Here is a 70,457-nt window from a genome sequence, read left to right as displayed (position 1 = left end):
ACAATCCACCCGACTTCGCCCCATCATCCTCATAAAGGTAGAGTTAGGTGGATGGCTATATATAGTCCTACATCTGAAGTTACACCCAGTGATGGTATATATTTTCACATCTGTTTCTTACAAGGTCAAAGTTTATATCTTATATACCCACCCAAGGCACCGTGATTCCCTCTTTTCTTTAATCTTTGTATTTAAGTAGATTTGGTACTCGCCCCCCAGGCCTTCTGCTGTAGCTTCTCCACACCCGGTCTTGTTTATTTGGATTTATCCCTGGCTGGTGCCGTCTGGCACAGAAAAGGCTTGTTTTTTCAAGAAGAGGTCATGGTGCTGCATTCCCTGAGCGTCTGTCTTTTGCTTGATCTTTGTAGGAATGCTTTGCTGGGTTAACACTTTTTTTTTTAAAGTGTAGTCACTTTTTTTTTTTTGCAACATTGTTGCAGGTGTTCGCTGTGATGTAAGGAACCACCTGGAAACTAGTGACGTGTTCTGTTCACAGCAGCCTTTTTCTCAACAGCCAAAAGGTGGGGGCAACCCAAGTGTCCATCAGCGGGAAGAATGGATCAACAGAACGTGGTATATGCGTGTAACAGAGTATTATCCAGTCTTGGTAAGGAAGAGAAATCTGGCACACGCTATCGCCGGGATAAAACTTGAGGACAGGATGCTAAGGGAAATAAGCCAGTCGCAAAGAAAGGACAAATATGTATGATCCTTCTTACATAAGGTTCCTAGAGCAGTCAGATTCATAGACACAGAAAGTACGGGGGCTGCCTCGGGCAAGCAGGGAGGGGAAAGGGGGATTGTTCTTGATAGGTATAACGTTTCCGTTTTTCAAGGTGAGAAAGTTCTGGAATCTGTTGCATAACTATGTGAATATACTTTTTTTTAAAGATGTTATTTATTTATTTCAGAGAGAGAGAGAGAGCACGAGCAGGGGGAGGGGCAGAAAGAGAAGCAGGCTCCCTGGGAGCCTGGGATCATGACCTGAGCTGAAGGCAGACACTTAACTGACTGAGCCACCCAGGTGCTCCCTATGTGAATATACTTAATTAACACAACTGGGACGTACATTTAACAACGATTAAGATGATAAATTTTATGTTATGTGTTTTTTACCACAATTTTAATAAAGCTTGGTGATGTAAAACAGCTGCCACCATTTTATTATGTTCGTGGGCTCTCCAGTCAGGCATTTGGGCTCAGGGAAGGTGGCTCTTCTCTGCTCCAGAATGTCTGGGACCTGAGCTGGGGCCACCTCACTGGCAGGGGCTGGAAGAGCAGGGGTTGGCCAGAGAGTACCCATCTGACAGGATTTCTTGACTCGTGTGGCTCCTGGGCTGGATGGCCTCCGCTGGGCCCGGCAACTACAGCCCTGTGGGTGGCACCTCTAGTCTCGCAGCTCAGAGTAGCCAGCTGTCTTGCAGGGTGACCCGGGGTGGCAAGAAGGAGTGTTCCCAGCAGGCAAGGAGGGAGCAGCTTGGCCTTTCATGACCTCCTCTCAGAAGTGATGTCACATTACTTCCATCATCTTCTTTAGATCCACCCATCAGAAGAGCACACCCAAGTTCAAGGGGTGGGGACCTGGACCACCTCTCAATGGGAGGAATGTCCAGTCATTTGTGGTCCTGTTTTAAAACCACCACAAACATAAATACAAAAAAGTACACAGAGGGACGCCTGGGTGGCTCAGTCGGTGAAGCGTCTGCCTTCGGCTCAGGTCACGATCCCAGGGTCCTGGGACCAAGTCCCACATCGCATTGGGCTCCCTGCTCAGCGGGGAGTCTGTTTGTCCCTCTGCTTCTTTCCATCCCCTCCCCCGCTTCCTCGCTCTCTCTTGCTCTCTCTGACAAATAAATAAATAAAATCTCTAAAAAAATAAAATACACGGATCATGAACATACTGCTTGATGAAATTTTGCAGAGCAAACCACTTCTAGTGACCAAGCAGATCAAGAAACCGAACACTACCAGGAACCCAGGCACCCTCTTGTGCCCCTTCCCAGTCGCTCCCCCAACCCTCATCCCTGACTTCTAACAGTAAATGTTACTTTTGCTTAATTCAAACTTTATATAAACGTTCAGGATATATTCCTATGTCAGCTTCTTTCTCCTGACCTTATGTTTATGAGAGTCCCCCGTGTTATGTGTTCAAGCAGTTCGTTTTCACTGGTGTATAGAATTGTATTGCATGAATTTGCTACAATTTATTTATCCATTTTACCATGAATGGACGTTTGGGTTGTTTGCAGTTTGGGACTTTTATTAATAAAGCTGCCATTAGGTACCTGGCTGGCTCCGTCGGTAGAGCATGTGACTCTTGATCTCGGGGTTGTGAGTTCAAGCCCCACGTTGGGTGTAGATATTACTTAGAAATAGAATCATTTTATTATTTATTTTTATTTTTATTTTTTAAAGATTTTATTTATTTATTTTAGAGACAAAGCACAAGAGGGGGGAGCAGGAGAGGGAGAAGCAGACTCCCCGCCGAGCAGGGAGCCCGATGCGGGACTCGATCCCGGGACTCCAGGATCATGACCTGAGCCGAAGGCAGTTGCCTAACCAACTGAGCCACCAGGCACGCCAGAAATAGAATCTTTTTTAAAAATTAGAAAATTTGGGCGCCTGGGTGGCTCAGTTGGTTAGGCAACTGCCTTCGGCTCAGGTCATGATCCTGGAGTCCCGGGATCGAGTCCCGCATCGGGCTCCCTGCTCGGCGGGGAGTCTGCTTCTCCCTCTGACCCTCCCCCCTCTCATGTGCTCTCTCTCTCATTCTCTCTCTCTCAAATAAATAAAATCTTTAAAAAAAAATAGAAAATTTAATTTAAAAAAATAAAATATTTTTTAAAAACTGCCGTGAACATTATGATATGTGTCTTTCAGTGCACACGTGTGCATTTCTCTTTGGTATATCCATAAGAATATATCTCATCTTTAGCAACTTTTTTATGCAACATATTTTTGTGAGTCATTCAAATTGATGGACATACGTGTGGTTTATTCATTAGGTTGTTTCCATTTTTCGCCTCCTACCACAATGTGGTGTAGGGGAGAAAATATCTTCTAGGTTCTTGGCTGGGTTTCTGTAACAAAAGACAGATTAACAGAAGAAAAGCATATGCATGTACCTACTGTAAGTTTTTTTTTTTATTATGTATGTTAGTCACCATACATTACATCATTAGTTTTTGATGTAGTGATCCATGATTCATTGTTTGTGTATAACACCCAGTGCTCCATGCAGAACGTGCCCTCCTTAATACCCATCACCAGGCTAACCCATGTGACATGAGAGCCTTCACAAGACAATGTAGACCCAAAGCTACACTTGAACGTTTTGATGCTGGATCTGATGATGATGAAGAGTGAAAAATCATGGAAAAACGGGATAAGACTAAGGGGTGTGAACTCAGGGTAGTGAATTGGGGAAAACAAGGCTGGTTTGTTCAGATTCTTCTTGGTGTCCTGGCGGTAAGGACACTCCTTCCTCTGGGTATCGGGAGGGCACCTCTCACCTGGGGTCTATGACTTGCTTCAGGGGAAGGTCAAAAAGTTCCCACTGCACCTTCCCCCGCTTGAATTCCTTCAGTTTAAAATATTCAAGGGGTGCCTGGTTGGCTCAGTCTGTTAAGCGACCGACTCTTGATTTCGGCTTAGGTCATGGTCTCAGGGTTGTGAGATCGAGTCCCACATGGGGTTCTGCACTCAGTGGGGAGTCTACTTGAGAGCCTCTCTCTCCCTTTCCCTTTGCGTCTCCCCTCCCCACACATTCTCTCTCTTTCAAATAAAAAAAGAATAAATCTTTAAAACATATTCAATATGCCCAGTTGCCATATTTTGGGGTAGTGTTTCTTTTTTTTTTTTTAAGATTTTATTTATTTATTTGACAGAGAGACACAGCGAGAGAGGGAACACAAGCAGGGGGAGTGGGAGAGGGAGAAGCAGACCTCCCGCTGAGCAGGGACACTGATGTGGGGCTCAATCCCAGGACCCTGGGATCATGACCCGAGCCGAAGGCAGACGTTTAATGACTGAGCCACCCAGGTGCCCCAATAGCTATATATAATTTTAAAGATTTATTTATTTACTTTAAAGAGAGAGAGAGAGAGCACGAGCTGGGGGGGCGGTGGGAGGGAGAGAAGCTGAGCGCGGAGCAGATGTGGGGCTCGATCTCATGATCCTGAGATTATGACCTGAGCAGAAATCAAGAGTCGGATACTTAACCGACTGAGCCACCCAGGCGCCCCAATAGCTATAAATATTTTAAACATGTCTCCTTGGATTCTTATCTCTGAATTTGTGTGAATTCCTCTAAGATATATACCTACTAGTAGTAAACTGTGCGAATCTTCAAATGGTTGTGTGAATTTACACTCTCGGCCAGTGGTGTATGAGGGTACTTATTGTCCACATCCAGCCAAGCTAAGTTTTGGCCGATCTTTTTTTGTTGTTAAAGTAGGCTCCATACCCAATGCGAGGCTTGAACTCACGACTCTGAGATCAAGAGTCTCATGCTCCACCGCCTGAGCCACCCAGGCGCCCCTCGTCTGATCTTTTAATGTTTCCTAATCCAATGAGCAGGAAATGTTCCTGCATTGTGGTTGGAATTTGCATCTCATTTCCCTGATTAGCAGTGAGGCAGAGCATCGGTCCCCGTTTATTGACCATTCAGGCTGCCTCTTCGGTGAACTGCCTGTTCATCCCAATGTCCATACTGTACGTTAACAAATGGTAGCACAGGAGATGGAATGCTATGCGCATGCCAGTTCCTTAAGGCCTCCTTTACTCGGTATTATGAAGGCTCAGTGCGGGGCCCCTGGGTGTCTCAGTCGTTAAGCGTCTGCCCTTGGCTCAAGTCATGATCTCAGGGCCCTGGGATCGAGCCCCGCATCGGGCTCCCTGCTCAGCGGGAAGCCTGCTTCTCCCTTCCCCCACCCCCCTGCTTGTGTTCCTGCTCTCGCTTTGTCTCTTTCTGTCAAATAAATAAATAAAATCTTCCTGGTGATGGGTATTAAATAGGGCACATACTGAATGGAGCACTGGGTGTGATATGCAAACAATGAATCATGGAACACTACGTCAAAAACTAATGATGTAGTGTATGGTGATTAACATAACATAATAAAAAAACATAAAAAAATAAAATAAATGAAATCTTAAAAAAAATAAAGTATATATAAAAAAAGAATGCTCAGTGCAAGGATGTGAAGCAATTGGAACCCCCCTACGTTGCTGGGAGGAAGGTTTCTGCCAGTACGGAAAATACTCGAGAAGCTCCTCAAAAACGTTACACAGGATTATCATATGGCCCAGCAGTTCCAATCCTGAGGGGCATGTACGTGTGTGTTCACAGTAGCATTAGCCATGATAACTAGGAAAGGGAAACAACTCAAATGTCCAGCAATAAATGGGCAGAGACGCAAACAGTGGTCCATCCACACAAAGGAATATTACTCGGCCATAAAATGGAATGAAGCACTGACACGTGTTACAAATTGGATGAGCCTGGAAAACATGATGAAAAGTGAAAGAAGCCGGACGCAAAGGGTCCTAATAGTGTATGCTTGTTTTTATGTGAAGTATTCAGAATAGGCAAATCCATGGAGACAGAAAGCAGATTAGTGGTTACCAGGGGCTGGGAGGAGGAGGGTATGGGGAGTGGGTACAAGGTGTTCCTAAATTTTGCCTTAATTTTTTAAAAAAACACGCAGTTCAGAGGTAGCAGCCAATATGATATTGAAAGAGTCTCTGTCCAGATGCGGCTAATACAAGTCTTTCTGTTACCCATATCGTGATCAATAACCAAAGCTTGACTTAGCAACAACCTCTGTCGGCAGGGTGACATTAATTCATTACCTGCTAAGTGCTCTACATGCAATCAGTCGTCACAACATCCTCGTATGTCTGGTGGGTAGTATTACCTCTGCTGTGTATGAGAAAACAGAATCTCAGAGAGGTTAAGTAACTTACTCAAAGTCACACAGCCTCTGAGTGACAGAGCCAGGGTTTACACCACTGCCCTCCTCCTCCCACCTCTGTCCCCATGACTGAGGGCTCCTGGTTCTGTGTCTAAAGGGAAGAACCAAAAATAGTTTAGGCCATCTTATCCTGTGCTACGTGTAAAGAATGTCCGAGAACTTGGGGGATTAATGAAGTATATTGGGGTATTAATGAAGTATAATGTCCTCAAACTTCTTAAGATTTATTTATTTATTTGGGGAGGGGGAGGGTCATAGGGAGAGGGAGAGAGAATAATTTTTTTAAGATTTATTTATTTATTTTTAGAGAGAGAGAGCAAGCATGTGGCGGGGGGCAGAGGGAGAGGGAGAGAATCTCCAGCAGACTCCAAGCCGAGCATGGAACCCGTCGTGGGGCTCGATCCCATGACCCTGAAATCATGACCTGAACTGAAACAGAGTCAGATGCCCAACCAACTGAGCCACCCAGGTGCCCCAATATCCTCAAACTTCTTAAGAAATGGCCCCATCAGCAGGTTCCTGGCAACGAGGCAAACCTTTGAAGCTCAGGAGTGTCTCCTCTTCATAGGGGAGCACGAGCTTCCTGCAGTCGCTGCTGGGGCCCCAGACTGAGACCAGTAAGGACACCCGGGGAACTGGGACTGGTGGCACACTTTGGTCTTTATTTTCGGATCTTATCCCAGAAAAGGTCCAGCATCCATGGAGCACTGGGTCAGATTTGGGTGGATCCGGGTACCTTGTGTTTTGGGGAACAGTCAAATGGCAGGGGTTCAGACCAGAGGGCTTGGAGGCCAGAGACAAGGCCAGAGAGAAACGTCTCAGCAGCAGAACATTTCTCCAGTTGAGGGTCAGAGCCAGGGAGCAGACGGTTCTGACCTGTCTCTTAGTCCGGAGTTATCCCAGATGGTAGCCAACAGCCACAGCAGTTACTGAGTGTTGGAAACGTGGCTGGACGGATTATAAAATACACCCCAAATTCTGAAGCCGTGCTACAAAATAAAAGAACGTAAAATGTCTCATTAATATTTTTTATATTGACTACATGTTAAGAAGATAATATGTGGCATGTATTGGGTTAAATAAAACATTGTGAAAATTAATTTCACCTGTTTTCTTAGACTGTGTTTAAAATGCGGTTACTAGAAAATTTAAAATACGAAACACACATTCTAAAATAAAAAGTATGTACTGTTTCTCTTGGGCAGCACTGATTTGGACCAATCCCTCTGGCCTGGGCGAGGCCCCATAAGGGGAGACCCTGCCACCTATTGCCCTGGACTGCCCTGGGTTGGCCTGAGGTTGTGGGGGGAGGGGAGAGAATTGTGAGGTCTCAAGGGGTGGGACCAACAGTTGACTGGGGGAGCTTTGGGAGGAAAAGACTCCCCAGGGTAGCACCAACTCTGAAGGGCTTGGGTGGGGAGAAGATGGGGCAGGGGGTGATTATCTTCTGACAGCCCCTGCCAGGAATCCCTAGGCCAGTGGGAGGGTCCAACCTTGTAGGATTCATTTTCACCCACTCCCAGTTCTTTGTCGCTTCCATCAGGTGAGAAATAGGGAGGCGAATATTTTCTCTGTTAGCAGCTTTCACCATCTGGAGTCTCTTTGTCCTCTGAACAGAATGCTGAGGCCACCCAGGGAACCTGAGTCTGAGCTCATTGCCCCCTGGGGGGGTCTCCCTGATGAGTCCCCAAGGCCACAGACGTGGATGCCTGGGGGCCTGGGGACCAGGCGTCATGTGGGGTTGGAGCCTCTGGGTCTGACCTGGGGCTTGGAGTCAGATTTAAAAAGCTCCCGAGCTTTTGCTCCCTAGTTCTCTGCTAGGAATTTCTTCTGCCACCGTGCCAGCCTGGGGCCTTCCAGGGCCTGACAGGGGTCCTGTGGGGGCAAGGTGTGGTTAGGGATTCTAAGAGAAAGGGGAGAAAACCCATTTAGGTAGTGCCCGTGGGCTTTCCACTGGGGACTATGCAGCCAGCGTGGGGACAGATAGGAGTCACTTTCAGGGTTTCCCAAACAAAAACAAAGACCCGAAACTTGCTCTTGGGGTGACATCCCTGGAGAAAAGGCAGAAGTAATTGAGAGTCTCTGGGAAATCTCTCTAAGGGAAGAAGTTAGAAGAAAGTAGATGGGATGCTGACGTCCAGGGAGGAATTCCTCCAGCCTGGGTTGTTGACATTCTGAGCACTCTGCTCACGCTATTTCAATGTACCTCCTAGAGGAGACTCCTCCTGGCCATTTTGTAGCTGAGTACAGGGGTGCAAGAGCCCCTGGCTCCGGGGGTCCCAAGCAGATCAGGTTCTGCCACTCGCCTCTGACAAAATCCAAAGGCAGAGGGACAGGCGGTGGTGAAGCAAGAAAGGAATTATTTCAGTGAGACCAGCACCAGCAAGACAGCAGGTTAGCAGCTCAAAGACTGTCTCCGAAGTGCTGAAAATACTTCCAGGTTTATATGAGGAAAATGTGGGCCAGAGGTCGGTGGGTACGTGCAGGCGGGCAGTGAAGGGCAAATCCATCATCGTCTTGGGGTCAGTCCTGCAGGGTCTTCCTGGCTCAGGGCAGTCCTTATCGCCTGAGGGGGTAGTTTTGGTGCCCATCAGGGGACTCTTTGCCCGCAGGGTCTTTTGCCTGAGTCAAGAGAGAAGCTGGAAAGAAGGATTCTCAATTGAGAAAGTTTGAGGTCAAAATGGAGGTAGTTCAAGTCCTCTTTCAACTTTACCTAAAGTTGCAACCTATTTCCCACCCACATCTTATACTTGGCTCTGCTTTATTTCTGCCTCTGTCCTTATCATCACCTAATATACCATTTGTTTTCATTTATCTTTGTTGACTGTGTCGTCTCCCCCCCACCCACACACACCCCCTGGCCTACAACGTAGGCCCTGAGAGCAGGGACCTTGTTATGTTTTGGGTGTTACAGGATTTCTTTTCCTTTAGTGCCCCCGGTTCTTGGTCACGCCTCTTGGAAGAATGAAGAGGTAGACCAGATGAAGAGTGGTGGGCAGCAAAGCAAGGTTTATTGAGAGTTTAGTAAGGTTTACTGAGTGATAGAACAAAGCAACTGAAGAAGGAGGGGACCCAAGAGTGGGTTGCCACTGGAGTTTCTAAGTCTAGGGTTTTGTTTTTTTTTTTTTTAAGATTTTATTTATTTATTTGAGAGAGAGAGAGAATGAGAGACAGAGAGCATGAGAGGGAGGAGGGTCAGAGGGAGAAGCAGACTCCCTGCCGAGCAGGGAGCCTGATGTGGGACTCGATCCCGGGACTCCAGGATCACAACCTGAGCCGAAGGCAGTTGCTTAACCAACTGAGCCACCCAGGTGCCCTAAGTCTAGGGGTTTTTATGGGCTTGTTGGCAGGCTGTTTTAATCTGATTAACCCTCCGTGTGCCTGCCACCCAGTCAGGTTTTTGTCATCTACCTATCACATGGGAAAGGGTGGAGGGCTCCTTCCAGGATGGTGTAAAATCCTTTTAAGGGTGGTTTCCTTCTAGGACGGGGGCCCTTGTCCCTGCCTGCCTTTCTCCCACTATCCTTCAGCGTGGAGAACAGCCCAAAACACCTAGAACGGGACCTGGCCCTGAGTTCAGATTAGTTGAATGAATGAGGTGTTTTGATTTTTAACCCAAATGCTGCGAAGGAGGGGTGTCCACGCGCCACTCACTGAGGTTCTGTGTGGACAGCAGAGGGTAGAATCAGCCCCAGTGCCCACTGACGGGATGAGTTAGATGCTTTCAGCTTACACACACACAATAGAAAACTTGGCCGCCATTAAAAGAAATAAGGTAGATTCATACCTCTTAAAATGTGGTCCACAGACCTCCGAGAACTAGTTTGTGATACTAAGACATTATTTACCTTTTCCAGTGTGTTACTAAACCCTACCGAGAATCCTCAGACTCTTCACCTTCAGGCACTCCTGCTTCTTGTTTTGTTTTCCGTTCTTTTGTTTTGTTAATGTCGTTTTCAAAGAGGACTTGAACTACCTCCATTTTGACCTCAAACTTTCTAATTGAGAATCCTTCTTTCCAGCTTCTCTCCTAACTCAGGCAAAAGACCCTGCGGGCAAAGGGTCTCACTGAAATAATGCCTTTCTTGCTTCACCACGCCCTGACCCTCTGCATTTGGATTTTGTCAGTGGCGAGTGGTCAGAACTGGGCTGCTTGGGACAGACCCCCGGAGCCAGGCACTCCTGCACCCCTGCATGTCAGCCTCACTTTCCACATGACACTGTTTTTGACAAAGGAGAATTTTTAATTTTATTAGATTCTGATCCTTCAGTACATGTCTCTCTCTCTCTTTTGTTTTTATGGAAGTAGAATTAGCATACAGTGTTAGTTTTAGGTGTACAATATAATGATTCAACAGTTGTATACATTTCTCAGGTGCCTGGGTGGCTCAGATGTTAAGCGTCTGCATTCAGCTCAGGTCATGATCCCAGGGTCCTTGGATCGAGCCCTGCATCCAGCTCGCTGCTCCGCAGGAAACCTGCTTCTCCCTCTCCTACTCCCCCTGCTTGTGTTCCTGCTCTCGCTATCTCTCTCTCTGTCAAATAAATAAATAAATCTTAAAAAAACAAAACAAGGGGCGCCTGGGTGGCTCAGTTGGTTAGGCGGCTGCCTTCGGCTCAGGTCATGATCCCGGGGTCCTGGGATCGAGCCCCGCATCGGGCTCCCTGCTCGGCCGGAAGCCTGCTTCTCCCTCTCCCACTCCCCCTGCTTGTGTTCCCTGTCACGCTGTCTCTCTCTCTCTCTGTCAATTAAATAAATAAATAAAATATTAAAAAACAAAACAGTTGTGTACATTTCTCAGTACTCATCAAGGTAAGTGTACTCTTGGGGTTCCTGGCTGGTTCAGTCAGGGGAACATGAGACTCTTGATCTCAGGGTCGTGAGTTCAAGCCCCATATTGGATGTAGAGATTACTTAAATCTTTTTAACAGATTTTATTTATTTTAGAGAGAGCATGGCATGCAAGAGCGCGCATGAGCAGGGGCGGGGGGGAGAAGAGGGAGAGGGAGAAGCAGACCTCCCCGCTGATCAGGGACCTGGGGCTTGATCCCAGGACCCCAGGATCTTGACCTGAGCCGACAGCGGCCACTCAACCGAATGAGTCACCCAGGCACCCCAATTAATTAATTTTTTAAAATGGCTGTAAGATAAGTGTACTCTTAATCTGCTTTATCTGTTTCACCCATCCCCTCCACCCACCTCTTCTCTGGCAACCATCAGTTTTTTCTCTGTAGTTAAGAGCACGATTTTTTTTTTTTTTAAGATTTTTTATTTATTTATTTGTCAGAGAGAGAGACAGAACACAAGCAGGGGGAGAGGCAGGCAGAGGGAGAAGCAGGCTCCCTGCTGAGCAAGCAGCCCGATGTGGGACTCGATCCCAGGACCCTGGGATCATGACCTGAGCCGAAGGCAGCGGCTTAACCAACTGAGCCACCCAGGCGTCCCAAGAGCCTGATTTTTTGTCTCTTTTTTTTTTTTTCCTTGTTTGCCCTTTTGTTTCTTAAATTCCACATATGAGTGAAATCACTTTCTTCTGGCTACCTTATTTCACTTAGCATTGTACCTTCTAGATCCATCCGTGTTATTGCAAATGGCAAGTTTTCATTCTTTTTATAGCTGAGTAATATTCCTGTGTGTGTGTGTGTGTGTGTGTGTACACACCACATTTATTTATCCATTCTTCTATTGATGGACACTTGGATTGCTTCCATATTTTGGCTATTGCATACGATGCTGCAATAAACATAGGGGTGCAGGGGCGCCCAGCTGGCTCAGTCAGTGGAGCATGCAACTCTTGATCTTGGGGTTGTGAGTTCAAGCCCCAGGTGGAGTGTAGAAATTATTTAAAAATAAAATCTTGGGCGCTTGGGTGGATCAGTCGTTAAGCGTCTGCCTTTGGCTCAGGTCATGGTCCCAGGGTCCTGGGATCGAGCCCCGCATCGGGCTCCCTGCTCGGCAAGAAGCCTGCTTCTCCCTCTTCCATTCCCCCTGCTTGTGTTCCTGCTCTCGCTATCTCTCTCTCTGTCAAATAAATAAATAAAATCTTTTTTTTAAAAATTAAAAAATAAAAATAAAATCTTTACAACAAAAACAAAATCAACCAAACAAAAGACATAGGGGTGCTTATATCTTTTTGAATTAGTGTTTTCATTTTCTTTGGGTAAATACTCAAGAGTAGTGAAATTACTGAACCATATGGTATTTCTATTTTTAATTTTTTTTAAGATTTTATTTTTTAGGGGCGCCTGGGTGGCGCTCCCCCTGCTTGAGCTCTCTCTCTATCTGTCAACTAACTAAATAAATAAATAAAATATTTTTTAAAATTTTTTATTCTTTAAGTAGTCTCTACCCCCAATGTGGGGCTCGAACCTATAACCCTGAGATCAAGAGTCGCATGTTCTACCAACTGAGCCAGGCATTTTTAATTTTTTGAGGAACCTCCATATTGTTTTCCATAGTGGCTGCACCAATTTACCCCCCACCAACAGTGCACAAGGGTTCCTTTTCCTCCACTACCTTGTTAACATTTGTTATTTCTTATGTTTTTTATTCTGACAGGTGTAAGGTGATATGTCATCGTGGTTTTGATTTACATTTCCCTGCTGATAAATATGGAGCATCTTTTCATGTGTCTGTTGACCTTCTGTATGTCTTCTTTGGAGAAATGTCTATTTATATCCTTTGCCCATTTTTAATTGGATTATTTGGGGGTTTTTTTAGTGTTGAGTTGTATAAATTCTTTATATATTTTAGATACTAACCCCTTTTCAGATATATCATTTCCAAATGTCTTCTCCCATTCAGTAGGTTGCCTTTTTGTTTTGCTGATGATTTCCTTCCCTGTGTAGAAGCTTTTTATTTTGGTGTAGTTCCAATAGTTTAATTTTGCTTATGTTTCCCTTGTCTGAGGAGACACATCTAGAAAAATATTTCTTTTTTTAAGATTCTATTTATTTATTTTAGAGGGAGAGTACGTTCATGTGAGCTGAGGGGAGGGGCAAAAGGGGAGGGAGAGGAAGAGGGAAAGAATTTCAAGCAGACTCTGATGAACCTAGAGCTGTTCGGGGCCTTGATCTCAGGACCCTGAGATCATGGTCTGAGCTGGCACCAAGAGTCGGATGCTTAACCGACTGAGCCGACCAGGCGCCCCTGGAAAAATGTTTTTATGACTGCTGTCAAAGAAATTACTGCCTATGTGTTCTTTTAGGGATTGTGTGGTTTCAGGCCTCACATTTAGGTCTTTAATCCATTTTGAGCTTATTTTTGCGTATGGTGTAAGAAAGTGGTCCAGTTTCATTATTTTACATGTAGCTGTCCAGTTTTCCCAACACCACTTGCTGGAGACTGTCTTTTCCCCATTGTCAGTGAGCCCCACTTGCTCAACGATGGACCCCAACAGTTATTTCTCATCACACTTTCTTGAGGCTTTGACAATGACTGGAACATTCTAAGGGCCAGGCCAGAAAGCCCTGATAGCAATGGAAATGCCTGGAAGACCACACCCCACAAGCCCACATGAGGGATGGCATGAAGAAACTTGGAAAGAGGACATGGCATCAACAATGACTTAAATTTTTTTTTTAAAGATTTTATTTATTTATTTGAGAGAGAGAGAGCATGAGGGGGGGAGGGTCAGAGGGAGAAGCAGACTCCCCGCCGAGCAGGGAGCCTGATGTGGGACTCGATCCTGGGACTCCAGGTTCATGACCTGAGCCGAAGGCAGTCGCTTAACCAACTGAGTCACCCAGGCGCCCATGACTTAATTTTTTTTAACTTCTTCTTCTTTTTTTTTTAAATATTTTATTTATTTATTTGCCTGAGAGAGTGAGCACAAGCAGGGGGGACAGCAGGCAGAGGGACAAGCAGGCTCCCTGATGAGCAAGGAGCCCGATGTGGGACTCGATCCCAGGACCCTGGGATCATGACCTGAGCTGAAGACAGAGGCTTAACCAACTGAGCAACCCAGGCGTCCCAACAATGACTTAATTTTTAAAAGATAATTTTTTTTTTTTAAGTAGGCTCAGCCCCGCGTGGAGCCCAATGCAGGGCTCAATCTAATGACCCTGAGATCAAGCCCTGAGCTGAGATCAAGAGTCAGATGCTTACCTGATTGAGCCACCCAGGTACCCCCAAACATTTTCCTCTAAAACAAATCAGAGCCCTGAGATTTTGACTTGTTAAAGAAGTTGGTAATGCAAGCACAAGCAGGAGGCAGAATGCCTCCAGGGATGGAAGTGTCCCCAGCTTTCTGCTCCCTTGGAAAGGTTTTTCCCTTTCTGGAAGTCAGTTCATTCCATCTTCTTTGTGACTCGCAGGACAGCCCTTCCCAGAGGGCCTGGAGACCTGTGCCAACCCATCCGGCCTGAAAAACATATCTGTTCTTGTCCAGATGCCACAGAACTGGGATAGGACTCAATCCCGCAGGGATCTGCAGAGCGAGAACAGGCAAATTGTATTTTCTAAAGATGGCCGCAATAGTATGTATTCCATCTCACTGGCTATTCTTAGATCTGATGTTGTCCTTGTTCACTGAGAGGTGGAGATTTATATTCCCTCACCTTGTGACTGCCTTGACCAACAGAGTTCAGCGGTGTGATTCCTGAGCCTACATCATAAAAGGCAACTCCCTCGGGGCTCCTGGGTGGCTCAGTTGGTTAAGCATCTGACTCTTGATTTCAGCTCAGGTCATGATTTCAGGGTCCTGGGATTGAACCCTGCTTCGGCCTCCGTGCTTAGCAAGGAGTCTGCTTGTCCCTCTCCCTTGGCTCCTCACCCCCTCTCCCCCCATAAATGAATAAAATCTTTAAAAAAGAGAAAAGACAATTCCCTCTTTACAAGCCTGCCCTGGGAACCCAGCCAACATGTTATAAGGAGGCCTAGGCCATATGAATGAAGAGGCCATGTGTAGGTGCTCCAGCCAACAGCCCTAAGGAAGAACCAAGCATTAGCCCCCATCAATTCTGTATCTGTGAGGGAATGAGTCTTTTTTTTTTTTTTTTTTTACTATTTTATTTATTTATTTGACAGAGAGAGACACAGGGAGAGAGGGAACACAAGCAGGGGGAGTGGGAGAGGGAAAAGCAGGCCTCCCGCTGAGCAGGGAGCCTGATGCAAGGCTCGATCCCAGAACCCTGGGATCATGACCTGAGCCTAAGGCAGACACTTAACGACTGAGCCACCCTGGAGCCCCGGGAATGAGTCTTCAGATTCATTCCTGCCCCCTGTCAAATAGGATCAGAAAAGACAGTTTTCCCTTGAAGCTCTGCCCAAATTGCAGATTTGTGAGCAAAGTAAATGTTTAGAGCCACCAGGTTTAGGGATGGTTTGTTACACAGCAATCACTGAAAAAGAAGTCTGTGCAAAAGAGTTAAAACACATTTGGTCTCCCTATGAAATGCAGATCATCCTTTGGCCTCCTGGGAGGAAGGTTAACAAGCTCATGGGATGACATAGGGTAAGGCACTTTCCAGCTGCTCTATAGCAAATATCCACCCTCTGGCACCTTGTCATTTTATTTTATTTATTTATTTATTTTTAAAGATGTTATTTATTTATTTGAGAGAGAGAGAGAATGAGAGAGAGCAGATGAGAGGGGGGAGGGTCAGAGGGAGAAGCAGACTCCCCGCTGAGCAGGGAGCCCGATGCGAGACTCGATCCAGGGACTCCAGGATCATGACCTGAGCCGAAGGCAGTCGCTTAACCAACGGAGCCACCCAGGCACTGGCACCTTGTCATTTTAAACAATAACATTTGTTTTCTGATTATAACAGTTTATACACTCACTATAAAAAATTCAGAAAAATGAGAATTAAAAAAGAGAATGGAAATGATCTGACTTCCAGCATTTACAATGTTCACAGTTTGGTCCCTTTCCCTTTACTCTTTTTTATATAGAAATTTATTTTACAGGGGTGTCTGTCTGGGTGGCTCAGTCAGTTAAGTGTCTGCCTTCAGCTCAGGTCATGATCTCCGGGTCCTGGGATCGAGCCCTACATCGGGCTCTCTGCTCAGTGGGGAGCCTGCTTCTCCCTCTCCCTGTGCCTCAGGTCCCTCTGCTTGTGCTCTCTCTCTCTCTCTCTCTGAGTGTGTCAAATAAATAAATAAAATCTTAAAAAAATTTATTTTACAAAACGTAGGTCATATTTGCACAGTAAATACTGATGTTAACCCATCATTCAGCAATCATGTTTTGAGTGTGTCAGGTACCCAGCTGGACACTGGAAAAGGGGAGATGGGGAGTAGGGCTTTTCCAAGCCATGGCAGTGACGGTGACTCACCTTGGGTCACTAGTGAGATATTGAGACTTTATTCTTAGGCGTGGCTAGGTGTTGCCTGGGGAGCATCATGGGTATCTGCGGCTTTGCTGCCAGGGGTGGGCATGGCCTAGGAGGTGTTCCATCCTCCTCTACTACCTCAGTGGCAAGGAAGCTTGGGGGATGCCTGGTGGGCACAGCCACCAAACTCTGTCCCTTGCAGGTGATAAGCCTTTTAAATGGCACCCAGATGACAGCTCATATTGCATATGCACATCAAGCAAAAAGTATTTCCTTAGAGATCCACTGTCCAACATAGAGCATGTAGTAACAAATGGCCTTTAAAATCTCAGAGGGTAAATCTCATATTCAGTGTTTTTACCAAACCCTCCCCAAAACAAAAACCAGAGGCACACAAGGAAACTTTTGGAGGTGATGGATATGTTTATGACCTTGATCACAGTGATGGTATCACAGGTACTTGCCCATGTCCAAACATGAAATAAAGCTGTAAAAGAGTGCTTCCTCCTTTAGAAACACTTAAATGACAAAGTTGAATTGCATTCAAAATCCACTCTCAGGGGTGCCTGGGTGGCTCAGTTGTTAAGCGTCTGCCTTCAGCTCAGGTCATGATCCCGGGGTCCTGGGATCGAGCGCCATATTGAGCCCCACATCGAGCCCCATATGGAGCCCCGCATCAGGCTCCCTGCTTGGCAGGAAGCCTGCTTCTCCCTCTCCCACTCCCCCTGCTTGTGTTCCCTCTCTCACTGTGTCTCTCCCTGTCAAATAAATAAATAAAATCTTTAAAAAAAAAAAAAATCCAGCACAAACAATGAATCATGGAACACTTCATCTAAAACTAATGATGTAATGTATGGGGATTAACATAAGAATTAAAAAAAAAAAAACAACCCCCCCAAAAAAATCCACTCTCAGTAACATGAGAATCTTCAATATTATGTTCTATTCACAAGTGAAAGAAAAGGCAAAGTTATTAGGTTTGTTTTTTTTTTAAGATTTTATTTTATTTTTAAGTAATCTCTACACCCAACATGGGGTTGGAACTCACAACCCCAAGATCAAGAGTGGAGGCTCTTCCCACTGAGCCAGCCAGGTGCCCCTAAATAACCTTTTTTTCTCATGAGGCTTCTATAGATGCCCCCAACCCCCTCCCCTCCCCCGCAGGCCGCAGCTCAGCTGGGGTCACACACAAGCTGGGGTCAGCAGCCCACCAGGTGGCCAGAGCAGAGAGAGTCCAGGCTGGGGCAGACGGGTGTTTACAACGCTTGGCTGATGTAATAGCCATCTGCATCAGCCTTCCTTGGGGAGAATGACGACTATACTTGTTTTACCCGCTTGTTAAAAATGCTGATTTATTTATTTATTCTTGAGCTTCCTTTTCTTGTGTGTTTCACAGAAAAAGCTGGAGCCCCTGAAGCCACGCGGGTGTCTCGCCTCTGGGGGAGCCACGAGTTTTGTCACCCCTGTTTGCTCTCTTTCTGGTTTGCTTATTTGTTTTTAGTAATTTTAGTATGTTTTAGCAACATTTCATTTTTTCTTTTTATTATTTTTTTAATTAACATCTAATGTATTAAGCAACATTTCTTTTCTTTTTTTTTTTTTAATTTTTTTAAAGATTTTACTTATTTATTTGAGAGAGAGAATGAGACAGAGAGAGAGAGCATGAGATGGAGGATCAGAGGGAGAAGCAGACTCCCTGCCGAGCAGGGAGCCCGATGCGGGACTCGATCCCGGGACTCCAGGACCATGACCTGAGCCAAAGGCAGTCGCTTAACCAACTGAGCCACCCAGGCGCCCGGCAACATTTATTTTCCATGAAATGTTAGAAACGCAGCTCCCCACTCCCTGCGGGCGCCTCCCACTCCCAGACCTCGCGACCCGTGGGTGCCAGCCACGGGAGCGCGTGGGTGTCACCCGGGGGCGCTCGGTTTATCCCACCTCCGGCCTGTCCTGGGCCGCGAGCACCTCCAGTCGGGGTACGTCTGTGGAACGAGAGAGGAACCGCCCGAACGGTCGCGAAACTCTCCCGCTGCCGTTTCCCCGGGGACCGCAGGGTCCCTCGGATGCCTCCGAACCGGCGTGCGCGGCAAGGTCGGAGTTGATCGGAGGGTCCACTTCCCGTCCTGAGGGGCGGTCAGCCTCCAGTCCCGAGTCCCGGGGAGCGGGCAGCCGGGTAGGCGTCCCCGGGACGCGAGGACACCTGCGGCCTGTGGCCGGGCGGGCGGCTCCTGCAGCCGCCGCGCCTCCTTAAAGCCGCGGCCCCGCCCCGCCCCGCCCGCCCCCTCTCCCGCCCGCGGTTCCACCCAACCGCCGGATTCCGGCCGCCGGGGCAGAGCGTCGCAGAGCCGCGAGCCCGCGAGGAGCGCGCGGTCCGCCGGTCCCCGCGTCCCCAGATCCGTCGCCATGGCCAGCCAGGAGCTGGCGCTCAAGCTGCAGCGGCGACTGCAGTGGGAGGAGGCGGAGGAGGGCCGCCCCCAGCCCGCGCCCCGCGCCTTGGCCGCGCGGGAGCCCGAGTCCGAGTCCCCCGCCTGGGCGCCCACCGCCTGCGCGGACGCCGAGCTGAGCGCGCAGCTGACCCGACGGCTGGACATCAACGAGGGCACCGCGCGGCCTCGCCGCTGCAAGGTCTTCAACCCCTACACCGAGTTCCCCGAGTTCAGCCGCCGCCTCATCAAGGACCTGGAGAGCAAGTTCAAACTGTGAGCGCCCGCGCCGCCCTGCGCCGCGCGCCCCGGAGGACCCTGCTCCCGGGGACCCGAGAGGGAGGGAGCGGGGAGGTGGCGGTGGGCGGGCCTTTCTGGCCCGGAGTCCCGGCTCTGCTTTGGTGGGACAGGGTGGGATAATTTAGGAGATGCGGGGTGCCCTTAGCATTTAACCCACGCCCCCAGATCCTGCGCGCCCGGAGCCAGGGCCGGCGCGGCGGGGGGCGGGGGGGGGAGACCTGGCCCGGCCACCGAGAGCAGTGGCCGCAGCTCTCCCGGACTGAGCTCAGAAGTTCCCCTGAGTCCCAGGGCGCGGGTCCCGACGGCCGGTCCCGCCCCCTCCGCCGCTGGTGGCGAGAAGTGCCCGCCGCGCAGCTTCTAGGAAACGGAGTCGCACAGCGCCTCACCTGCCAGCTTTAACTTTATCTCCCCAGGGAGAAATTAGCCCCATTGTCCTTTTATCTTTTAGAACAAAAGAGGAAAGTTATCCTTGGCTGCCGCGCGGGGTCTGACGTACCCGCAGAGGCTGACAGCGGAGAGTTGGTTAAACTCGTTGCAAAAGATCGGGACGTTCCTGGGGCGAGTGTGTCCAGGGAGCGGCCCGGCGGCGTCGCCATATCTGCTCTACCCCTTCTTGCGTTTTGGGCAGGAGGCGCCCGTCGGAACCGGACGTAGCAGCCAGCAGCCGGTCGGACGGGGGCTCGCTCCCGTCCCGCGGTGCAAGCCCCGCCGAGCCCGGGAGCTGCTGGGCGTTGGAGGCAGCGTAGAGAGCCCCCACTCTTCGGCCTTGCATTCTGGGAGGTCCCTGGACCTCAGTTTCCTCATCTGGAGGGTGAGGGCAGTAATCGTCCCTGCCTTTTAAGGCCATACAGTGTTTTGCACACCCTAAAGCTCCTAACCAAGCTATTAATATTCTTTCCAGAATTGGGCCAAGACCGGAAAAATGCCTGGGGGAGCAGAGGCCTCTGGCCAGGTCATGCTTGGGGCGTTTTTAAAAGCGCTTGGAATGTGTTTGTCCTCCCGCGTGGAGGTTCTATTTAAAGGCTCTGTGGCGGGCACTGTGTGGCCAGAGCGTTGGCCCCTTCCTGAGGCTGGGCTGCCGTCCAGCCGCGGCCTCTGTGGTCTGCAGAGGCTGGCTCCGGGAGCCTCCCTGCCTCCTCTGCCTCCCCCACACCCTGATTTCCCTGGCTTCCCGGCACTATTCTCTGGTGTTCACACCTGGTGGGTCTAGTTTGGGTAATTAAGGAAGCCTGAGGGGGGGGTGTGTGTCTGGGGTGGAGATGGAAGAGCAATGGGTGAATGGTTTGTGGGAGCCCCTTTGGTTTATTTCCCAGGAGGACTGCTCTGGCTTCTTTGCTCCCATGTCCCAGCAGTTCCTCCCAGTCCAGCTGGATTGGAGGGTGCTGCATCTCGGGGACCTCCACCTTCAGGTTGCTTTGAGGTATAGACTTGGGCTTCTTTTATTTATTTATGCCATTGCTTTTTTTTCTGCAGAGCAGTTTGTGAAAGGATAGGTTGGTTGGTTTGTTGGCTGCCTAAGGGTAATACAGGGAGTCCACACAGGGTCTTCAAGCGAGGCGGCATCCACAAGGAAACAGGGTCAAGCTGAAGGGACGGCAGTGTGTGGTCCGGGGTCCCCACCTGCGCATGGCACTACATGATAGCTCTCCAGAGCTGTGGTGTCAGGCAGAATTCTAGGTTGCGTTTTCTGTCACTTTCAACCAAATTGGCATAAACGAGAAGGAGGTTAATTGGCTCACAGTTGGTGTCAGGAATGGCTGGACCTAGGTGCTCAGATGATGCTATCAGTGCTTAGTTTCTCATTTTCTTAAGCCAGCTTCCTCTCTCTGTTGTCCCCATTCTCAGGTGGCTTATCCCTGATGGTGACAGGCTGGCCACAGCAGCTCCAGTAAGTCCGGAGGGAGAGTAACCACAGCAAAGGCCTTATTGTCTCTTTCTCTCTTTTTAGCTTTACTATTGTTTCTTACTGGCTCTGAACCAATTGCTGTGGCCAGGGGGACTTGTGGCTCTGATTGGCCAGGACTGAGCCACGTGTCCCACCCCTGCAGTGAGGAGTCCGGCCTCCACCCCTAGCAGCAGAGGCTTGGCGGTGGGGAAGAGTGGCTTTCACTGGCAAATCTTGGGGCTCTTGCTGAGGAAGGAGGGTCAAGTGCTGGTTTGGCTGTGAATGACTTTCATGGGTCACCCTGGACCCAGATTGTGGGCAGGCTCAGGCCTGCTGCTTTGTTCCCCATCAGCCATGAGTGTGCTCTCGCAGGACCGGCAGCTCCTGTCATCAGGGTGTGGGATCTGAGGCCCAAGCTGGTGCATAGAAGCCTTCCTGGGAATCACCCCCCTGTGTCCGGAAGGCGGGAGAAGCAGAACGGCCCCTCCGGTTAGAGTCAGCTGAGCAGTAGCCGGAGACAGCAGGTCGGCAAGGGGAACAGTGTTCCTTTGGATTCGGACAGACATAGGGCTGACGGGGCCCAGGATCCGTGACCCTGGGCAAGCTACATAATCCCTCAGAGTCTTGGTTCTCTTGCTGGTGAGATGGGCACAACGGCTACCCTCCCGTGAGGGCCAGGTCGCTGCTGTGGCCACCAGGGCAGGGGCCCCTGGAAAGTGCTGCCTTTCTTCCCCCACCGTGTTCGGAAAGGCCCCCCTGAACCTGGTGTCGAGACCCAGTTATGCATCATGCGTGTGGGGAGGGTGGGCACATAGCTCCCTTATTCCGGGGTCATTAGCTGTGACTGTTGACCGTGGACAAGTTGCTTAACCACTTCCGTCCTTTCATCTGTATAATGGGGGCGGTTGTTCCTTTCAACGGGTTTTGGGGAGATGAACGGGTGACCTGCTGAGATGGCATGTGACCTAGAAGGGGGGAGCCCTTTGCTGCACATCGTGCCCCCACTTAGGCTCCAGCCCTGTGTCCCTGTGCCCGGCCCCAGCTTCAGGCTCCCCACACCCCACAGAAACAGGGATTGCATGGCCCCAACCCCCAAGCTTCCACAGACTCAGCACCCACTCTCTGAATTCATTGGTTTTCCCTCTGGATGCGTCTGCCCGTTTCCCACACCTGGGAGGCAGCTGGGACTTGGCTGTCCCTACCCCACCAGGGTTAGCGGGCCCTGGGTTGGGAGATTTGTTCCCCGGCTACTTGTGACACAACTCAGCATGTGACAGTGACACTAGGTGATGGACCAACCCCTCATCTTGTGAAGGGGCCCTGCCGTGCCTGTGGTCACTAGATCCGGCCAGTCCCCCTGCCAACCACTGCCGGCTCCCTGCCCTCTTGCCACCTCCACCCCTGCTCCAGATAGCCAGCTGGCTCTGGGACCTTCTCTGCCTGAGCCCATCAGCCCAAGGGGCCGCCTGCCCCGGCTGCCCTTGCCCAGGCTGGGGCAGGCCCTGGGCCCCCACGCACCCAGAAAGGCTGCTGTGGGGCTTGGCACTCGGGGATTTGCCGCCTGGCCTGAGGCTGGTCCTCTGCTGCCAGCTGAGGAGCTTCTTGGTCCCAGCTTTGCCCACAGCCCAGCCCTGACTCCCTGCTGGCCCTCTTTCATGGGTTCTTCCTGCTGTCCTACATGACTTAAAAAAAAAAAAACAACCCAGCAACTTTTAAGCTATGCATAGGTGGGTCCTCTTAACCCGATGGCTCACTCCTCTGCCCCCATGCCCACTCCCGCACTGACCCCTCTCTGCAGCTGCCTCGGCCGCTCCCGGAGGGCGGGGCCCGGAAACCCCTTACTGCCCCCCCTCCTCTGAGCCCTCCCTGACTCTCCTCCTGCCCTGTGAGGACCCGTCCTGCCCGTGCTGGTCGTTACCGTGCTTCTGTCCCCAACCAAAGCATGGCCTCTTTGTCCCTTTTCCTTTTTCCTTTGCTTTTCTACACATAAATAAATAAAAGCCTAAGCGTGTTAAAATCCCAGCTTATTTCCCATCGCCTGGCTTTCCAGACTTAACCCACTGCAGAAGCAGTGCCGAGGTGGTGAAGAGCTGAAACGTGGAGCCAGGCTTCCTGGGTTCAGACCCCGACTCTACCGCTTGCTACCTGGAAGGTTACTGAAAAGCTCTGTGCCTCGGTTTCCCCTTCTGTCAAGTGAGGATAGAACAGTACGGTGCTTGTGGGGTTACTGTGGAGATTAAATAAGCTAATGCATGTGAAGCAGTTAGTTCTGTGCTGGGCCCACGGTGAGGGCCCAGGAGGTTTGCGTCACTCAGTTTCAGATGATCACACAGCTGTCATTTGGGTGGATGTGCAAATTTTGTGTTGTCTTTTTTTTTTTTTGCTGACCAGGGGCACCTGCGTGGCTCAGTTGGTTAAGCGTCTGCCTGCAACCCAGGTCATGATCTCGGGGTCCTGGGACTGAGCCCCGTGTCGGGTTCCCTGCTCAGTGGGGAGTCTGCTTCTCCCTCTCCCTCTGGGCACCCCCCCCCACTGGTGCTCTCTCTCTCTCTCTCTCACACACACACACACACACAAATATATAAAATCTTTAAAAAAAAATCCAAAACCACTTTGCAATGTCTGAATTATCCTTCTCCACAAGCTGGAGAGCGGTGCCCTGGCCGCTTGCTGAGTAATTGGTCCCGCTGGGGCTGCGCCCTTCCTTATTGCCCTTCCAGGCTCTGTTGATGGGAGTTGCTCGCTCCACTGCTGGAGGAGGGGAGCGTCCTAGGGCTGCTCTAACAAGGTACTGTGATCCAGGGGCTTTCAAACAGCATGAACGTATTCTCCGGCCTTCTGGAGGTTGGCACCTGGACTCAAGGTTTCGGCATGGCTCTGGGAGCTACAGAGCTTTAGGAAGAAAATCCTTCCTCTTGTAGCTTCTGGTGGTCACCAGCAAGCCTTGGCTCGCCTCGGCTTATAGGCCCTACTCCCAACTCCACCTTGCTAATGTCCGGTCAAGTGTTCGTGATGGTGTTCTTTTTTTTTTTAAGATTTTATTTATTTATTTGAGAGAATGAGAAAGAGAGAGCACGAGAGGGGGGAGGGTCAGAGGGAGAAGCAGGCTCCCTGCCGAGCAGAGAGCCCGATGCGGGACTCGATCCCGGGACTCCAGGATCATGACCTGAGCCGAAGGCAGTCGCTTAACCAACTGAGCCACCCAGGCGCCCCGTGATGGTGTTCTTGATGATGTGAGGACACTAGTCACTGGATTTAGGGCCCACCCTAATCTAGTGTGACTTCATCTTAGTTTAATTTGTTATGTCTGTGATGATCCTATTTCCAAATAAGATCACAGTCTGAGGGTCTGGGTGGCTGTGAATGGGCTATTCAACCCGTTACTGCAAGCGAGCAGAGTTGCCTCGTCCATGCGACCCTATAACTGGCTCCTCGTGGCCTTCTGAGTGGAGGGAGTGGGGGGCGGGAAGGGGGAGGCTCCCACATTTGGGGATGTCAGAGCCTTAAACAAAGCCAGCATGATTCCCCTACCCCTAGCAGAAAGGGGATCAGTCTTCCCAAAGCCCCATCGTAATGAAATGGAGTTGCCATTTAACTACAAAACACAAAACCAGTGGAAAACCCCCCACGCATGCCAGGAGTGCATTTACTTTCAGCAAGAATTTCTGTTTAATCAGAGTTTCTAGATCCAGGCTCTGATGTCGCCTTAGTTCACTCAGAACCTGACTTGATGGTACAAAGTATGCCCATTCTTTTTGTTCAGGGCTAGAGAGATTCATGCAGATACTGCAGAACACGGGCTTTGATCTTTTACATTTGATTTTCCTATTTGAAAGTGTTTTACTAAAAAAAAAAAAAAAGAAAGAAAGAAAAGAAAGTGTTTTGCTTAGGTATTTCTTTCATTGTCAAGGTTTGGGAAAAAACGGAAAAAACTGGATCCTCCCCAGCCCACGAGCATGTTGGGGTCTTGGACTGTGGGTCACTTGTCTTCGTATGCTTAGGGCCTCCCGCACATGAGCCTGGCTCCCAAATGGTGTGTTGTAGGAGGAAGAGAATTTTCGAGTGAGTGGGGGAAGCCAGAGACATCATCCGCCTGGCCAGAGAAAGTTTCCTCTTATTTCCAAGTGTGTTACTGGATAGCCCGCGCCAAGAGAACAGTGGCCTGATTTTAAATGAAGAGCGAGAAGGCCCAGAAGAAACTGACTCTGTGTGTGTGTGTCCAGGGCTGTAACACAAGCTGGTGGAGGTTAAGGCTAGACAGGAAATTTTAATTACCCCCCGGGCTTCTCCAGGGGCCTCTCGCAGAGGGAGGTACCGAGGGCAGCCACTCAAGGTCAGGACCCAAATGCAGCCAACTTGAAATGTGCCTGCGATATTTTTGCAGCTATACTCAGAGCTTGTCCTCCAATTCCCCAAAGAGAGGGTGGGAAGAGGAGCATTTGGCTCTGGGAGAGTTGTCTTTTTATGGAGAATCCAAAATGGTGACGTCATGGCCGCCCCTCCAACACCCGCATCACCGCTGAGCCCGGGAAAGGCGAGGATGTTATGGAACTAGGGAGGGAGAAAGGGGTGTAGACTTGGAGGGGAGGCATTTGCTGTAGAGGTGAGGTTGAGGAGGTTTGCTGGGAGGAGGAGGAAGAGGGGAGGAGGGGGAGGGGGAGAAGAGACAGCGCACCCACTCTCAGGTGCATCTTTTGAGTGAATTGAGTTGGAAGATGGGAAAGGTGGCTGAAAATAAGTGGAAGCCAGGTGCTTTCCTCCCTGCTTAGAGAAAGGCAAGAGCTTCTGACCCCCGATTGCGGCTTCAGTCCACAGTGACCTGCCTTAGATTTGACATTCCCTTACCTGCACTGGATTTTGCACATTTGACCCTGGCTGACTGAGGGTGAGGCGAGAGAACCCTGGGCTCGTCTGAATTCCTGGCGGGCGTTCAGCCAGAACCCCGGCTGGCTTCTTTGGGGCCTGGACTTCCGGCAGAAAGGCACCTTGATTTGGAACTACTGTTTCTCAGCTCCGTTCAAGCATGGTTGTTTCTATTTGCTCGCTGTGGAGCGGGGCTGGAAGGGCGTTCCGCAGTTGCTGGCAGCGAGATCTTTGCAGGGAGTTTCTTCCTCCTTCCCTGTTGCCCATGTCTCTCTCTGGGAAGTCTCCTCCACCCTCCTTACAGAGCCTTCCCATGCTATGAGAATTTGAATGAGGAATTTGAGACTGAGCAATTGAGGTTGAAATTCAGTGAGTTATTAAAATCTTATATTAGGCAAAAAAAGTCCTTTTCCCCTTCTCCCTTGCAAGCTCAGGTCACAAGTGCCTGCTTTCAAGGCTGTGAGGTCTAGGGGCCTCTAACTTCATGTATACTCTAGCCCTGTTGTACCCCGAGTCCAGCTAGTAGATAGAGATAACCTTCTTCCGTTGGGTTGGATCGGAGGGTCTAATGTCCACTGGGCTACTCGGCGTGTGGTTTTGTGATGCAGCTGAGCCAGTGAGTCTGTAAAAACGAGCTGAGCGAATGGGGTCCTGGGAGGTGTGGCTGCCAGGTCTGTGTGTGAGCAGGGGAAGACATGCTCCGTGGAGGGGCCCCGCACACGCTCCAGATTTGGCACACGTCTGCCTTCGGTTTCCTGCTTCGTGAAGATCTGTGCCTCGTGTGCCCCCTCGTGCGCTCACACGTGCTGACACGCATGCTCACGTTCACGCTCACCCTGACACACTCGGGGCTCGTCTCCCCCGCATGATGTAATCCGGCCTCTAGAGCCTCTTTCAGCTCCTGTGTCCCGTCAGTGTTGGTGATCCAAGAGCATTGCTGGTTCTAAATCCTAGGTGCTCCTCGGAGGGCCCATGTGCAGGGGCCTCTGAGTCGTAGGAGCAAGGACCACACCATCCTGCAGGATGAAAGCTGATTTGTGGTCAGCGACCTGCCAAGAAAATGGACCCCAGACATGGACTCGTTGGTTCCGAGGCTGCATGACATTTTGTGACCCCTTCCCCAGTGTTCCTACCTCTGGGTCCCACGGCCAGCAATGTCTGTACATTGGCTCCCCATAATCCGCTGGGGTACCGTGGTGATGATGATGATGATGATGATGATGATGATGATGATGGGCCTCCTCCTTATCTCCTGTGTATGAGCTATTCATCATTCATTCTTTTTTTTTTTTTAAGATTTTATTTATTTATTTGAGAGAGAGAGAATGAGAGACAGAGAGCACATGAGAGGGGGGAGGGTCAGAGGGAGAAGCAGACTCCCTGCCGAGCAGGGAGCCCGATGCGGGACTCGATCCCGGGATTCCAGGATCATGACCTGAGCCGAAGGCAGTCGCTTAACCAACTGAGCCACCCAGGCGCCCCCATCATTCGTTCTTTCACTCATTCAGCGAAGCCCCTGCTGGGGGCTGCTCATGCAGACCGATCCCGAGGAGTCACTACCCTTGAGAAGCTCAAATACACTTGACGGGAGCTGGATTTAAATGATGCTGCTTGACAGGGAGGAATGCAGGCCGTGGAAAAAGCCATCCAGCACACATGTACAAGACACTTCGCGTGGCCTAGCAGCCCCCGTGAAGATGCTGGGGGGCTCTGTGACTCCAGGCTGCTGCATTCAGGGTAGGGGGTCCTGGTCTTTCTGGACATAGCCAGGGAAGAACAGCCAGCCAGGACTGGGAGGGGATCCAGGTCCTTGAGACAGGGAAGCACTGAAGGCCCTGAGACTGAGGGTCCTGGAGGCGGAGGATGGCGGCTGACAGCTTGGAGTGCGGTGGGGACCCACTCGACCATGGCGGGCACGAGGAGAGGAGACTACAGCTTTGGTTCAATGTAGAGAAGAAAGCTTTCTCATGTTTGGAGTTGCTGAGAAATGGAAAAAATTGTCTGGAAGGTGTTAAGCCCTTTTCTCGGGGGGCTTCACTGGGATGCAGGTGGTCTGACTTTGGGAGCCTGGGGGAGGGACTGTATGACCTTCTAATTGACCTAGTTTCCTTTGAGGCCACGGGTGGGCAAACTCCTTCAGTAAGGGGTCAGACAGTAAATCTGTTTGGCCTGTGGGTCCTCGGGTCCCTGCTGCAGGGGGACTAACCTCACCTCTGTGAGGCAGAACCAGCCATTTACAGTACCCACCGGCAAGGCTGTGCTCCCATCAGACTTGGGGCGCAGGATTTCACCTGCAGGCTGTAGTTTGCCGGGCCCTCTTCTAGGCAATTAAGTCCCTCTAGAATCTTCTGAATCGCAAGCCCTGGGAATCCAGGCTGGTCTCTCTCATCCCCTTTCTGGGTTTCACTCCCTGAGGCAGGCCTCAGGGCCTGAGGAGAAAAGAGGCAGAAGCAGAAAGGGACGGAGGAGGGAGCCCAGAGCCCTGGCCACAAATGCATCTGCTGCTTCTGCCAGCAAAGGGGGCCAGCAGTTGGCACCCCGGCCCTGGGGTCCCTGGTGTGACACTGTCCCCTGGGAAGGGCTGCCTTGGTGTAAATTCCCCTGAGAGGTGGTCCAAGGTGTTTGAGCCAGGCTGTGGACAAGCCCTAGAAAGACTTAAACAAAACAAAACAAAACAAAACAAAACAAAACTCCAGACGAAAAGGAAAAGCAAAAGCTAACTTGGTGGCAGAGACCTTGGCCTTGGGCGTCTACCCTCCCTGAGCCCCGTGGCTAGGGCAGGAGCTCTTCGCCTCAGATCTTCGGGGCCTCTGCAATCATGTATCCAGTTGCGGGCACCCACTTGCTGAGGGGATCCAGCTTCTCGACAGGGTTTAAGGCCCGTTTCCCCGAAGCTGAGACCCACTGGTTTGGAGGGAACAGACTAGACTCTCACAACTAAAAGGAAATGATATTTTGTTGTTGTTGTAAAAGTATGATGTCCCTGTTCAAAATCTCTTGTAAAATAATAGAGATACTGTGACTCGGGGGGTGGAAGCCTGATGCTGTTCTCTTTTGAGGGGTCGCCACCATCAGATGAGGGGCCACCACCATCAGATTAGGGGCCAGTTCCTGAACGTGCGTGTTGAGACTACCTATGCTGTTCTCCTCGTGTTAGTCTAGTGATGGAAAACCCTGCGCTGAACTCATCAGTGGAGAATCCTGTCGTATAACAGCGAGTCCAGAGGACAGGGGTGGCCCTTGGGCATGCTTGGCGGCTGTCAGAGACCTGGGTCCCGTCCTCTGTACCCCCAGTCCTGGTGTTGCCTGCATCTGGGGGCTGGTAGCAAGATGGCAGGCTCCCCAGGTCACACACAGCTGTGACAAAATCGGACACAGGCAAGACCTATGGTTCTTCTTCTTTTTTTTTTTTTTAAGATTTTATTTATTTATTTGAGAGAGAGAATGAGATAGAGCGAGCATGAGAGGGGGGAGGGTCAGAGGGGGAAGCAGACTCCCTGCTGAGCAGGGAGCCCGATGCGGGACTCGATTCCAGGACTCCAGGATCATGACCCGAGCCGAAGGCGGTCGCTTAACCAACTGAGCCTCCCAGGCGCCCCCCTATGGTTCTTCTAAACGATGAGGAAGTCTTTCCCAGACGGATCCCATAAGCCAGCCCCTGGCATCCCCTTGGCTGGCACTGGGTCATGGGCCCACCCAGGCCAGTCAGTGACTGCCCTTCCCTGAGGGGCAGGAACCTGGCCAAAATGGGGGTTTTGGAAGGGAGGAAGGGAGGAGTGGGGTGCAACAGTGCTCCTTCTGGGCCTTTTCCTGACCGTGGCGTCTTTGTTTTTGTATGTACGGGACGGGCTTTCGGAAGCAGGCTTGGATTCTGGGGACCAGGCAGGGAGCAGCCCATTACTGGGAGCTCTTGGATGCCTGAATGTAGAGGTCTTTCCTTTGGGACACTCGCTGCCGCCATTTTAATCCGGAGCCCCTTTGATTTCTCTCTTTTCCTGTGGTTGTAGATCCCTGGCAGCTAAGAGTGTTGTGATTTGGGGGGGGTGGGGGCTGTGTCTCGGTCAGCCGTCCTCTAGGCCAACTTTCCGTAAAGCTCCTACTTTTGCCCCAAGTAACCCTTGCCCCTGACAAAGAGCTTGGCTGAACACCGCCACCTCGCCTCTGGCTTTGGAGGGCCCAACTGGCTTCCTTGGGCAGAATCGCCAGTTACATTCCTAGTCTGCTTTTTGTCTTTGACACCTGTTTGCTGATGTCTCCCTTTTCCCAAGCCCCCCTCCCCAAACCTCCTGTATTCTCTTTATCATCATGACTCTTATATCTCTGATTCCTCTCCTTTTCGAAGGGTCTCCCGGGGGAGAGACAGTGAGTGCTTGGGGCCAGCTGCCATCTTGGCTGGGAGTCACTAGGCGCTGCTGTCCCTCCTTCCTTTTAGCGGTTCCTAGCGTCGTGTTGCTAAGGGCCCCTCTCTTGTGCGAGGGGTGGGTGGACGGGTATGTGAAGGGGGACCCAGGCCTGGTTTTATTGTCTTTCAGTCTTAGCCTGGCTGCCCCGCTATGCCGTGGGATGGAGGTAAAATCTTCGGTTTGGAGGTAAAGACTGGGTTGCTAGGGCTATCAGCAGCCTCCTTGTGCTGGTTCCTGGTTCCCGACCAGGCAGAGCCTTAGTGGGGGTGGGCGGGGGACAGGGTCAGGAGTGGGGGACTCCTTCCAGTCGTACTGCGGTCTGATTCTGAAATGGTGAGTGGCGTGGCTGCCTGGTCTCTCCCCCTGCATGGCTGCCTCTGGGGGGACGATAGGTGCATAGCCTTCTGCCAGCTTGGATCAGATTTGCAGGAAGTAGGAGGACATCGTCCAAGACCTACAAACTGTGTCCCCAGGGCTGGCCCCGCTGCCCCTTCCTGGTGGGAAGGATGGACTGAGGCTGCAGCGGATGCCAGCTCTGGGGTTCAGACACCGCCGAGGGGGCCCCCCAGGCCACCCGGCGCTGCTCAGGGAACACTCTTAAGCCTGGGACAGCTGGCCTGGCATCAACCCTCTACTGACAAGACCGTCCCAGCTCTATGCCCAGGGGGACCTGCTGAGTTCTGCCTTGGACAAGTGCTGGCCCCCGAACCTGCCCAGCGCTGCGCTGCTTGGCCTCAGTGACAGGGTCTCCCTGTCCCTCCGTAAGGGCCTCATGCTCCCCCCCCACCCCACAATGGTCAACTTTATTGAGCGCTGGGCTCCCCCCAAGACACTGAACAGCCACCACTTGTCGAGTACCTACTGTGTGCAGGCACTGCTCTTAGCATTTACATACCGGAAGCACTGTGCGTGGGTATTTATCATCGCCCGTTTCACAGATGGGGACACTGAGGCAGAGAGACGCTAGGGCACTTACCCAGCATCACACATCATGTAAGTGGTGGGACTGGGCTTTGAACCCAGAAGGCCTACACTCTTGCTCCCTGTGCCACTAGCCTCCTATTAATGTCATTACTACCCCCATCTCAGGCTCCAAATCTCAGCCATCCTTGCCTAGCCAGGCGTAGGCTGCCGGACCACCAGGCCTGGGGCATCCGTCTTCCAAGTTGTGACCTCTTGCCAGAACCCGAATCTCATTGCCTTGCTTCCCTCTTCAGAGTCCTCTGTGGGTGGGGGACAACATACAACATTCACTAGCTCCCAGTTGCCCATGGGATGAGGTCCAGGCTCCTCATGATACCCCGTAAGGCCAGCCCAGCTGGCTGGGGCATTCTCCTCTGTTACTGGTTGCCCCCGCTGGCTCTGCTCCTCCTGGGCTGTTGCCCATCCCTTTCCCCTGACTCTCCCGTACCCCCCAATTTCCAGTCAATTGCACTTAGTCGTGGTCGATTCTTGTGACATTCCTCTCCCTTTCCATAGAGTTTGCTCTGGCAAAGCAGAGACCGGTCTTCATGCCCGAATGAGGCTAACTTTTCCTCCAGTCCCCACGCCCACCCCAGGGCCAGCCAGGGCCAGGGCCAGGGTAGGGGTGCCTTGAGCTCTGCCTTGAGCTGCTCTGTGGCCCTGACTGCTGCCTCTGGGGTGTGTCTCAGCCCACGGGGCCATCGGGGGTGGGGGGGCCGTTGCCGGGGCTGTTTGCTTCCCTCTAGCAGCGCCGCTGACCACGAGCCACATAGACGCACGCCTGTGAGGTGTGCAAACGGGCAAGCGAGCACAGTCTCAGGTTGTCCCCGAGATCGTGTGAACACTCAGCATGCAGGCAGAGCCTGAATTAGGTCCCTCTGGTTCCAGGCCCATGTTTTTTCCACTGAGGGCCTGCAGGTCCCTCGGCCCCCAGAGGGGCTGCTGGATTGAAGATGGTGCCAGCCCAGCAGAGGGATGCAGGGAAAGGACTGGCCAGCGGGGATGTAGTGGGGTGGGGATGGGAGACCCACGGCCCAGAGGCTGCCAGCCCGGGTGCTTTTCCTTCCTGTTTGGAGGGACGGTTGAGTCCCCCACGGTACACTTGGGTTGGGGCCTCCCCCTGCCATTTGTCTTCTCTGACTCCTGGGTTTGAGGTGGAGGGCGGGGTAGGGCACTGCTGTGGCTGCCCCAGGCCTGACTGAGTTGGCGTGGAAACCTCAGGTTGTTTGGGGGCATCGTCCCTGGAGATCCACAAAGCTCTTGGGAATTCCCAGGAGAATTAGGTTTCCAGGGGCACCTCTGGCCTTGTTCCCAGCCCCTCAGGACTTTTATAGGAAGTGTTGGGAGCTGAGGGGAGGCATCCCATGACCGCACCTTCACAGCGAAGAACTGACCCTTGCTCATTTTGACACTCCTGCTCAGAAGAACCCTTTTGGCCTCCCCACCGCCTCCACTGGGGATTGCTCAGGGCAGGCTTCCCACCGGATGCCAAGTGCCAGTGCCCTGCCCTCACTGCCCTGCTCCTCCCTCTCCTCTCTGGATGGATTGCCTGGAACTTTAAATTCCCAGATCCACTCACTCCACCCCTGTTCCCAAACTGAGTCCCCAGCTGCCTGTACTTACCCAAGCCCAGCAAGGGTGCCCCAGGATTAGGATCTTTTTCTTTTTTTTTTAAAGATTTTATTTATTTATTTGAGAGAGAGAGAATGAGAGAGAGAGAACACATGAGAGGAGATAGGGTCAGAGGACGAAGCAGACTCCCTGCCGAGCAGGGAGCCCGATGCAGGACTCGATCCAGGGACTCCAGGATCATGACCTGAGCCGAAGGCAGTCGCTTAACCAACTGAGCCACCCAGGCGCCCTAGGATCTTTTTCTTAATGAGATAATATCAGCCAAAACTAAAAAAGTGAGCCCTCCCTGGTAAGTTGAGTGCTTACTGGCCTTCCTTTAATCTTGGCAACAACTGGACAAAGGAGGGATTGGAAGCCCAGAGAGTTAGAGTGACTTGCCCAGGGACACACAGCATACAGTGTCACCAGGCTTTGAGCCAGGGGACTGTGGCCACTGCTGTCCTTCGCCTTCCTTGGGAGGAGCCCCCGAGCTCTAATAGACGAACTGTGCCTGTTACGTTGGTGTTGCTGAGTCAAGCTTTCTGAGGCCGAGACCTCTCCAGCGGGTCACTCTTGCTCAGAGCGTTCCTGGCGTTGGTGCCCTCAGTGTGGCCAGATAACCTCACAATGCTGACCTACCGTCTCGCTGTCACTGGCGTGTTCCCTTGAGGGTGGTCATGGGATTCCGGTCGCTTTGTTTCCACACTGGGTTGCTGGCATCAGTGGGACGATGTGCATGTAGTTGAAACCTCCCTATTTGCCCCCCACTGGGTGCGGGGACCCGGGTAGGGTGAGCAGCCGCCCTGGGAGGTCATCCCCTGCCCTCTCTTCCTGAACCCCCAGGGCTGGCCCGGGCAGTGCACTCCCCTGCACGCACTGGGGACAAAGCGGATGTCCCGGATTCTCTTGAAGGCACTGCCTCCCCTCTGATGTCTTGTGAGGCGCTGAGCACACAGTGGGGTGGCCCTGCGCCTCTCTGTCCTGCCTCCCCACCTTGCTTTATGAACTGCCGGACACTGAGTGTGAAACGAGGCTGCAGGATGCTGTGGCTGATGGGTGGGAGGGACTCAACCTCCACTGGCCTCCTGTGGCCTGCAAACGTGCTGGCCTCCTACCAGAAAAGGAAGGATATTTGCCAAAAGTGAGCCCCCCCGCCCCGACATAGGCTGTGCACTACCCCACCCCCCAACCTCACCATCACCCTCCCTACATCCCTCCATAGCTAGGACTAGTGTGTGCTCCCCAGCTGGGCCCGCGCCCCGGGAAACATCCATCCCACACCCTGAGCTGAGAGGTCGTTCTGAAGAAGCAGCCTTCTGAGGTCACTGCTGTGGTTCACACTCTTTGGAGGTTGCTCCCATCCCCCAGCCCCACTGCCCCTAGGAAGACACAGCTCTCCCAGAATGCCTCGTGGGAGTTGGCTCCGCTCCCCTCTTCTGGGACATCCTGGCACCTCTGGACTGGACTGGCGACAGTGGCCCCCTCCCTTGGCTCTGCACGTGTGCTCGTGTTAGTTCCTGCCCCTCTGCCCCAGCCACCTCCCTCCACTCCAGCTCTGCCCACGTTCCGGCCAGATCAGTGCTCAACAGCCTCTTTGTACATCTGCCTGCCCGCCGGGACTTCTCTTTGTGCTCTCCTTCTGCTCTGGAGAAGCCCCAGGTAGACGGGAGCCAGGTGGTGAGTGAGTGGATGAATGGGGTTGGGGAGCCAGGAACTGATGGGAAATCAAAGACTCTGGGCTCAGGCTTTTGTACAGACTTAACTCCTCAGAGTCCCCATGTCATCAGAACCGCCCCGCAACCCTTCCTCAGGGCCTGCTTACTCTTACTTTGCATGCAGTTGTAACGCACTTGGAGATCTGGTTTCCGCACTTGGAGATCTGGTTTCCGGGCCTGCTCCCAGCCTGTAGCAAATTAGAGGGAAGGAAGGAAGGAGGAAGGGAGGGAAGGAAAAAGGGGGGGAAGAAAGAAGATGACTTGACAGCTAGGGAGGACCCTCCAAAGATAGGAAACCAGAACCTCAGAGAACTGGGCAACCAGGGGAATTTGGAGGAGAAACGACAGTCCTATGACCTTGGGACATCCTGAGACTCATCTGGATAGTCACAGTTTGAGACACCCACAGGGAGAACCAGGGCGCCCCCCGGAAAGACCACTGGCTTTGGGGATAGTCTGACACAGTGCCCTTCTCTGACTTGAAAGTGCCTGGGCACCACAGGGTATTGTGAAAATGTAGGTTCTGATTCAGTGGTCTGGGGCAGGGCCAAGGTTCTGCATTTCTAACAATCCTGGGTGACCTTGAGGCCCTGGCCTAGGGACCACGCCCAGAGTAGCCTGTGCCTGCCTGTTGGAAAAGGCATTACATGATTTCCATTCGAGGCCTTTCTACGTAAAAGAAAAGCTGGGGCGATCCTCTCAACACTAAGACATTTTCTGGGGCACTGCCATCCTCCTGGGAACCACCCGCCCCCCCCCCAAACCCCCAGCCCGCCCGGATCCCTGGGGAGATTCTGATGGCTGAGCCTCCGGCACACAAAGGCTGACTGGCTTCTTTCTTCCTTAATGGCAGGATTATTCTGGTGAGGGGAAAACCAAGAAAACCCAGGGGCTCTGCACAGTGGAAGCTGAGAGAGCAAGTGATTCATAGAACCAGGAGGGGCTGAGCCCCGGGTGGACACTGGACACCGGCCCCTGTCCCCTTGTCCCCTTCCTAGTGGACCTTTGCTGGGGCCAGGCCAGGCGCTTTCCCAGGGCCTTGGCACCCACAGCGGTTGGCATGCTGGTGAGGGATCTCAGCCTGTCCCCCACCCCAGCCCCCCATCCAGTGACGGCCCCGGTCAGTACAGAGCCTTTTTGAGTGAGCCCTGGCAAGAGACCGGATCCCTCACACAGGCTGGGCTGGGCTGTCACTGAGCTTGGGCTTCATGGAGATTCTGCATAAGAGGCCTGGGCAGGCTGTGCATTTGGGTTTCCCCCAGAATGCTAAAGATGTTGATAGCTGTGTGAGGCCCAGTCGAGAGAGGGCAGCTCTTCAGAGCAGGAGCCCTGGAAGCCGTCTTCGTTTTCATGACTGCAGACAGGTAGTCCTTTTAAAAATAGCTCCTCTCCTTGGCTGCTCACTGGGTGCCAGGGCGAAGTGTGGGTGTGTTATCTCCCTGCCCGAGTGTCTCCCAAGCGGGTGGCAGGGCTGGGTGTCAACGCCGGCCTGTGTCTGCCGGGCTGTCCCCAGGGCTGGTGGGACTAGAGTCTCTCCTAGCAGATCCTGGAGAGTATAAAGATGACGGGGACTGAGGATCTTTTAAAGCAAAAAACATGGGGAAAGTTCACCAATTCAGAGGAGGGCTGGAAGGACACCCCAGGAAGCAAACAAGGGTGCAGTGCAGGGGCTTGAGTTTCTGGGTGGTTTTTCTTTAACATCCTGGGTTGCCATCAATAAGAAAAATCTGGGTTAAAATTTAAATTAATGAAAAAAACTGGTATTAGGAGCTACAGTGTTGGTAGGGGAGGAGCCAAGGGCTTAAGGGGACTCCAGGGAGCCTGCAAGCATTTGAAAGACAGAAACTGTGGGGAGGGAAAGGGAATATTTTGATGGTTTGAAGTAGGGGGAGGGGAATGCAGGTTTAGGCCAGGCTTGTAGGGAGAAAGCAAGCCCCAGATGGGCCTGGAGTTTCCCCTGAAGCCTGGTCTCACACCCCATTCCGGCAAAGGCTTTCTGTCCCCGGTGGCAGGGGTTGGGGACCTGGGGGGTGTTTTGGTCGGTGAGTCTGATCCAGGCAGGCTGTTGTAGGTGCTGTTCCCTTTCCATGGGGCTGGGTTCCAAATCAAAAGGAAGTTGATAGCATTTTCTTGGGGGTGGGGGAGGAGGCAAAGGAGGTTTCCAGAATGCAGGAAAGGAATCTGACTGCACTCACCTTTCCGACAGGCACGAAAGTTGGGTAAGTTAGCCAGTGGGCACATGGCCTTGTCTAATGGGGCCTCCACACTGGGCTGCTTGTGGAGAGGGGCTCTGAGCATGCTCAAGATGACTTTTGCCCCCTGGCCCAGCCTTGAGGGCCTCTGCTTCCTGTCACCTCCAGCTTCCTGCAGCCACACCCACCATGGGATGTGATAATGAAGTCCTACAGCCTTCAGAAAGGCCTTTGTCTTTTTAATACCATACTTCCCCGGGAATCTCTCTGCATTAGCTTTGAGGGGCAACCTTGGCATTCTGTTAGAACTGCCTGAATATCAAGTCTTATTCCCCACCCCCAGATTAACTCTGGTGGCTGGGTTGCTCAGCCCAGGACTCGGGCTGTTGGCTCGGGCATCAGGCGAGGGGTCTTCCTCCTGGTTAACCTTGGGCTGGTTGACCTCAGTGGGCCCCCGTGTCTTCATAAGCCAGACAGTCCTACACCCCTCAGAGTAGTGCTGGAGGGTTGAATCAGATGAAATTTATTTGAAGGGCTTGCCTGGTGAGACTGTTTCTCCAGATTTTTTTTTTTTTTTTTTTAAGATTTTATTTATTTGACAGAAAGAGACACAGCGAGAGAGGGAACACAAGCAGGGGGAGTGGGAGAGGGAGAAGCAGGCTTCCCGACGAGCAGGGAGCCCGATGCGGGGCTCGATCCCAGGACCCTGGGATCATGACCTGAGCCGAAGGCAGACGCTTAACGACTGAGCCACCCAGGCGCCCCCCAGATGTTTGTAAGATGGCAACCCTGGTATTCTTTTGGTCCAAAATGAACGCCTTTGCATGTGTGAGCGGCCTGCTGCACCATAAGAAAAATCTGGGTTAAAATTTAAGTTAATGAAAAAATTAATTTCTGGTCTCTGAGACCAGAATCAGAATCCACGCACATTCAGGGCTCAGCAGTGTGGCTCCTACCACTTCTGCCAGAGTCTTCAGGTATAAGTTGTAAAAGGTGTAAATCTGACAGTCCCAGTAGTGGTCTGTTTGTTGGGGACATTGAGTGTGCACCCCGCCCCCCCCCCCCCCCCACCGAGTTGTGGGGCATGTAGTAGAGATTCAGTTAATGACCATCCCTGCCTTCCCTGCTCCCCTGCAAAGCCAGGCATCTGCTGGGAAGTTCCAGGTTCGTTCTCATCCTCAGGAAGTGGCTTCACCGCATACTTCTGCTTTCCCCATCTATCCAGTGGGGTGACTAATGACCACTTCACAGCACTATCGGATTAAACGAGGTGATTTTGCACAGGGCCCAACGCTTAGTAAGCTCTCGATAAACCAGAAACACAGGCGGCTGCTATTAATTCTTTATAAGGCTGGTGTAAAGATGAAAAGGATGGGCATATGAGGCAAGGTGCTGAGAACCGCAGAGCAGACCAGTTTGAGCTATTAGGTGCTTTGAGGCCCACGGCGTGCACGGCCCATACGGTCGCTGGGTGCTTTGAGAGGAGCAGATACAACAGAAAAGATGACAAAGGGGATCTGGGAGGTTTTTCCTGCCTGTCTTGCAAAGCCAGGCCCTGAAGGAAGTGACCATGGACCAGCCCTTGTAGAGAGGGTCACTTTGAAGAGGGAAGGATGCACTTCTCGGTTATAAATCCAAGCTCCACAGGGAGGGGTGAGGACACCACTCATGTGTCACTTTATGGTCCTGCCAGGGCGTACCACAGCTGGCCCTCGGCCAGTGCTTCGGGGAGGGACAAAGGCAGGCGGCCTTTACTGAGTCCCGGGGAGTGAACCCTGCTCTTCCCAGCCCTGCTCGGCTTTGGAGATGTCCCTCCCCACATCTACACGCCGGCTTTATTTCTGTGCCAGGCGGATGGCCCGCTGCACCACCCAGACCGGCCCGCCTAGCGGCACCTGGGCCCCTTCCCTCTACCTGGGACTTGCCTGCTGGGGTGCTGGGCTTCTGCTTCCAGGCCCTGACTCACCAAAGTGGTCACGTTGAAAGATTTCTACCCATTTAAAGATTTCTTTAAATTCCTTTAACCTGTTTCCAGACTTTGCTGAGGCTCTTTCTGAAATATTTCTCCTTTTTCTTAGGCCTGGAGAATGTCTCAGGCTTGTGGGCCTAACAGAAAGTTTGCAGAGAGGAGGAACAGAGAGGAGTATTGAAGGGCGGTTTCCAAACCTTTTTTTTTTTTTTTTTTTTTAGGATTTTATTTATTTATTGGACACAGAGAGAGAGAGAGTGAGACAGAGCACTAGTGGGGGCAGGGTGGAGAGGGAGAAGCAGACTCCCCGCCGAGCAGGGAGCCCGATGGGGGGCTCGATCCCAGGACCCTGGGATCATGACCTGAACCAAAGGCAGACTCTTAAACGACTGAGCCACCCAGGCGCCCCTTTTCCAAGCCTTCTTGACTCCTGTCAGTCAGAACCTCAGAAGAGACGCAGAAGGCTGACGTCTGAGCCCCTCCCAGTGCATGACCCCATAGTGCCAGCTCCACTGTGCTGGGGGAGGCCGTACTTGCTCAGGGTTATGTGAGCAGGGAACCCCAGTCCGTTCTTCCCCTGCTGGGTGAGGACCAATTCCTGCATGTTCCCTGACCTGTTCTTGTCTCTTCCATCCTCCTTTCCAGCTTCTCTCTGGTTCTGGGACCGCCCGCGCCCCCCCTCCCCCCGCCAGGCTTTCACTGCTCCTTTTTCTCTTTTTCTCTTTTTTTTTTTTTTAAAGATTTTATTTATTTGACAGAGAGAGACACAGCGAGAGAGGGAACACAAGCAGGGGGAGTGGGAGAGGGAGAAGCAGGCTTCCCGCGGAGCAGGGAGCCCGATGTGGGGCTCGATCCCAGGACCCTGGGATCATGACCTGAGCCGAAGGCAGACGCTTAACGACTGAGCCACCCAGGTGCCCCTGCTCCCTTTTCTCTTCCTCTTCCTCTGTGTTGAGACCCTACCCCTCTTTGCTTTTGCCCCCAGTGATTCACCTCTTAGATGCACCGCCCTTCAGTACTCCTCTCTGTTCCTCCTCTCTGCAAACTTTGCTGAGACCTGCACTAGTTGCTGAGCGGTGGGCAGAGGACATTTAGTTAAGATCCCAGCATGGTTGGTACCATTGTGGTAATTTAACTGACCTGTCCTCCTAACCCTGAATTGTTCAGAGAGGGGTTTCCCAAAGTGTTTTCCTTGGAACACCAGGTTGCCAAGATGAGCCGTGCCTACTTCTAGTGGAAAGTTCCCGAACAACAGAGGATTGTGTGATCAGATGAGTCTGTGTGCTTTGTTCCCCTGCGGTAGGTTTCAGATGACCAATAGGAAGGTTCTGGAAAGTTCCACACTATAGAAGCCTGTTTATTTTGACTAGGACTCCCTCCAGCCTCTTTGTAAGAGCTCTTCTTACCTCAGGTCTTATTCTTGTTGGCTCCTTTTGCCAGAAAGCTCTTCCCTGTGTTGGTTCAAGTCCAGCTCTGTCATGTCCACGCATAGAGCCCAGCTCTTACTGCTCTTTGGGAATGTTCATGGAAAGTTTAAGTACATCATGGGAAGACTGTGCTCTGCTTCCCGGGGCCAGATACTGTTGGTTCCTTCCACTCCCATCCTTGTGTGGGGCCTTAAGTCCATTGACCTTCTTAGGTACCGCGCCCCCCCGCCCCCCGCCCCGCCGACCAGGCCCACATCCCGCAATGTGTGGGGCCGGCCCGGAGTGGAGAAGACTCACAGGCTGGGGAGGACTGTGATCCCCTTTCAGGGATTGTGGGAACACAGAGCTGCTGTGTTAGGAAATACCCAGCAGGGGGAGGCGGCATCTGCTGAGTACCGGAGGACTGACAATGGGGCTGTTGGCTCTCAGAGAAGGAAGGGGGCAGCTCCCTGAGCTTGGGGGTACAGAAAAGCCACTGAGAACAGTGGGGTGGTGGGAGGTGCATTCTGGGTGGGAGGAATGGCATGAGTCAGCTGCTGTGGCTGAAACAGAGCCCACTGGGGAGTACTGGGCCTCATCTCTGGCCTGACCACGTGGGCCTCAACATACCACCAGCGCTCAGGGTTAGATTTCTGATTGCCCACAGGCTGCATTCCTTGGTGGGTGCTGGTGTGGCTGCCAACAATGGTGGGCTTTTGTTGTTGGGAGGGTGGGGAGAGGGATAGATAGTGAAGGAGCCTGATTCGTTTCTCTATTTTTACTGTGGGGGGAAATACACGTAAAATTTGCCACCTTGACCATGAGGCGTGCCGTTCAGTGTATATTCACTGCCATCTGTCTCCGGACCTTTTCCTCATCCCAGAGTGAAACTCTAACCCATGAAACAGTCACTCCTCAGGCCCTGGTAACCACTGTTCTACTTTCTGGCTCTATGATTTGACTCTTCTCGGGCCCTCAGACAAGTGCAGTTATATAGTATTTGTTCTTTTCTGCCTGGCTTGTCTCAGCCCTGCCGTAATGTTGTCTAGGTTCCTCCCCGAGGTAGCATGTGTCAGATTTTCCCTCCTTTTTATTGTGAATAATATCCTATTGTATAAATACACCATGTTCCTTTGTATGGATATACTGCATTTTGTTTATCCATTCATCAGAAATGGACACCTGGGTTGTTTACACCTTTTGGCTGCTGTGAACTGATTTGCTTTGTAAACAAGGTGTTCAGACCTGAACAACAAGGATCCCTGAGGAGCAGAAAATGGAACGGACTTGGAGGGAGGAGAGCTGGGGGGTCAGTAAGAAAACCTTGTCACAGGGCGCCTGGGTGGCTCAGTTGGTTAAGCGACTGCCTTCGGCTCAGGTCATGATCCTGGAGTCCCGGGATCGAGTCCCGCATCGGGCTCCCTGCTCGGCAGGGAGTCTGCTTCTCCCTCTGACCCTCCTCCCTCTCATGCTCTCTGTCTCTCATTCTCTCTGTCTCAAATAAAAAAAAAAAAGAAAGAAAGAAAAAAAGAAAACCTTGTCACAGCCCAGGTGTGTGGAGAAGTAGGGGGTGGACACGTTGGCAGAAAGCAGAGGACAGAAGCTTGAAGAAGGATCCCCCCTCCGTGGTGAGGCTGGGTTTGTTTCCAGGCAGGGAACTGGGGGGCTGGAGGGACACCAGCAGAGATGCTGGCTCTGTGGTAAAACCCGGCCAACAGGTCAGAGCCAGGTCCTCTCAGCAGACACTCACAGAGATGGGACCATTTGGACCTGGAGGCTAGATGAGCGTGCCAGAGAGCCGGGGCCAGGACAGCTGCATGCAAGGGTGGGAACCAGCTTCCATAGGCAGGAGACCAGAAGGATGAGCGGAGAGGGGCGCCTGGGTGGCTCAGTCAGTTGGGTATCTGACTCTTTTTTTTAAAAAAGATTTTATTTATTTTTTGACAGAGAGAGAGACAGCGAGAGAGGAAACACAAGCAGAGGGAGTGGGAGAGGGAGAAGCAGGCTTCCCTCTGAGCAGGGAGCCCAATGTGGGGCTCGATCCCAGGACCCTGGGATCATGACCTGAGCCGAAGGCAGACGCTTAACGACTGAGCCACTCAGGCGCCCCGGGTATCTGACTTTTGATTCGGCTCAGGTCATGATCTCGGGGCCCTGGGATGGAGCCCCGAGTTGGGCTCCCTGCTCAGCATGGAGTCTGCTTCTCCCTCTCCTTCTGCTCCTCCCCCACTCTCTCGCACTCTCTCGCTCGCTCTCAAATAAGTAAATAAATAAAATCTTTAAAAAAAGAATAAGAAGGAAGAACGGAGGGGTTTGTGGAAGTGGGGGAGGCAGGGACCCAAACTTATGGCCTTGTTAGGGGGATACAAGACCTGACAACAACCATGTTATACAGGATCCCCTTTGAATTGTGTCGTGCAGTGCCCGAAGGTCTTTCAAGAAGGGGGTCCCTTCTGATCTGGTGACCCAAGTGGGCACTGCAAAGCAGCAGGTGACGATTATTTTCCAGTAAATGAGGCCAAAAGAATTACGTGTTTGGGAGAGTGACAAGTATCCTATGGTCCTGGCTGTGGTGGTCCCTCGTCAGCATCCTTCCTTTGACCCCGCAGGTATGACGCTGGACGGGACGGCTTCATTGACCTGATGGAGCTGAAGCTGATGATGGAGAAGCTGGGGGCTCCCCAGACCCACCTGGGCCTGAAAAACATGATCAAGGAAGTGGATGAGGACTTCGACGGCCAGCTCAGCTTCCGCGAGGTACCTGAGTCCCTGCGTTGGAGGGCCCCTGAGAGGAACCTCACAGTTACGGGTCCCTGGAGCACCCGTGGTTTTGGCCTCTTCCGAGCACTGATTGGACAGTTAACCTAGAGTTCTTTAAAAACATCTTTAAAAAGCTAGTGAACTGCAGTGCTGGCATGGGAAAATGCTCGGTAAGCAGATAGAAAGTCACTGTGGGTAGGACAACCTCATTTGGGTGAATGTTTGGGTGTGGAGAAATCTGGAAGGATGTTTACCAAATAGTGGATATGTGTGGGTGCAAAGTTTTGGTAGTTTTATGATTTTATACTTTTTTAGATATCAAAACTTTCAACTTCTATAATAAGCATAGAGTCAAAAAGGAGTTAAAAAGAGGGTCTTACTCCGTGCTCATGGAGCTCCCTGTGTCCCCATAACAATCCAAGAACGGGCTTTTTGGCCTTTGAATCCCTGAAATTGCAGGCAAAATTTTGTATGTACAGATATCTTTCTGGAAGAGTGCAAGTAGATTCAAAGTCTGATCTCTAAATGTGTGAGAACTTGGTGATAAGGCCGATTCTATCTTGGGGGGGACATCTCGGGGACACTGGGTTTCTTCCAGGGCAGGGATGCAGCCCCACAAAGAAGGGTTCCATGTCTTATGTGCTTGAGTTTTATTGCAAGGTCTCCAGACGTGTCCGTGTGCCCTCGTGTTAGAACAGGTTTGGGGACACCCGGGCTCAAAGCTCCAAGCATTAGCCCAGCTGCTAAAGTCCCATTCTGTCACATCTCAGCTGGGCCCTCGAGGGCTGGGAATAGAGAGCACTGTCCTTGCTTCCTGGTGTGTAACCTTGGTTATTCCAGAAACAGTGGAGTTCCAGCATCCTGGTTTCTGATGGTGAGGGCTTTGGCCATGTACGGGTCCTCTCTCCAGGCTAGATAGGGCCCATGGACATTCTTCTGAGGTCCCTGGGGCCGAACCGGCAGCAACAAGTCCTCTCCCCAGCTGTGGTGAAACTGGCCTTGCCTCTCACTGTCCACAAATCAACTCCAGATCCCCCCTTCAATTCCTTTCCTGGACTGGCACATGCAGAGAGAGAAGATCACGGAAAACCTGTGTTGGGCATAACCCTCAGGATATTCTAGGCCAGCCTTCTCATCTCAGAGCTAAGGAGCTAGAGGGCCAAAACGGTCAGCACTTGGCCTGAAATCACGTTCCAGCTCAAGGCTGGACCTGGGTGGTGGGCTCGGTGCCCACGGCCTCCCGTCGTCAGCTGCCACGCTCATCTTCACAGTTGTCCCTCTGGCTCCCTGGCCTCTCGTTTGGCTCCTTTGTATCATTCGTGCTAGGCATTGGCTCTTTCAACCCAGCTATCCCTGGGGTAGAGAAGATAAAAGCTTTCGTGTGGGTGAAGCTTTGCAGGCAACACCAGGGAAAGAGCTTCTGTGGCAAAGTTGTGACTTGTGGGGAAGAGAAATCGAGAGGTTGTTGAGAGATCTGTGCAAGTCACCAGCCGAGCTAAGACGCAGTCCCAAGAGCTACCCAAACGTGCTCCTCGTTGAATCTAAGAGGCTTGGTTAGCTTTCGCTTAGCTGCAGGTTTGGCCATTTCCCACAGAAATGCCCACAGGTGGACATCAGAGGTTTGGAAATCTCTAAAGTGTTCCTGTTGTAGGTTCTCCCCCCTCCCCGCCCCCCCACAAAGCCTCAGTGACATTCCTGTCAGTCCTTTGTCATTGAGAGCCCCACTGTGGTCCCATCTCTAGCAGGCGCCCCAAGTTATTTTACTCCTGAGCCTCAGTTTTTCTGTCTTTAAGGGGCACCTGGGTGGCTCAGTTGGTTAAGCATCCCACTCTTGATTTTGGCTCAGGTCATGATCTCAGGGTCGTGGGATCGAGCCCCGTGTCCAGCTGAGCACTCGGTGCAGGGTCTGCTTGAGATTCTCCCTCTCCATCTGCCCCTCCCCCTTACTCGCACTCTCTCTCTCTCTCTCTGAATAAATAAATAAACTCTTAAAAAAATAGGGTTGTTAATAGCTTTCCCTCAGGACTGTTGTGAGAAGGGAGTTCTCTCTCCATGCCTGAATCAGTTAGAACTCCTGATGGCAAGCGACAGAGAATGCCAGCTCATTTACACAGGAAAACAACAAACAACTCTCGGCTCCCGTAGCTGGGAGATGAAGAAGTGGAAGTGCGTCGGGCACAGAGGTGCAGCATCTTTCTCTGGTCATACCTCGACCGTGCTTTCTTCTGTGTCCACCTCACCTTTTCTTTCCACATTGCGTGTTCTCCCTGACGCCTGCCAAGATGGCTACCAGCAGCTCCAGGTTCTGTGGTCCCAGGTTAGCAGCCGCGGGGCCTGAACCGTCTCAGCTGGCCTCTGAATGGCGCTACTAGGCACATGTGCCCACCTCCTGACCAGTCACTGCACTCAGGGGACGAGGATTGGCTGGGTCCAGGTCATGCACCACAGGGCCCCATGGCCCGCGGTCCCACCATCATCATCACGTGGGGGCCAGGTTGCCAGACAGACAAAATTGCTCACTTCTACTGCTCTTCCCTCACAGCCTGGCATTTAGTAGGTGCTTAGTGAATGTTTCGGTTCCCTTTCCTTCTCTTTGGATTAAATTGACCAAAGCAGGTCACATCCACATAAAAGCTCTTTGATATGGAATGTATGTCTCCTTTAAGTGCTATTATGCTACTTTCCCCCAGTGTACAAAGCAATTGCTCTTTCTTTTAAACCATTTCCTTTCCAATTATGAAAAGAATGCATGCGGGGGCACCTGGCTGGCTCAGTGGGTGGAGCATGTGACTCTTTGTGACTCTTGATCCCAGGGTCGTGAGTTCAAGCCCCACATTGGGCACAGAGCCTACTTTATTATTATTATTTTTTTAAGATTTATTTATTTGACAGACAGAGAGCACAAGCAGGGGGAGCGGCAGGCAGAGGGAGAAGCAGACTCCCCGCTGAGCAAGGAGCCCGATGTAGGGCTCGATCCTGGTGACCTGAACCAAAGGCAGACACTTAACTGACTGAGCCACCCAGGTGCCCCTCCATTATATCTCTCTTAAAGAAGAATTGCGCTCCCTGTGCCTGGGTGGCTTAAGTCGTTAAGTGTCTGCCTTCGGCTCAGGTCATGATCCCAGGGTCCTGGGATCGAGTCCCACATCGGGCTCCCTGCTCGGCAGGAAGCCTGCTTCTCGCTCTCCCACTCCCCCTGCTTGTGTTCCTGCTCTCGCTATCTCTCTCTCTCTGTCAAATAAATAAAATAAAATCTTAAAAAAAAAAAAAAGAAGAATTGCGCTCCAAGGCCAGATGTGTGGTGGTTTTGTACGAAGGTTGGGTGATGGGTTATTGGATACCTGTCAGTACTGGGAATTGTGGGTTCCATTTTCCCCTACTCTACCCTCCCTTGGGTGGGGCCCTGGCTGTGCTGGGTTGCCCATCGGCCTCATCATTGCTGATCGGACCATGGATGGACCCTCACCAGACTAGGTCCACTAGATTCCCTAAACTAGGAATTTGAAATTGGGGTGAAGTATTGCAAATTGGTTCTGCGGGTGGCTGTTCCTGCAAGATTAAGTCAGCGTTTTTATAGAACAAAAACCTTTTTGCTTAAGTCAACAAGTTTGTTTCTGTCACTTGCAATCTTAGAGTGCTAACTAATTCAGGGCAAGTGTTTGCATTACCAGTCAGAACCATGAAATTAACTTTTTTTTTTTTGTTAAATTTAGGGTGCCTGGCTGTCTCAGTTGGTAGAGCATGCGACTCTTGATCTTGGGGTTGTGAGTTCGAGTCCCATGTTAAGGGTAGCATTTACTTAAAAAAGAAATTAAATTAAAAAAAAATTTTTTTAAGATTATATATTTATTTATTTGACAGAGAGAGAGACACAGCGAGAGAGGGAACACAAGCAGGGGGATTGGGAGAGGGAGAAGCAGGCTTCACGCTGAGCAGGGAGCCTGATGTGGGGCTCGATCCCAGGACCCCGGGATCATGACCTGAGCGGAAGGCAGACGCTTAACAACTGAGCCACCCAGGTGCCCCAAATTGAAAAATTCTTTAAATTTATCAGAAGCATTTGATAGCTTGTGTCTGAAATCACTGTTTTAGCTTTGTTAGTTCTCTTTCTGTTTCTTTGTTTTCTGCTGCTTCTCTCCCCCCTCCCCCCTTTGCTCACAGTCACAGCTAGGACACTTTCCAATTCCCCACAACATACCAGTCTTTGTGGACTATAAATAGGAAGACGAACAAGGCTGGGCAGTTGGAGAAATTGTCATTCAGGAGTTGGTGATTATAATAAAATCAAATGGGAATGCCTGGCATGCTTTTCTGGAAGGCTGAACATTTTCAGGTTGAGCTGGATTTTTTTTTTTTTTTTTCTTTAACTGGCTGGGGCCGGGTAACACCTAAGTTATGACAGGGCTGCTGTTGGTCCTCCGTGAGCTGGCAGGGTGAGAGTGAGCACATGTGGGAAAAAAAGATCCATGAGGAGTACTTAAGCCTGCCTGTAAATACCACCTCCACTGTAGATGTGAGAAAAATGAGCCTCAGGGATAAGGAGGCACCCCCCACCACCACCACCATCACCACCAGGGTCACTTGGATTGTTGCTAGGCTAGGACCATGCTCCATCTTTCTAGAGCTGCCTTCCCAGTGTGGAGGGGCTACCTGTTTTGTATTGGCCTTGTGAAGGGAGGGATAGGGGTTGTTCTGTAAACTGTAAATATTTTAAGGGTGGGCAGGGTGCTGAGGGACAGGTTTTCACTCCTTCCCTCTGCAGATGGCTCACATTTCCCGTGCTGGCATCTTGGCGGCTGCATTCTCTTCCATGAGAGCCGATTACAACCATCTCCCCTCAGCCCCCTTGCCCTCCATCCTGTTCTTAGGAGCCTCACCTCCGAAGGGCTTGTTTTCCAAGACTTGGAGCCCTTATTCTGGCTCTCATAGTCTGCAGCAAACTGAGCCTTTGCCGGCCTCTAGTGAGGAAGTTGGAAGCTGCAGGTGGATGAACGTGGCATTTCTGTGGAGTCAAGTGGCCCGCGGCAGCCTCTACAAAGCTACGCGTCTTTGAACATCTTGCTTCACCCCTTGCTTCTCATGTGGCAGCGTCCACAGTGGAGTTAAGAGATCTGAAGCAAGAATTACAAAGAAAGGCTTATTCGCATGGCAGTTTGGGGTGATGGTGGTAGACGCTGAGCCTTCCACTTAATGAAACACACTTCCCTCTAGGGACTAAGAGTCTTGGCAGGAAAACACAACCAGGTTGGAATTTGGAAAGCCCGTTGGAGTTGTTTGGCCCCTCAGTCTACTTTAGGTAATGTCCTTTTCCCTTGGGGAAGCCATTCTTTAGAGGGGATGGTCATGAAGAAAAGAAAAAAAAAACCCTGAAAACACAAGATTGCCCTGTAGACACATGTGTTTTATGTAGCACCTAAAACTGGGGAGAAGTCTTTCAGTGCTAACTTGGAAAAACAAATTATAGAAGCTTGAACAATAGCTGTTTGACAAATTCACCAAAATTCTTTAGAGAAGTAAAAGTCGTAAAATCGCCTAGAAGATGGGAGACCTGCCTTTTCAGCCTGGCTTATTTATTTAAAAATATATTCTGTGGTGGGGGGGGACATCTATCCTGTGGAGGCTTTAGTACAAATTGGCTTTAAAGATTAAAGCATTCAGAAAAAAAAAAAAAGGTTAATGCATTCAAGCCACACTTTGGAATCTGGAGGAAGAGGATGGATTATTCCATAAATGGTGTGGGGATTGCTAACTAAGCATTTGGAAGAAAATAAGGTTAATGATCAACCTCGCAGGATAGATCAGAATAAATTTCAAAGATTAAATATTTACACGTTTAACAAAAAAAGGGGTCATAAAAGCAATAGACAAAAACATAGGTGATTGTTTCTGTAACCTTGGTGGCAAGAAAGGTTTTTCTCAGCATAACCCTGGTGCACTGGGGAGAGAGAAGGAAAAGACTGATAATTTATATAAAATTTTTGCAAGTCAAAAATGATCATAAATATGATGAAAAGTTAAGTGATGGCTGAAGTATTTGAAACATACCAGGTTCTATAAAGATACCTTAGAAAACACCTGGGTGGCTCAGTTGGTTAAGTGTCTGCCTTCGACTCAGGTCATGATCCCAGGGTCCTGGGACTGAGCCCCGTGTCGGGCTCCCTGCTCAGCAGGGAGCCTGCTTCTCCCTCTCCCTCTGCTGCTCCCCCTGCTTGGGCTCTCTCTCTTTGTCACAAATAAATAAAATAAAATAAAAAGATTTATTAAAAATAAAAAAGAAAAAGAAAAGAACACTTGTGAGAGGTGCCTGGCTGGCTCAGTCAGTAGAGCATGTGACTCTTGATCTCAGGGTCGTGAGTTCTAACCCAACATTGGATGTAGACATTCCTTAAAAAATGAAATCTTTAAAAGAAAGCACTAGCAAAAGTAAACAATCTAATGCAAAAATGGGACACAGACAGAAAATATGGTTGATTAAAAAAACATCGAAATTATTTAATTTTAAGAAAATAGTTCAGGGGGCGCCTGGGTGTCTCAGTCGTTAACGTCTGCCTTCGGCTCAGGTCATGATCCCAGGGTCCTGGGATCGAGTCCCACATCGGGCTCCCTGCTCAGCGGGAGGCCTGCTTCTCCTTCTCCCACTCCCCCTGCTTGTGTTCCTGTTCTCGCTGTCTCTCTCTGTCATATAAATAAATAAAATCTTTACAAAAAAAAAAAAGAAAATAGTTCAGGGCGCCTGGGTGGCTCAGTTGGTTAAGCGACTGCCTTCGGCTCAGGTCATGATCCTGGAGTCCTGGAATCGAGTCCCGCATCGGGCTCCCTGCTTGGCGGGGAGTCTGCTTCTCCCTCTGACCCTCCTCCCTCTCATGCTGTCTCTCATTCTTGCTCTCAAATAAATAAAATCTTTAAAAAAAAAAAAAAAGAAAGAAAGAAAATAGTTCGTATAGGTCTATTGGATTGTTTTCTTTCGTGGTCAAAAACTAGGACACTGCCAGTTTTTTGCTTTTATAGACAATGCTTCTTAAACTATTGTGCAAATGTTTCTGAGGGACAGATGCCCCGGCATTGGAATTAATGGTTGGAAAGGTGAAAGCATTTTATTTTTGGTAAATTTTTCCAGAGTACCCTCCAAAAAATTTGAATCGGTTTACATTCCCTTCCGCTGGATATGAAGGTGCCCATTTCCCTATGTTCTTGTGGAAAATGGGCATGTGGTTTATTTTTTGACAGTGTGATAAGGGGAAAATAATTGGCCCCGTGCACATATTTATACCCGTTTTCGTATTCTTGGCAATCACGACTTTCCCCTGGGCTGGCGGGGATTGCTGTAAGTCTCCGTGAGGGTGACCTGGACTCTGATGCACCCTTTCCTGCAGTTCCTGCTCATATTCCACAAGGCTGCCGCCGGGGAGCTGGAAGAGGACAGCGGGCTGATGGCGCTGGCCAAGCTCTCCGAGATCGATGTGGCCCAGGAGGGCGTCAAAGGTGCCAAGGACTTCTTTGAAGCTAAGGTGGGTGCTTCTTGTGCAGGACCGTCCTCCCTCCCTTCACCCTGCCCAGCAGGAGCTCAGTGTCTACCTCATTCACTTGCCCAGGACAAGCAGAACAGCAGTAGCTTAAGTGTGTGTATCGTGTGTGATTGAGGGGGGATGAGTGTGTCTGCAGGCAATCTGAAAATGCGAAGCAAAATGGAAAAACCATCAGATGGTAAGTGCCTTCCATCCTGGTTTCTGATCTGAATGGGTTTGCTGGTACGAGGCTCCGGATTGACTCTGGATCCAGACTTCCCAAAAGAACTCCTCTCTGCCCCAAGCCACAGTTGAATTAACTGGAGCAGATGCCTCTACCTTTACATCTTAAGTGAACAAGTGAACAATGGGGCCAGAGGAGGGCGCCCCGGTGGCCTGCCCCTGCCCCAATTGGAACCAGTACGTACTCCACGGACAGTGGTTTGGGTTGGAAAGCAATCTCCAGTGGGTGGCCCCAGAGCCCTTCTGGGTGCTTCCATTCATTCACATGTTCATCCCATCATCAGACATGTTTGGAGAGCCTCCCCCTGGCTGGGTGCTGTCATATTCATCTCCACAGAGTACCCCTGCAGAAAGAGAAATTAGAGAGCCCTCCAAAGCCCCAGTCAGCCAGAGTAGTAGAGTGCAGTGGGGGAGGGCTGCCTGGGGTCAGATCCTGCCTCCTCCACTGACCCTGTTACCGCTCTGTGCCTCAGTTTTCTCATCTGTACGATGGGGACGATAATAGGATGGCTATGAGGATTAAATGAGCTCACCTATAGAAAGTGTTTAGCAAGTGCCTGGCTCACTGTGAGCGCTCGATACGTGATAGGAGCTGTTGGGACTCCCTCCCGTCCCAGATGGAAGCCAGCCTCTTGGAGAGTGTTCGCTTATTCCAGGAGTGTGCCCAGAGACACAGTGTCCCTGGCAAACATCCTGGCCATGCTGGCCCCTGAGTAGGACTGTCTCCTTACATCCCCATGATGCCACTTAGAGACCGGGTCAGGCATCATTCTGCCAATATGTAGACTGTGAATCATGGCGGACCCCTAACACCTGCATTCCTCCTGCCATCATCTCAAGATTCTCAGGACAGGCCAACCACATATGGCGCCTTCAACGCCAGCATCCTGGGTCCAATCCTGAAAGTGGTTTGGCCCTTCCTTCCTGACTTAGCATTGATTCAACACAGCTCTGGCAATGCCAGGCACACCAAGCTCTGGAAATACAACTCCTTCACGGGGAGGTAGTAGATAAAACTTGCCTTCCCCAGGACGCACATAGTCTAGGGAGGAAAACAAACTCTCAGCCTTGAAAGAGAGGGAATAGAGAGGAGGGATGGGTGAATTCTGGAAGGATGGGTCCTCTCCATTCATTGCCCGATGAGCCAACACTTGTGGATCTTTCATGATGCCTTGGGCAGGGGCCTAAGATTGAGACCCAAGTTTAATGTGACATTTTTTGGGCCACTGCTGCAACTCAGCATTCCATGCTCTTGTTAAAGTCTGCACGAAGTCTCTGGGAACGATGAAGAATCTTGTAACCCGACTCTGATCCTTGCTCTGGTCTCCACCCCGTGTGCATTTCTTCAAATAACTGCCATGCCTTTTCACCACTGGGGCCTAGTGCCTGCTATTTCTCCACCTGGAATACCCAACCAAAGTCCTCTTCCTGGAAAACTCTACTCCTTCCATGTTTAAAGAGTGGAGGGAGCAGAGTTTGGCTGCTTTTCCTGAGAAAGTCCACCCTCTTCTGTGTGCAGCTACTACGAACAGAAGTGGTGTTATAATGTATCTGTTCAAGGGGCGCCTGGGGGGCTCGGTGGGTTCTTGAGTTTGGCTCAGGTCCTGATAGGCATGGAGCCTGCTTAAGATTCTCTCCCTTTCCCTCTGGCCCTCCCCTGTTCTCAGACATTTTTGGTGAGAGTGCAGAAATTGTCCCAGCTCTTCAGAGAGCAGTTTGGGGCTGGCTGTGAATGCTTCGTATCATTTACTTCTGGGATTCTGCCCCTAGGATTTTATCCCTTAGAGGCACTCATGCAAATAAACATAGACGTGTAGACAGGGATTTTATACAGCATTAACAGACAAATTGGAAACAACCAGAGCTTCCAGTGTCAGGGAATTGAGTCCCTGGTGGCACGCCCGCCCATTTGCACATCCTGAAGCTATCGGAGAATGAGGTACAGCCGCACTCGTGTGTGGACAGATGTCCAAAACAAAGGAAGCAGAACATTGTTTGAAACCCAAATTTGTTAAATACTAAATACGACCTGGATAATTACATACCCAAGTCTTAGTAATAGCTATGACTGACTGAGGGACTTCTTTTTTATATTTTTGGAATGGAATAGTTTTATAATGTGTGTGCATGATTTTTTTTTTTAAAGATTTTATTTATTTATTTGAGACAGAGAGAATGAGAGAGAGAGAGCACATGAGAGGGGGGAGGGTCAGAGGGAGAAACAGGCTCCCTGCCGAGCAGGGAGCCCAATGCGGGACTCAATCCAGGGACTCCAGGATCATGACCTGAGCCGAAAGCAGTCGCTTAACCAACTGAGCCACCCAGGCGCCCTGTGTGCATGATTTTTATAAGGAGGAGAAAAGATTAAAAGAATAACAACGAAATGTTTTGAACTTGTTGTATGTCTGCCTCCTCAACCCAGACTCAAAGGCAGAGAGGTGTGTTATCTTTGTAATTACAGAGCCTGGCTCATAATGGCCCTCACTAAATGTTTGCATGACTCACGAATGGAAGGCATCATCACACCGATTTGGGAGAGGGCCATCAAGGAGCTGACATTTGCGACAGATGTTCAGAGATGAATGGGGATTCACCTTGTAATCAAGGGAGGGCGTTCCTGCCGTGGGAACAGCAAGCACAAAGGCTCCGAGGCACAGAGGGTAAAGAACGTTGGGAAGCTGGCCCCCGTCCACACCGGATGCAGTTGCACAGGGAGCTCTGGTCTCCCTTGAAGGTCAGGCCTCCCCAGCCTGCTAGCCACCAGAATTATCTGCAGATCAGCTTTTCAGGTCCCCCTACCCCCCACCCCAAACCTACTTTGGATTTTCCAGGGTAGGGCCCAGGTACCGTGGAGCTGACTGAGCTCTGCACAGCCTTGCTTGGGAAACAAGGCTGCAGGTGCCGGGGGCCCTCAGAGGGCCTCCACCTGACCAGCGCTGCATACTGGGGATGGACTGGCCTGGGGAGAAGCTGGAGTCAGGAGGCTTCTCCAGATGTCTGGAGAATTTTAGGTCCATCAAAGGTAGTGACAGTGGAGCTGGGGAGGATCCCAAACTAACTAGCACTCTCAATACTTAATGACTGCTTGCTTGGAGGTAGATAGTAAAAAAAAAAATGCCACTAGGACTAGGCTTGTGGAGCTGTGTAGAGAGGGGGTGATGATATTTTAAAAATCAAATCAGGGAAGTGCCCCCCTTCCCCCATGGGAATGGTTTGAGGAAGGGGATGGTATGCCCTTTCATCTGAAGGGCACCATGGGGGTGCCTGGCTGGCTCAGTCAGAAGAGCATGTGACTTTTGATTTCAGGGTCATGGGTTCGAGCCCCACATTGGTGTAGAGATTGCTAAAATAAATAAAAAAAAAAAATGAAGGGTACAATGTTGGTTGTAAATAGTTTCATTCGTGTTCTGCGGGACAGAACTTGGTCATACCTGGCTGTATGGGAGAATACCAAATGCCTTTCTTCCTCGGGATCTGTGTGCCCAGCTGTAATTCTGCTGCTAGGAAGGATGGGGACGCTAGATACTGAGGGTCGTGGAATAATCTTCCACACTTGTCCGTGGCTGAACCAAGCACTGGCAAGAGCTGGAATACCATTACCCTGACTGGGCTTTCTTCTGGAGCCCAGGGTCGGGTCCGTCTCCCCAGACCCTCGGGCCATGTGCCAGGGGAACGTCTTGGAGGATGAGAGAAGGGAGGAAATGAATAGCCTTCATGGACGCCCGACTACACAGACCATGGGATCCGCCTTCACAAGATACAAGTAGCACCTCGAGAATTAGAGGAGAGTGACTATAGTAGAACACAGCGGTGACTGGACCGTGGGGAAGGATGTAAGCAGAGACACAAGGAAACCCTGGAGAAAAATGCCATTTTGGAGGACAGGAGCACTTTTAAGAAAAGTTGAAGTCAGATGAGGCCAGAGTGGGGGTCTTGGGTCTGGCAAGCGGGTCAGTTGGAGATTTTTGAGAGACCAGGTTCCCTGTGGAGGGCAGATGGCAGTAGGGTAAGAGGTGAGTGGGAACTGGGGAGGAACAGCCTGACTTTTCTTTGTAGACGGCTGGCAGAGTCCTGGACAAAGTGGGGATGGTAGCTTGGGATTAGAGAAGAACTTTTGGTTTGTTGTTGTTGTTTTTAAACCTAGAGTAGACAGATGTTGGTGTGTTTTTAGAGCCCAGGGAAGTGGTCCACAGAGAAGAAAACATGAAGACACGGAGTGGGGTGATTGTCGAGACAGGACTCACAGACCATAGAATCAAGGAGAGAGGTAGAATTTTTTTTTTTTTAAAGATTTTATTTATTTGCCAGAGAGAGAGAGAAAACAAGCAGGGGGAGCGGCAGAGGCAGAGGGAGAAGCAGGCTCCCCGCTGAGCAGGGAGCCCTACGTGGGGCTCGAATCCAGGACCCTGCGATCATGACCTGAGCCGAAGGCAGATGCTTAACCAACTGAGACAGTCAGGTGTCCCGGCTTTTTTTTTTTTTTTTTTTTTTAAGATTTTATTTATTTATTTGAGAGAGAGAGCGAGAGAGCACAAGCCGGGGGAGGGGCAGAGGCAGAGGGAGAAGCAAACTCCCTGCTGAGCAGGGAGCCCTACATGGGGCTCGAATCTAGGACCCTGAGGTCATGACCTGAGCTGAAGGCAGACGCTTAACCTACTGAGCCTCCCGGGCGCCCCAAGAGGTAGACTTTTATAGTGGAGAACAAGGACCCCAAGTGAGGGAGTTACAAGGACCTCTCCCCCTCTGACCTGGCCAGCAATAGTGGACAGGTGGGCCTTAGGTCTGTGCCTTATCTAACGCTCACACAGACACTCTGGAGGGAGATGGTAGCATCCTGCTCTGCAGCTGAGGACTGAGGCTTAGACAGTGGTTTGTTGGTGAATGTTTAGCAACTGGCTCTCTGAACAGAGTACGCATGTACATATATGCCTACGTTTATTATAAATTTTAATGATATAAAGGATAGATAGCACACAATTTACAAATAATAAAGTATATACTACTTTAATTATAAATTCCACATAGTCTATTGATTCTCAAAGAACGACTCCTTGATTTTTGCTGGGCTCTATCTGTTGCCAGCCTATGGTTGCAACTGACAAAAAGAATCTAGGTCCAACATGAATGTTGGTTGATATTTTGTTTAAGTTAATTCATGAGAAAAAGTGAAGGGACATATGTCAGAATTTCATTCATTCCTCAATGATGTGAGCAACTTCTTTGCTGAATTTTTTTTTTTTTTAAGATTTTATTTATTTATTTGAGAGAGAGAGCATGGAAGGGGGCAGAGGGAGGTGGAGAAGCAGACTCCCCGCTGAGCAGGGAGCCTGATGTGGGGTTCCCTCCCAGGACCCTGGGATCATGACCTGAACCGAAGGCAGACACTTCACTGACTGAACCATCCAGGTGCCCCGTTGCCGAATTGGTAATAGTTTCCAAGTACTGGAAGAATATTCCCTGAATTTCTTTGGAGCTATTCATAATATAAAGGCTACAGACATTACACATTTTTCAGCTTAATCTGCATTTTTAACATTTCCCTTTCTTAAGAAAAGATTGTCAATGAAACAATAAATCAAGCCCTACTTTGTAGCATTTTGTTGGGTTCCAAGGTGTAAATACTCCCACTAGGGTTGCTTGCAAGCTTCCAACAGGATGTTGCTGAAAGTAGATTTGGAGTCACAGTGCATTATTGTGTAGGATTCCCACCTTAGAGATATAACTGAAACAGACAACCTCCAAAACAGAAAGAGTAAAATGTAGCAAGATAATCAAGAAACAATGACTTTGTAATATTTATTTCTTTTGTTTCTAATATAATTTATAGATTTATATAATTTAACTTTTAATATATTTTTTAAAGATTTTATTTATTTGTCAGAGAGAGAGAGAACACAAGTAGGGGGCGTGGCAGGCAGGGGGAGAAGCAGGCTTCCTGCTGAGCAAGGAGCCTGATGAGGGACTCGATCCCAGGACCCTGGGATCATGACCTGAGTCGAAGGCAGACGCTTAACCGACTGAGCAACCCAGGAGTCCCTATTTTTTTTTTTAACTTTTAATATTTAAAAGCCAGCTCATAAAATTCCTGAAAACCAAACAAGGAAAAAAATAAATAAAGGTGAGGAGAGGTGTTAAGGCTAGACAAAGGGACCTGGGGTCCAAATTTTCAGCCTGAGTCCGGGGACAGAGGTTGATGAGAGTCAGCATGAGCCGGGCTCTACTCTAGGCAATTAAATCTGTCTTCTAGTGACTCTGATGTAGGGAGCCAGAAGAGAACTGTTTGGGACAGAGCAGGGCCTCAAGTGCCTAAGAAATACCTGGGAAATTTTGAAAACATAATTTCCTAGTCCCTAGCCCTAGGGATTCTGATTTGGAAAGAGTAAAAGCATAAGACTTTGTGGTTAATATTTTCAGAGAGATCCTGTGTTCAAACATGGACCCCTGTGCAGTGCAGGGAGAAGGTAGGAAGGGATGTTACCATTTTTCATTGAGATGTGAGAATCTGCATCGTGCTACCAAGGAGATAATGGATTGAAAACCAGAACGGACAGGATAAAGAGCATTGTCGGAAATGGTAAATCTCAGCTGCATTGGCAGAGAAGTGAATGAGTGAGCCAGAGAATACACGAGGTGACACCCAAACGTGGAAGCTCATGATGGAGAAAAGATGATGGACCCAGGAACATGCTAGTTAAAAATAGTGAGAGGTCAGGGCACCTGACTGGCTCAGTCGGTAGAACGTGGAACTCTAGATTTCAGGGATCGAGCCCCATGTTGGACTTGGAGCCTACCTAAAATTAAAAAAAAATAGAGGTTAGGACACATTGATGTAAAATCATTAAACACTGAATGAAAGGGAATGCTTTTTTATAAATTTGAGATAATAGGTAGACAATGTGATGAATTGTAAAGACATTTAGGTTAACTCCCCCGACCCCAAAAAAACAGTTAAGCTGGGGAATTTAGGGATTAATTCTTCAATGTTACACATTTTTTTCAATGTCACAAACTAGTTCAGACATACTGAAAAAGATTATATCACGTTCATTCTCTAAAGCCATCATGATTCTGATAACATCAGATAAAAACACATCAGAAAAAATATTAATGTAATGAATATAGCGGTGAGAATCTTAAAACATTTGAAGTTTGGGGGCGCCTGTGTGGCTCAGTCATTAAGCGTCTGCCTTCGGCTCAGGTCATGATCCCAGGGTCCTGGGATCGAGCCCCACATCGGGCTCCCTGCTCAGCAGGAAGCCTGCTTTTCCCTCTCCCACTCCCCCTGCTTGTGTTCCCTCTCTCGCTGTGTCTCTCTCCGTCCTATAAATAAATAAATAAAATCTTAAAAAAAAATTTGAAGTTTATGTTAAGACTGCAGGGATAATTTTTAAAAATCTCGAAGGTATCAAATATGAAAAATGTGATCATTTCAGTGAGATAATCTCAAAACATTTGGTAAGTTTAATACTCATTCATAGTAAGACATTTAAAAATACGAAAAAAGGGGCGCCTGGATGGAGTCGGTTAAGCATCCGACTCTTGATCTCAGCTCAGGTCTTGATCTCTGGGTCATGAGTTCAAGCCCCATGTTGGGCTCCATCCATGGTGGGCGTAGAGCCTACTTTAAAAAAATAAATAGGGGCGCCTGGGTGGCTCAGTCGTTAAGTGTCTGCCTTCGGCTCAGGTCATGATCCCAGGGTCCTGGGATCGAGCCCCGCATTGGGCTCCCTGCTCAGCGGGAAGCCTGCTTCTCCCTCTCCCACTCCCCCTGCTTGTGTTCCCTCTCTCGCTGTGTCTCTCTCTGTCAGATAAATAAATAAAATCTTTAAAAAATAAATAAATAAATAAATAAATAAATAAATAAATAAATAAATAGGGGTGCCTGGGTGGCTCAGTTGGCTGAGCATCCTACTCTTGATTTCAGCTGAGGTCATCACCTCGGGGTTGTGGGATGGGCCTGCATTGGGCTCTGTGCTGGGGGCTTGGGGGTGGGGAGTCTGCTTCCCCTCTCCCTCTGCCCCTCCTCCCCACTTACACGCATGCACACTTGCTCTCTCTCTCAAATAAATAAATAAATCTTTAAATAAATAAATAAATAAAAATGTGAAAAGAATGTGCTTAGTTGGGGCACCTGGGTGGCTCAATCGTTAAGCGTCTGCCTTCCGCTCAGGTCATGATCCTAGGGTCCTGGGATCGAGCCCTGCATAGGGCTCCCTGCTCAGTGGGGAGCCTGCTTCTCCCTCTCCCATTCCCCCTGCTTGTATTCCCTCTCTCTGTGCCTGTCAAATAAATAAATAAAATCTTTTAAAAAGGGGGGGGGGCGCCTGGGTGGCTCAGTCGTTGAGTGTCTGCCTTCGGCTCGGGTCATGATCCCGGGGTCCTGGGATCGAGCCCTGCATCGGGCTCCCTGCTCCACGGGGAGCCTGCTTCTCCCCCTCCCACTCCCCCCCTGCTTGTGTTCCCTCTCTTGCTGTCTCTCTCTCTGTCAAATAAATAAATAAAATCTTAAAAAAAAAAAAGAATGTGCTTAGTCAACATAATGGGAGAATACTTTCCTCGTTAATATCAAGGCATTCCTTAAGCAGTAATATTAAATAATGTAGTGCAGGTGCAGAAATAAAATTAGTTAGTGGAACAAGATAGAAAATAGTAAAAACAGACCTTCATGTGGGAATTTAGTACATGAAGAAGATAATTTTCAAATCAGTGGGGAAATAATGGGCTATTCAATAAAAGGGTGTTGAGAAAATTGGCTCTTCACTTAGGAAAATGAAGTAAAATCCTTCTATTACATATATTCCTTCACTAACATATAGTGTGGGTGACTTTAAGAGCTGAATGGGAAAATAAAACTAGAAAAATATGAGAGGAAAATGGGTTTAGAGCCCTGGGATATAGAAGACCTTAAACATGACATAAGAGAAAAGCCAGGGCGCCTGGGTGGCTCAGTTGGTTAAGCGACTGCCTTCGGCTCAGGTCATGATCCTGGAGTTCCGGGATTGAGTCCCACATTGGGCTCCCTGCTCAGCAGGGGGTCTGCTTCTCCCTCTGCCCTCTTCCCTCTCGTGCTCTCTGTCTTTCATTCTCTCTCTCTCAAATAAATAAATAAAATCTTTAAAAAAAAAAGAGAGAGAGAGAGAAAAGCCATGGGGCACCTGGCTGGCTCAATTGGTAGAACATGTGACTTGTTCTCGGGGTCTTGAGTCCTGAGTTCAAGCCCCGCCTTGGGTGTGGAGCCTATTTAGAGAGAGAGAAAGAAACCAGGATGGAAGTGGTTGAAGATTCTGATTACATCAAAATTTAAATATTCCCATGGCCTCAGATACTGTGAAGTTAGACAAGCAAAAGACTAAATAACTGAAAAATATGTTAACGGGACTAAGTCTAAATTTGTAAAGGATGGCAAAGTGGGAAACCCCAGGGAAATGGGTAATTCAGCAAAAAGGATATAAAAGAAGATGCCAGGTTTGTGGGTTTTTTTCCCTATCAGATTGGCAAACAGGAGAAAGGTTACTGATAAACGTTGGCGAGGCTGTGGGGAAATGAGTACCCACATTCCATGATGGTGGGGGTGTAAATTGGAACAGCTACTTTGGAGAGCAATTTGGCAATCTTTACTAAAATAACGTGCAGACCCAGTGGGTTTGGGAATTTTACCAAATTGATGAGACACTGAGATGGGAAAAAAATGAATCAGTTCCAGAATAGAGGGTTTTAAGATGGATGTATCTGAAACAGTATAATTACAGATAAACTTGGTTTAAAGAATTGGCACCGGGGCACCTGGGTGGCTCAGTCGGTTAAGTGTCTGCCTTCGGCTCAGGTCATGATCTCAGGGTCCTGGGATCGAGCCCCGTATCGGGCTCCCTGCTTAGCGGGGAGTCTGATTTTCCCTCTCCCTCTGCCCGCCCCCGTCCCCCCACTCATGCTCTCTCTCTCTCTCTCAAATACATAAAAATTAAAAAAAAAAAAAGAATTGGCACCAAATCCCATTCACAACATCCCCCCAAACACATAATATTTGGAAGTCAATTCAGAATGATTGATATATTGTAAAGGTATCCGTTTGCCCCCGGCAGAATGGTGCAGTTGCAATCAGAATCCCAGCAGGGAGTTCATTTGGTTTGGGTTTTTGTTTTCTCCCGCTAGAACAAAACAATATTATTGTGAAATTAAAGGTTGACATAGAAGTGGGTAATAGGCAGGATATTAAACAGTGTACCAGAAAAGAAGTGAAGTGGAAAGACCAGCCCTAGCAGGTAGAACCATGTATAACACAGTGGCAAATAAAGCGATGGCATCCTCAGTAATGGATGAAGTAAACTTCTGAAGAGGAGTCTTTGCTCTGGGGGGTGAGGGGGTCCTGCCCCGAAGCAGGACCAGGCTCCCATGTCACATGGCCCCAGCCAACTGAGTTCTGTTAGATGGGCTGCTCCATCTCCAAGTTTTCCTCCCCTCCCTCAGTCTGTTGGTTTGTTTTTGCTGCAGGTCCAAGCTTTGTCCTGTGCCAGTAAGTTTGAAGCTGAGCTAAAAGCGGAGCAAGATGAGCGGAAGCGGGAGGAGGAGAAGAGGAGACTCCGCCAAGCGGCCTTCCGGGAGCTCAAGGCTGCTTTCAGCACATAGTCGGGCGACCTTGACCTCCATCCACCCAGTGCCTCACAGATGCCCCCGAGAGAGCTGGCTGGGCATCCTCACCCCTGCCACTCCTGCCCCCCAGCCAGCCTTCGCACCCACCACCCGATGCAAACTCAGCCTCATGGGGCGACAGCCGAGGCTCTCGTCCCTGTGTGGGAGCCCCTCCCAAGGGTCCTGGGATGAGCCAACTGCCCCCCTTGCTTCTCTTTCCTGCCCTCCTCCTGCTGTAGCCAGATCGTGCGTCTACTTGGCAACTTGTACTTTTTCCTTGTCCCTTTGCCGTTCTGCATCGAAGAGTGTTACTTTGTGCAGATACTTGTTTCTTTGCTGGTCCTCAGAGGAGATAGCCCCTGGAGGGCTCTGATGTTAATGTCACCCCATTTTCTTGGGTAGTTCTCTGCCCCTCTCCTCTCTGGGTCTCCCTCCCCTTTGTTTCTTATCCACCTTCCCTGTTTTCATTCTGAGCCTGATTCTGCCAGTTGCTTTTGCTGCTTCTGTCTTTTGATGATGGTGAGGTTGAAGGCAAACCAGGCTGGACCACTGCCTGTCCCCTCTTCAATAGGGGGAGTGGCATGCTGCTGAGATGACAGAATAGTAGAAAAATAGAACATTCTGTTCCTTCCTATCACCTTTCTCCTGTCCTTGTAGCATTCCCCACGGACCCACCCCCTTCATTACCCCCTCTATTCATGTCTTCTCATTTCAGCCTTTCCTCCTGCTCTTAAATACTGTCCTACTCAGCTGTAAAAGAAAAATCGGAAGTGATACTAATGTGTAGAAGAATCCCTGTTAATTCTGACTATGCAAATTATATTGTAGCAGACGCCTACATTCCCAAGTGACAAATCCAGAGCTTTTCAAAACCCCCAAAGTCATGACCATCCTCATCTGGCCAGTTTCCAGCTTTTGCTCCCAAGATGTTGAGGTGATGCTGTTCTCCACCCAGGGCAAATTTTTATATGTTGTGCGTTCTTGGGATTGCTCGCAAATACCAGGGGTTTGCTGTATTTTTAAAAATACTTCCCAGCATCATATTTATTACTTTTCTTTTGTAACTGCTGTCTTTACAACAGGAAAACATCTGCATTTCTACTTTACAGCTGTCTCTTTTTAAATAAACTGTGCAAATGGACTTTGCCATCACATCCATGTGCTTCTAGTCTTCTTTGATTTGCGGGGAGAGAGTGTTCTTTGCAGGGGCCACATCCATCCCAGGCTCCTGTTTGACACCAGCTCCTGGAAGTAGAGTTAGGAGTGGTAACTGGAGGGTCAGCTTTCCTCAGGGGCATTCTGCGTATTGAGGTGGTGTGTCAGCCGCTCACCCCCTTCCCGTCACTGAGGATTCTCTCAGCCGTAGGTAAAATCTGCGGCTTAAATTTTCTTTCCTCCTAGACCCCTTGAAACTCTGATGAGGGCCAATGACCCCCCCCTCCTTCCCATGTAGATTCTGGGGCATTTGGGGACCTGAGTAAGGACCTCTGTCCTAAGAGAACACCCATAGCTCCCCAGGGAGGATCGTTTCGGTTTTCGCGCAAAATCAAGACCTACGATTCTTGGGCATTGTTTTTCCAGGGAGGGTCACCCTCCAACCTCCCCACCCGAGGAAGTGGACACGAAAAAGGAATGGAGACACTCTGACCATACAATCCAGGAAGCGTGCTTGGCATTTTCTCAAACAAGCTGAGAACCTCTGTCTACAAAAAAAACCCACACATGAATGTTTATAGCAGCTATTTCTTATTTTCCAAAACTTGGGAGCAGCCAAGATGTTTTTCGGTAGGTGAATGGATAAACTGGTACATTTGTACAATGGAATATTAATTCAGCCATGAAAAGAAATATTAGCAATGAAAAAAAAACTGAGCTGTCACAGAACGACAGAGGAAACTTAAAATGCATATTGCTAAGTGGAAGAAGCCAGTCTGGAAAGGTTACACACGGTATGACAAAACTATGAAAACCATGAAGTAAAAGTCGGGGGTTTTGAGAAGGAAAGGGCAGGATGAATAGGTGGAGCACGGGGAATTTTTAGTGGTCCTATAGTGATCCTATAGAGGTCATTATACATTGTCATTGTCAAAACCCACAGAATGCACCACACTAAAAAGCATCCCCTGATGTAAACTGTGGACTTCAGTTAGTAATAAGGTATCAATATGGGCACATCAATTGTAACAAACATACGCTAATGCCAGATGTTAGTAATGGGGGGAGGGGGGCCGGGAGAGAGGTATATGGGAAGTGTACTTTCTCCCAAGTTTTTCTGCAAATCTGAAACTGTGCTAGGGGCGCCTGGGTGGCAGAAGCTAGTAGCTTAGCTTCTCTGATCCTCAGTCTTCACCTGTAAAACACAGATTATGATCATCGACCTGGCCGATACCAAGCCTGGCACTTATTAGTGCTCAGGACATAATTGGTTCCCTCTCTATCTTCCCGCTTGCACGACTGCACTCCTGTTTCCTCCTGAGCCCTGGGTCTCCAAAGTCAGGGGCAAAGGATCCCAGGCCAGGGTGGCCCAGTTCTGGCTGCTGCCTTGGCCCCAAGCACAGGTGCCTTCTTTCTCACTTTGTTCTTTTGAGGCTCCTGACCTCACCAGCCCAGGGAGATTCCTGCCGCAGCGCCTGCCCACCTGCCACACCCCCTGCAGCTGCCACTTGCTGAGCCCTCCCGGCTGGATCACTGGATCACGTGACCCGACACCTGTGGCCTTGCCCCTGCTCAGATTTCTGCCTGCTCACCCTGCCTGCCCACCAGGCCGGATTCTGGTCACATCTCTGCCCACAGGGCTGACTTATAGGAACAATGGTTCCATAGCTATCCCCAGGGTCCTGTGCTGGTGGGAGGTCCTGGGGTGCAACTTAGGGTTCCACAGCTTAGGGAAGTGCTGAGGCTAGACCTTATCGGGTCAGTTTCCCCTCCCCTGCATCCTTTCTGAAACCAATCACTTTTAGAACTCTGCCACATGGTATTGGAAGTGCACAGCGCTCTTGCCTTTTTTTTTTTTTAAAGATTTTATTTATTTATTTGACAGAGAGAGAGAGAGTGAGCACGAGAGGGGGGAGTGGGAGAGGGAGAAGCAGACTCCCTGCCGAGCAGGGAGCCCGATGCGGGACTCGATCCTGGGACTCCAGGATCATGACCTGAGCCGAAGGCAGTCGCTTAACCAACTGAGCCACCCAGGCGCCCCACGCTCTTGCCTTTTTGAAGGGCAATTTGGTAGACTGTTAAAATTGAAAATTGTGGGCACCTGGGGGGCTCAGCTGGTTAAACAACTGCCTTCAGCTCAGGTCATGATCCTGGAGTCCCAGGATCGAGTCCCACTTGGGCTCCCTGCTCAACAGGGAGTCTGCTTCTCCCTCTGACCCTCCCCCCTGTCATGTGCTCTCTCTCTCATTCTCTCTCTCTCAAATAAATAAATAAATAAAAGCTTAAAAAAATTGAAAATTGTAGGGGCACCTGGGTGGCTCAGTCAGTGAAGGCTCTGCCTTCAGCTCAGGTCATGATCCCAGGGTCCTGGGATCGAGCTCCACATCAGGCTCTCTGCTCAGCGGGGAGCCTGCTTCTCTCTCTCCCTCTGCCTGATGCTTTGCCTGCTTGTGCGCGCTCTCCTCTGTCAAATAAATAAATAGGGGAGGCTGGGTGGCTCAGTTGTTAAGTGTCTGTCTTCGGCTCAGGTCATGGTCCCAGGGTCCTGGGATCAAGCCCCGCATTGGGCTCCCTGCTCCACGGGAAGCCTGCTTCTCCCTCTCCCACTCCCCTGCGTGTGTTCCCTCTCTAGCTGTGTCTCTCTCTCTCTCTGTCAAATGAATAAATAAAATCTTAAAATAAATAAATAAATAAATAAATAAATAAATAAATAAATAAAATCTTTTAAAAATTTTAAAAATAAATAAAAATTTTAAAAAACTTAAAAAAATTTAGTTATTTATCTTTGCTTTAGTGAATCATCTCATAACTTAGTGGCTTAACACAATAATTAACATATATCATCTGACAGTTTCTGAGGGTCAGGAATTCAGAGGCATTTTAGTGGGTGGTTCTAGCTCAGGGTCTCTCATGAGGCTGCAAACGTCAATTGGAGCTGCAGTCATCTGAAGGCTCAAGTGGGGCTGGAGGATCCCTTTTCAAGTTGGCTCCATCATATGGTTCGCAAGTTGGTGCTGGCTGTTGGCCAGGGGACTCAGTCACTTGCCACATGAACCTCTCCACTGGGCCGTGTGAGTGTCCTCACAACATGGCAGCTGTCCTCCCTCAAACAGGTGAGACAAGAGAGCAGAGATAAACCACGATGTCTTTTAAAACCTGGCTTCAGAAATCACACTCTGGGGGGTGCCTAGCTGGCTCAGTCAGTAGAGTGTGCAACTCTTTTTTTTTAAGATTTTATTTATTTATTTACTTGACACAGAGAGAGAGAGAGAGAGAGAGAGCACACGCAGGGGGAGAGGGAGAGGGAGAAGCAGGCTTCCCACTGAGCAGGGAGCCCCACATGGGGCTCGATCCCAGGACTCTGGCATCATGACCTAAGTCGAATGCAGATGCTTAACTGACTGAGCCACCCAGGTGCCCCTAGAGTGATCTCAGGGTTGTAAGTTCGAGCCCCACATTGGGTGTAAAGATTACTTTAAAAAAATCTTAGGGGTGCCTGGGTGGCTCAGTCGGTTAAGCGACTGCCTTCGGCTCAGGTCATGATCCTGGAGTCCCGGGATCGAGTCCCGCATCGGGCTCCCTGCTCAGCAGGGAGCCTGCTTCTCCCTCTGGCCCTCTCCCCTCTCATGAACTCTCTCTCTCATTCTGTCTCAAATAAATAAATAAAATCTTAAAAAAAAAAAATCTTAAAAAAAAAAAAAGAGGGGCGCCTGGGTGGCTCAGTCGTTAAGCGTCTGCCTTCAGCTCAGGTTGTGATCCCAGGGTCCTGGGATCGAGCCCCGCATCGGGCTCCCTGCTCGGCGGGAAGCCTGCTTCTCCCTCTCCCACTCCCCCTGCTTGTTTTCCCTCTCTCGCTGTGTCTCTCTCTGTCAAATAAATAAATCTTTAAAAAAAAAAAAGAAATCACACTTTGTTATTTCCTCAATATTCTCCTGGTTACACAGGTCAGCCTGATTGGAGTCTGGTTGGGACAGAATCAGTCAGGGTTCTTAACTGCAAGTAGCAGGGTCTAAGCAGGCCTGATTTCAGCAGAAGAGGAGCTGACTGAAAAGACAGAGGAGCTCACAAGATCACTACTAGCAGGGTTGGGGGATTAACCTGAGGAAACCGTCAGGAGGCCAGATGACTGAGACTATAACCTAAAGCACACCATGGGAACCAGCCAGCATGTGCCACTGCCCTGGTTGACCAGAACTTTGGGGTGTCCTGTTTCTTCAGGTTCTTTTTTTTTTTTTTTTTTAGATTTTATTTATTTAATTACTTTAGAGAGAGAGGAGAGAGAGTGAGCAAGGGGGAAGAGTAGAGGGAGAGGGACAAGCAGACTCCATGCCTAGCACACAGCCTGACACGGGGCTCGATCTCACAACCCTGAGATCATGACCTGGGCCAAAATCAGGTGTCAGATGCCTAACTGACTAAGTCACCCAGGTGTCCCTGTTTCTTCAGGTTCTTCATCCAGGTCCAGAGTCTGAGGCTGAATCCAGTCATGTGCCCATGTGTTAGGGGTGGGAACGGTTAGTATCTGGACAGTTTGTCATCTGTAAAGGAAGGCAGGCTCTGCCTCTGGCCAAGATTTTTGTTTCACCCAAACGTGGGAAAGTATTTCAGATGCAGAATAGCTGTGAAAGAGTAGCAGCTGGGCGCCTGGGTGGCTCAGTCGTTAAGCGGCTGCCTTCAGCTCAGGTCATGATCCCAGGGTCCTGGGATCGAGCCCCGCATCGGGCTCCCTGTTCAGCGGGAAGCCTTCTTCTCCCTCTCCCACTCCCCCTGCTTGTGTTCCCTCTCTCGCTGTGTCTCTCTGTCAAATAAATAAAATCTTAAAAAAAAAAAAAAAAGGAGTAGCAGCTGTCCATTGCAGAGATACTCATGAGTTTGATCGAGGCGTTTTACTTCTGAGAATTTATCCTACCGGTAAATATAACCATGAACAAGGGTATATTTAGAGCGATACTCATTACTGCATTGCTTGTAATAGCAAAACTACTGGAAACAATGAGGATGTCTATCAGCAGGGGATCGATTAAGTATATTATGGTACAGACATGTAAACGAACACCGCTAGGCAGTCATTTAAAAAATGTGGAGGATTCCAGGGCATACCATTTCTTGGAAAAAGGTTAGGGGCAGAGCAGCATGCATGGTAATTCTTAGGTGTTTTGTTTTGTTTGTTTTACATGAGAGATACAAAATCATGGCTCTGCCCATGAAGACTAAGGTGCATGGGTCAGGGATCAAGTGGATTTTGGGCAAACATCATATCCTCAGCACTTGGTGGTGCTGAGAATGGAGAAGCACATCATACTTGTCTATGTGTACAACATTTTTGGGGAAGCCATACCCAGAGCTGTCAACAGTGGGTTACATCAGGGTGCCTGGGTGGCTCAGTTGGTTAAGCGACTGCCTTCGGCTCAGGTCATGATCCTGGAGTCCCTGGATCGAGTCCCTCATCGGGCTCCCTGCTCGGCAGGGAGTCTGCTTCTCCCTCTGACCCTCCCCCCTGTCATGTGCTCTCTCTCATTCTCTCTCTCTCAAATAAATAAATAAAAAATCTTAAAAAACAAAACAAAACAGTGGGCTACATCAGTGGGGGAGAACCTGAGGGTCCTGCGTAGGTCTTGGGGGGATTTAAATTTTTTCCTTTATATTTTTGTGCATTCTAAAAACTTAAAAACCATAAGCATGTACTACTTTACTACTATTTTTAACAACAGTTAATAAAAAAGAGAGGAAACTGTCTGACCACCATGAAAGTGAGAAGGGCAGTGGTACATCCATGTGGGAACCCTCTGAGACAGCTGCAATATGAAATCCTAAATATGCAAAAGACTCAGGAGAAAATGGAAAACATTTTGGGACACATCGTGGGACATTTATGTGAAAGGATACGTTTATTGTACTCCGAGATAGTTTTTTATGATTTAATTTTCTTGGTATACATCTGAAAGGTTAGAAATGAGAATAGAATTTAAAATATGCAAATACTTTCATAATAAAAAATGTTTTCAAACATAAAAATGTATCTGTTTCCATAGTTATCATCTGAGCAGCCTTTCCCTGATGTTTGCTCAGCTCTCTGGCTCTGTTTCTTCCCCCAATCTCTTACTTGTGTTTTCTCTTTGGTTTTCAGTTGTGTGCAACACTTTTAATTAGGGGCCCAATCTCAGTGGCCACTGCCCTCTTCACCAACAAATCCATCCTCCCTTTTCATCCACTTCCAAACTTCTGCATCCTCCCTTCCCTATCTCCTACACTTTCCTAACCTTCTGTTCTTCCTGCTCTGTAGATAATTGTAGACACCAAATTCAATGGCTGTTTCCCCAGCCCCAGACTCCTTGACAATTCTGTAGATTTAGCATTGCCAATCAATTTCTTTCTCCCTCTGTTCTGAGACTGGCTCCTGCCCCTAACCTGGTCCTACCTACAACTTTTCTGTGCCCACCAGCTGTGTGTTTTCCTCCCAGGAGCGTGCCTTAGCTCCATACTGTTCCTTTCTGCAATTGCTTGTTGTGGGTGATTCCCCATGATTTCAAAGATCTCCCCTCTATGGATGACTCTCAGATCTATAGCCCAGACCCCTGAAACTTAAGTTGGGTTTGTTGCTGGAAACAACTACATGGGCCTCTCCTCGTAGTCTAGGTCACAGAACGGTGACCTCAGACCATTTGGATTTATTATCTGACAGCTCCTTGCTTCGAAAGAGACTGTTTTAGCAAACAAGGTAGAAGCTCTAGCACCTTATAGCATTGGACGTCATCTCCTTTCATTTTTCCCATGTTCTATCAGTTATATATAATGGCCTCAGGGGAGGGGAATTAGACTCTACCTCTGGAAAGGGTAATGGCAAGGTTCTAGAGGAGTATGTTGGATGGACAATATTGGTGTTGCCATTTTTAGAAAAATACAATCTGTGGCAATGGATCAACCAGTATTTGTTACATACTAAACTTGTTTCTGGCTAAACTCCTCACTCCTTCCCCCCTCCCATGATTTTTATTATTAACTTCTCTGTTTCTATCAATGATACAATAAGGGTGAAACTTTGTTATTATCCCTGACTAGAGTGGGCATCAGTCTACTCTTGTAACTTTAAAACCATAATCTAGGGGCGCCTGGGTGGCTCAGTCGTTAGGCGTCTGCCTTCAGCTCATCTGCCTTCCGCTCAGGTGGTGATCCCAGCCTCCTGGGCTCGAGCCTTGCGTCGGGCTCCCTGCTCCGTGGAAAGCCTGCTTCTCCCTCTCCCTCTGCCCCTGTTTGTGTTCCCTCTTTGGCTGTGTCTCTCTCTGTCAAATAAATTTTTAAAAACTTTTAAAAAAACAAACAAACCACTATCTAATGAAACACTGGAAAGACAGAGTGCATACCAGAAGGGGAAGGCACCCTTCCTGAGAAGTAGATAATCAAGAATTGCTTTGATTCTGTAGGTATTTGTATGCCAGGACAATGCCAGCTGCTGAGGATGTGAAGTCAAATACTCCTTCCCCCCTCCTCCTCCTTCTCTTCTTCCCTTAAATTTGGTTCCTGCTCTCTAGAAGCTTTTACTTTGGGGCTAAAAATGTGACTAAGGCACTCTGAAAAAACAGTTTCACAGTTTCTGATAAAGTTAAAAACACCACATGACCACCAATCTCATTCTGAGGTATTTATCCAAGTGAAATAAAAACCTAAGTTCATACAAATACCTGCTTGTGAATATTTATAATGGCTTTATTAATAATCTCCCCAAACTGAAAACAACCCAAATGTTCCTCAGCAGGGGAATGGATAAGCAAATACATAGAATGAAATGCTACTCATGAAGAGAAGGAAGAGGAAGAGGAGGAGGAGGAGGAGGAGGAGGAGGAAGAGGAGGAGGAGGAGGAGGAGGAGGAGGAGGAGGAGGAGGAAGAGGAGGAGGAGGAGGAGGAGGAGGAGAAGGTACTTAAACAAGCAACAGTATGGCTGAATCTTAAGTGCATTATGCTAAGGGAAAAGAAGCCAGCCTCAATAGGCTACATACTCTATGTTTTTATTTATATGATATTATAAGGCAAAACTATAAGGACAGAAAACATAACAGTGGTTTAGGGGCCAAGAGTGGGGGTTAGTGCTGACTACAAAGAGTTATTGAGGGGACTCTAGTGGATGGTGGGACTATTTTGTACCTCAGTTTTAGTGGTATTACACACACCTATATGCACTTGTCAAAAGT

The 70,457-nt window shown here is 49.8% G+C and overlaps 1 protein-coding gene across 2 annotated transcripts; it reads left to right on the top strand.

Moving 5' to 3' along the window:
* The first annotated feature begins 18,594 nt into the window (after nt 1–18,594).
* On the top strand, nt 18,595–62,259 carry EFHD1 (EF-hand domain family member D1). 2 transcript variants are annotated; one of them, XM_035006850.1, is made up of 4 exons: nt 18,595–18,949; nt 42,590–42,737; nt 50,114–50,248; nt 60,977–62,259. In XM_035006850.1, exons 1-4 carry the CDS (start codon nt 18,654–18,656, stop codon nt 61,109–61,111), a joined length of 714 nt encoding a protein of 237 aa, XP_034862741.1. In that variant the 5' UTR covers nt 18,595–18,653; the 3' UTR covers nt 61,112–62,259. The 2 variants fall into 2 exon arrangements, with proteins under 2 accessions (XP_034862741.1, XP_034862742.1); XM_035006851.1 differs by lacking the exon at nt 50,114–50,248.
* The last annotated feature ends 8,198 nt before the right edge of the window (nt 62,260–70,457 follow it).

The sequence above is a fragment of the Mirounga leonina genome, unplaced genomic scaffold, assembly GCF_011800145.1.
Source record: "Mirounga leonina isolate KUSES-001 unplaced genomic scaffold, KU_Mleo_1.0 Mir_151, whole genome shotgun sequence".
Classification (NCBI taxonomy): domain Eukaryota; kingdom Metazoa; phylum Chordata; class Mammalia; order Carnivora; family Phocidae; genus Mirounga; species Mirounga leonina.
This window is presented reverse-complemented; position numbering and strand designations above follow the sequence as displayed.

Excerpts from the sequence above, each read along its gene's own strand:
- EFHD1 (XM_035006850.1), top strand. The coding sequence starts at position 18,654 with ATGGCCAGCCAGGAGCTGGCGCTCAAGCTGCAGCGGCGACTGCAGTGG. Across the intron at positions 42,738-50,113 it reads GCCAGCTCAGCTTCCGCGAG|TTCCTGCTCATATTCCACAA; the intron begins GTACCTGAGTCC and ends CCTTTCCTGCAG. Across the intron at positions 50,249-60,976 it reads AGGACTTCTTTGAAGCTAAG|GTCCAAGCTTTGTCCTGTGC; the intron begins GTGGGTGCTTCT and ends TTTTTGCTGCAG.